Source organism: Xiphophorus hellerii, unplaced genomic scaffold (assembly GCF_003331165.1).
Source record: "Xiphophorus hellerii strain 12219 unplaced genomic scaffold, Xiphophorus_hellerii-4.1 PGA_scaffold_61__1_contigs__length_124999, whole genome shotgun sequence".
Taxonomy (NCBI): Eukaryota; Metazoa; Chordata; class Actinopteri; order Cyprinodontiformes; family Poeciliidae; genus Xiphophorus; species Xiphophorus hellerii.
Window position 1 is genome coordinate 57,859 of NW_022587636.1, and position 67,141 is coordinate 124,999.

A 67,141-nucleotide genomic window follows, 5' to 3' on the forward strand; every position below is an offset into this window, starting at 1 on the left:
TCAGTAAATAATCACATTAGCAGAGACAGGTATGTAGGTAGTTAAGGTAGGTAGGTAGATAACTAGGGTGGATAGGTAGGTATGAAGGTAGAAAGGTAGTTAGTTAGCAAGGTAGGTAAGTAAGAAAGTAGGAAGGTAGATAGGTAAATAAGTAAATAGGTAGGCAGGTAAGTAGATATACAGTACAGACCAAAAGTTTGGACACACAGTTGTGTCCAAACTTTTGGTCTGTACTGTATATTGTTTTAATATGTTATTTAGGCTATTAAAACATCAGATATGGTATTTTATGGTCCTGTAATCTGCAACTAACTTCCAGAAAACAGCACAACCTCCGAAACACTGAGTTCCTTTAAGTCAATGATAAAACTCATTGATTAAAAACAACTTAAACATTGATTAATATATTTTTGATAATGTATATTCTTGATGATGTCATGTTTGTTGCTTGTTTCATAATTAGCTCTTATGTTACATTTTTACCAAGAACTCCCTTGTTGCTTGAATGTGCTAAGCAAATAAACTTGACTTGACTTGACTTGCAACGACCGCATAGCAAGTCATTGCAAGTCAAGTTAAGTAATGTAAATAAAAAAAAAAACAATTCCTGGGACTTTGCAGACAACACTGTGGCAGTGGAGAATCTTCGAATCCATTCCATGAAAATCAAAAATTTTAAAAAATCATGGTCATACTTCCTTTTTTTTTTACAATTATTTTTGCTTGGAGACCCTGACTCTTTCTTCTTATACTTACCACAGCTTTAGGTACTAAAAATTGATCCATATGGTCTTTGGCGCAGGCCTGGTGAAGCCGGCTAAATGTCCACAGTTACTTTTTCTCGTTTATGTTTGTGTCCTCATGTCACAGCTTCTTCAAGATTTCTGGCATGCATATCATTGCAAATGAGAGATCCTGGCAAGACATGGAGCTATTTAGCAAATCCGAAAGGTCAAAAGCACCGTTATCTAGTATTAAAAAAGAGGATCATTTAATGCTAGCTTTGGACAAAACCTTTGGGTCCTTCCTCCTCTTTTAATTTAGCCCGGGATCGAGCGGCGTTCTCCATGAGCGACCCGCAACCGCGTGCTGCTAAAACGAAACAACAACAAAACGTGTTGACGTCACAGATCACGAAGTTTAATCTCATACAAAAACAATCGACAACAAAGCTGCAGAGATACAGAGATATACATTTTATACAGACAAGGGGAAAACAGACACACACAAAACACAAAGACAGACAAACAAAGGCGCCCACGTGGAGAGAGAAAAAAGATGGAAAAAACTCTCTCTTGTTTTTTCTTAACACGGAATCTTAAAGTAAAAAGGTGTTTCCCTATTTAATATATGCAGCCAAGGCGTTCCGTTCTTTGACCAATCAGAAACTCCCCTCATCACAGCCCCGATGTCTGGTTTTTGTCTAAGTGAAAGGGCGGACGACTTCGTCTTGGGCCGCGCCAGGTACGAGGGAGAGGCGCCAAGAAGTCTCTTCTGCTCTCTCGGAATTGTAAATTTTATTGCTGTGTCTGTCAAAAGGGGGAGGAAAAAAGGCCCTGCTTTGTCTGCTGAATTCCCAACTGCTCAACAGAAACTATTCCAAATTAAAGTGTTGGCTATAACTGTTACACATGTCGTAGATTAACTGTATCAAGCATTAAAAATAATAATTTTTCTTTAACACTAGTTGGGTGAAACTGGTAGAGATAAGCACCAACATATCAGTCTCGGAAAACCAAAATATCTAATGGCAAAAGTTTCTGCTTTATTATTCATTCTCCAAGTCTTCCGAATACTCAGAACAAATTGCATTGACAACTTGCAGGATTACATAAAGTCACAAGGGACTAATATGGACTGCAATATTCACAGCAGGAAATGCTAATGCTCCGACGTTTCATCCCGCACTGAAGAGGACAAGAAGGTCACGTCTTCGATCGCTATGCATGTCAATACTCATCACCGCGAGTCTGTCTGGATGATAGTCACTTACTACAATACAGTGCTGTGTATTCATTTCAAGGGAGGGAAAATCATTGCCTAGAATTCTCCATTCAGCACGACTGACGTAGGGAGCATTAATCTGTTTGAGTTTCTCAATTTACAGTGTGAAAATAAAAATAGAAATTGCTGCAAATGTTTCTGCTTTTCATCCTTGACACTTTTAAGAGTAGGGGAATCTGTCTGTGGGGGTGTGTATGCTGAATAGCACTGGCAAGCAGAACTGGATACAGCAGGGCTGCTTCACTGATTGAGCGAAAGGTATGAAAAAAAAAATTCAGTTTGGAGGTCGACACTCTAAATCATTGCTAACAAATCGATGGATGGATTTGCCATTACCTTATTCAGCTGAATAGAAACAAAACGTAAGTAATTATTTTTTGGACCTATAGAGGAATGATTAGGTATTACAGTTAGAAACTACTGATCAAGACAGAAATCTGGGTGAGGAGATGGACCTGAACTTTTGGAAACACATAAAGACAATTAACAAAATCAGTCTTCTATCAACTGAATAATATTTGTGGGATTGAAGAACTAATGTCCCAACAAGGTCTAGAGAAACTCATCTGTAGTTTTTTCTGTCTGTAGGGCACATCACCCCAGTTCTTTAGTCCTTAAACTCTAAAATAATTTTAATAGTTAATAAATCACTGAATTACTTAGCATCAATATACATAAGAACCTGTTGTTGTTGTATCAACCATCCAGATCAGTCGGGTGTTCTGGTTCTGGTCTGCTCTGCATCCCCAGAATCAAAACCATTCAGTTTTCATGCTCCACCAATCTGGAACGAACTTCCAGAAAGCTGAAAAACAGCTGAAGCACTGAGTTCACCAGTTTCAAACTATCTTGTAATAACAACTAGAATATCATAAGCTGTACCCCGTCTTTCGACTTATTGTTTGCCTTACTTTGCTACATTGTGATGGTTTTTTTTACTTGTTTTCCTTCTAACAATGTATCATCTCTACGGTGCATCTCACATTATCTGCATTATTCTCTGCAGATAATGTGTTGTCATGAGCTGTGAACTGAGATGAACCCCAAGGTAACTGTTCAACCCTGTGGAGGCGCTATGGAGGAAGATTAGAGCAAGTCTTTAAGGCACAACGCTGTAGGCAGAGTTCATATGTCTGCAATGTTGTGAGGGTTTTTTTCTCTCAATTGTAGCATAAAACAGGCCTTCGTTAAGCAGACTGCACTATCATATGCACTCAATCATTATTATGAATTATGAGTTGCACATATTCATACTTTTGTAAAGTTGAGGCCAACATGATCCAGTTGACTTTGATTAGTCGCTGAGACATCGTAGAATGAGAAAATGGTTCAGAAATGGGTTTGAAACCCGTTCCAGAGATGGCAATAGCTGCGTTTCCACTGAGCATTTCATTACACAAATAGGAATCATGAAAATTATGGAAACGCTGCAATTTAGGGGAACAAAAAAAAAGACGTTTTTCAATCAAAAACTTTTAAAAACTTAAACTTTTAAGTTTTTTTCAGTTATGTCGAAAGCAAGTGTATTTATCAAATAAACTGCAAAGGAAACACTTTTTTCACATCACGAGTCATGTGATCAACAACCGGATGTTACTACTGGCTGAAATGATGAAGGAGACAACAGGAAGTGGTAGGAGTATGGTGCATATGTTTTTTGTTTTTTTTTGGTAATTTAAATGATCAGAGGTTGCATTTGCAAAAGTTTATATAATTCTTCATTCCAGCTGTTTACTGTTCTGTCAGCCTCTAGTCGAGAGCTAAACTTCACTACCTCATTAAAAACACCACACCTGCTTCAAGTCCCTTCCTGTAAATGATCATGAAAACGGCTCTTCAAAAACAAAAAAAATCCTTATTGAGATATGCAGCTAGGCACAATCCGTACATTTTGGTTTCGTGTTTAAAGAACAATTATTAACTTTTTTTTTTTTTGGCCATGTCTGAACTGAATTGTGTTTGATGAATTAATCTGATTTCAACATTTCCCTGACACTTCCAGGAGAAGCTACACTTTTGTTTTCTTTTTCAGCCCACATGCTGTTGTTTTGTGCTCATCACATGGTGGAGCGTCTGTGGCATGGAGTAAATTAATCACTGCATTTTTTTCTAAATCATAAAACAGCTGCTTGCTTCGTGACAGCTTAGAGTGAGTGACACAGATATATGAGATTCGGTGTTTACATGAAAGTATTGAATGCGACACGTTCAACTCCTCTAGTTTCACTTATACCTCCAGCATGCCAGCTGTCTTCCATCCCTAAAATACATTTTCACTCTGACCTCTGAATTGTGTTAATTATTTCTGTTTTAACCAGTAATTCCCAGTATTTTTATATTTTCTTTAGTGCTATCTTATATATACTTTGGCCATCTTTGATAGGTGTAAAAAAATTCCATAAATAGATGATACTGTAACACATTTTTTGTTTATAAGATTGTTTTAATTACGGGTTAATTAAACTACAAATAAAAACCTCCATCAATTTATCCGTTCTTACGTTGTATTCATGTATTCAGGTGAGTGGCCTTCCTCCCAGTATGACCCAAGAACAATAGCTGTGTTTCCACTGATCATAAAATTGTGCAAATTAGAATTCTGAAAATAAATTTGCTTAATGGAAACATGGCAATTTCGGGGGAAAAAAAAAAAGTTTTTTGATAAAAAGTTGTTGCCCTAGGATAAGGTGGGTTTTTGGCAGCATCAAAATGTGTGTATTTCGAAAAGCTCCAATGCAAACACTTTTTTTTGCATCACACGAGTCACGTGATCCACAACCGGATGCTACTATTGGGAGAAAAGACGAAGAAAACGACAGGAATTGGTAGGCGGCATGTTTTTTAATACTTTTGTAGTGTGACCCAGTGCTCCATCATGGTGGAATATCCATAAATTATCACCAAATTGACCATGAATTGTTGGTTTAACTACCTTGCCAACCTTTGCCATTGACTTCTCTTCTCCTAAACCTATGCCTTTTCCAAGTAGGACATGCTAGCCAGATTGAGGAGACCAAATGGCTCCTTTTCGATTAGTTCACACAGCAAAATCTTTATGTCCAGATTTTTCCCTTCTGTCAATCTTAAGAGACATTCCTGCCGTGTCCGGTGTGTTAAAAGTCTGGCCTGCTCGAAAGAACATCGGGACTGCGCCAATCTAAAATTGGGACAATTCTACGTGTTGGGGTGTCTGGGTGTGTGGTGTTAAACATGGAGGGGGAATCCAAAATACACAGAAGACAGTCTGGTGGCAGTTGTAGATGTGTTGTTTTTATTCTCTGTTAAACAGTCCAAAATCTATCGCCATTGCACTACTCAGTCGGCCACGTTTGATCTCAAGAGGGTTTGCCAGCGTTTCTGTCCTACAGCTGAATGTGCTTAAGAGTGAAGTCAGTTTTGTACCATCAAACATGCTACACCTAAGTTTTTTAACACCACATGCATTAGGTGCCATAAAATATCCTAAATACTTGATATCCATGAAGAAACTATACTTTATATTATACTTTCAAAGTGACTCACTGATCACTACCTTGGTTTTGTTACATGGAGTAATTTTTGAAATGATTACAAAAATGCCTATTATGTATGAATCTAATGAACTATCTGACAAAAAAGTCTTAAACATTAAACATAGATTTTCCATCTTAAGGTGCTTCTAAGTGTATACTGACTTATAACCAGAGGGCCTAGTTTTGATCTAATTCAACTGTAGATAAATAGGGAGGTAGGAAGGCTGTTTCCTGCGGACCTAGGGGGCATTTTTGCAACCTGGACAAAGGTTTCTGTTGTCCCTGTCAAAGCAAACCTCCATTATCCTCCGTTAACCACAGAAGAAAAGCTGGAAGGTGCCAGAGGAAACGGGTATAATTGGCTCTCACTGTGTTCTGTTCCAGGCACAGAGCATCACATCGGTCTGCTGGAACTGGGAAACGTCTTCGTCAGCACAGGGTGGAGGGCAGCTTGTTATACAAGGAGCAGCAGTGAGTGACAGACACAAAGAAGCAAATTCAAACGACTGATGAGTATCTTTTAAAGTGGACATGTCTGACACTAGCACTGGGCCCCAGGGGTAATGACAGCTCGGAGCTTGAAAGTGTAGATGCAAGCAGCTCTACGTGTGAATGTGCACACTCAGAAATATCATAGCTCTTACATGTGTGAGGTGATCCCACTCTGAAAACGCCACAGAAAATAAGGTGGAAGACCACTGAAATGGGTAGTAATTTGAGAGAGGGGGTGGATTGTAGAGGAAGATATGTTACATCTGGTATACTTAATGTCTATTTGAAATCAAGTGGTAGAAGTTATTCTTTGTGAAAAGAAATAACATTAGATGACTTAAACTTAAAGAAAAAGAAAAAAACGATTTTGGGGGGGGGGGGGGGGTTGGTGTTTGAGCTACAATGGGCATTTTCAATGCCACAAAAAATTAAATTAAATTAAAAAAATAGAATCCTGACCATCATCCCACCTCATCCCAGAGCCGAGCCTTTCTGAGCTCCTCCAGCAGCTGTCAGGCCGGACGAGCGGTTTCTGCTCTCCATTAGAGCTGCCATCCTCACTGAACGACTCGCTTTAATCACCTCAAATATCATTTCACACGAGAAACTTCAATCCCCTCCAGAGCAGCGTCGGGAAGACAAAGGCACATCAAGAGAGCAGCTGGCAGCATCATGCGCTAGGACTTCTCAGAGTAGAGATGGCTGTTTCCGCGTGAACCGGCTAAATGAGGAAAGATGAAAAGAATCAGGATTTATTACCATTAAATCACGTCGAGTTTGTCCGCTTCCATCAAAGCAACGCCGCGCGTCCTGCCTTTGATTCGCCGGGCGCTCTTGCATGCAGAACGCTTCCTTTGAGCCGCGGTTTTGATATGACCAAGTGATCCCTCTTGATGGAACAGATCAAAGACTCAATTTTCTGCTTGTCTGATGTTTCTGTGTCAAAAAGTGTTTGCTGGGCAGCTCTGCTTCAGCATTCTTGGAGGATGACCACCCACTGGAATAACTATGTGTCCACATCCACACTTAACTGCAGAACACCCCAAAGTCTTCCTAATGAGGTGTGTTTTACTCCTTCGTAGGAACCACAGAAAATTTTAAGTAGTGTTTTTTTTTTTTTTCTGCTTGAGATTGGTCTGTTATTGAGTTTTACGCTCACAGGAGGTAAGATTTATAGGGAACTGGTGGAGGAAGTGACATTTCTAAAATGGCTCCTGTTTATCAAGAAAACTAGTTTTTATGGAGACTGGACAAGTTAGAAAAATTGGACAAAAAAACATGGTCAAAGATTCCTTGCTTTTTATTCTGTAACTCTGAAAAACCTCAATAGCAGATGAGAGTTTTGCAGAGTGTTAACAGACGAGTTGTAAAGTAAGGATTTCTCTGGGGTGAAAAGCAGTCTTTTATAAATGCACTAAAGTTAACTTTTTGATTTTTCTGTCTATTCAAACTGTGGCTTCATCAGAAGATGACTTTAGTGTCATGAGGTGTGTTTTTTCGTTCTCATTAGGTCTCGTTATGCTCACCACCTCGGCGTGATTATCTCAGCTGTTTTGTTTTCTTGATTGTTTGTTCCAGTGTATTTCATTTCTCTGGTTGTCCCCGGTGTTTGTGGGATCATTTGCGTTGCTCGCTGCTCTCTCAGTGAGGTTTAAGAACGTGTACATAGGAAAGCTACCAGTCTTGGGAAAATAAAAGTCATTTTACTTTTTGAACTAAGCTGCATCTGGATTCACCTTCTTCCACAAATCACCGTTCCTGACATTTAGCTTAAAAGGTAGCATGTCTATAGCCACCTTTAATGTGTTTTGAACAATGTTAAGGCAGCCCAAACTGATGTTGGGTTTCAGTAAGCTTCATATTAAATGGCCACACTAATCCAATGTGAAACAGTGCTTTGGATAAACCAGTCACATAAAGCCAAAAAGAGCAATTACATGATGTAAAAATTGTCAAGGTTTTTATTTTGAAATTTTCAGTAAGCTTCATTTCAAAGGGCCAAACTAATCCCATGTATAATAGTCATTGGATTAAATCAGTTCTTTTTTTTTTCCGAAGAGTTTTTGCGGTGCTAGTGGCTCGTATTTTTTGTACAGTAGGCAGACAGGAAGAAGGGTGAGGAGAGGGGGGAAGACATGCGGTAAAGGTCGTCGGGACCGGGAGTCGAACCCGCGATGTCCGCGTCGAGGACTAAGGCCTCCAAACGTGGGGCGTGCTAACCCCCTGCGCCACCACAGCACGCCCCTTAAATCAGTTCTATAATGCCCACTACACAAGTAGTTCTAAAGGCCAGCTCAGTTCTCCTCTGTAGTAACTGACAGTTCTGCCATGTTGTAGTTCTGACATTCAGTCATTGTAGTTCTAAAGAGCAGCTCAACTGTCATGTGAGTGAGACAGACAGGACAGAAATCTATCTGTTTGAAGCAGTTAGTTTTTCTGAACAAAGCAGGCTGAACAACTCCTTCCATAAATGCTGTCAGTAGCATGTGGGTTATCATTAGAATGTTGTGTGTAATTGACTTACTCCATTCAGTATATTAAACATGGCTAATAAGTAAGAAAAATAGCTAATAGCTTATTTAAGCTAAAATTCTAATGCTAATGGACTGCCTTGCACGGCAAGGCAGTTCCCTAACCTGAGAGAAAAAGATAATGCAGGCTAATCTGATTGCACCGCCTACAGCGGTGCACTAACCTGATAGGAATATTGAGGCTTTTATTTGGGAAAAAAACGTAAACTTCATATTAAATGGAATAAAACCAAAAAGAGCAATTACATGATGTAAAAATGATCAGTGTCTGTGTGGCAAAACTAATCCCAGCCACCACTTGTCCCCTTTGTTCCTCCCTTTGGAAGCGCTGCCAGACCTGTAGCAAACATCAACAGATCTCCCACAGATACAGTCGTCACTTTCCCTGTAAAAAAAAAAAAAAGGTAAGCATTGCAGTTGTTGCGCTCTGTTCTAAAGAAAATTCATCTCTTTAGTTCTGCTTTTCTTTGATTAAAAATAATTGTACAAAATACTTCAGTGCTTTTTTGAACAATAAAACAATCTGTCCATGCAAGCCCTCAGAGTCAAGGAGATAATCTGTCAGAAAGCCTCGTGTTCTGTTGTCAACAGTCTCTAGTGTAAAAAGCAAAGTTTTGATGGCTGCAACACACTCTCACAGAAAACTATTTCATTATCAACTCTTTTCGCTGCCAGCAGAAGCTAGAACCGCCTCGATTGGTGTGAAAATTAGACGGGACATGTCACCTTGTTCAAGCTCCGTTCATTGAGTTTGTCAGACAATATCAGTCCTACTTTGTTGGCTCTTGAATTCCACTAAAAGCCTGAAACAGCAAACCCTCCAAACTGCTGCTAAATGTGGAACAGCGGGATCCTTTTTGTAACGAGCCAAACGCGCCGCAACTGATGCGGGTTTAGACTTTGACGACGCTCTAGGCAATGCGCTGACAACTCTGGTTCATCAGTACAGCTGAGTTGATGTGTGGTTTTAGTGTCACGCAAATAAAAGAAAAAAACAAAAAACTTATTTCATAAATGTAAGCTGTTAGACCTTAAAAAAAAGAAAAGAAAAAGTCGTACACCAACTTTTCTGAGCTCCAAGATTGATCATGCTCGTTTAGATCTCTGTCTGAAAATGACTTCGGCACGACTTCTGTTGTTTTTCTGTTGTTTTGGGGTTTTTTTGCCAGTTAGTCGCTGTGATTCCTTCCACTCTGACAAAAAGCTTATGAAGTATGCTGATGGGCTTCTACACTTCAGCTTGATTTCCTCAGTTTGTGTTAACTCCCATTTCTTAATGCACATGGTGGAAATCCTGAAAGCCTGTTCCTGTTTGTTTTCCGCTCTAAATAACACATCGCAACGAGAAAAACAAAAACGCACCATTCTTGACAAGCCCTGCTCTGAGCTATTTGGGGACCGAGATGTGTGACCTTGAGTGTTTCTTCAAATTTGTGTTGTAAGGCTTTAGTGCTCTGGGTGGACATTTAACCACAATTGCCTAATGACTTTGATCAAAAGAAGGGAAAAGGCAATTTTGTTATTAAAGTATAAATGGCATTGTATGCGTGTGTGTGTGTTGCTGGTAGTCCAACCAAATGTATAACTTCAGACGTTAGGGTGATTTAAATATGTCTGCTGAGCCTGTCTGGGCTCCATAATAAAGAAGAAACTAAAAAAACAGAAAACTTGTGCAAGTTGTACCCATAACCTGTTTAATTCATTGCCACAGCTTAGTGGGAACGACTTGCTTAAATCGTGGGCACTGTCTTCCGTCTTCAGACCACGACTTTATAACTTGCTCAAACAACTTGTTTTATTTGTGGCCATGTCTTGTTATAATTAAGTTGTTCACACAAAATGAATAAATAAGTCATCAAGGTTACGAATTAAACACGTCGTTCCCATGAGTTATTAAGTCATGGGTACGACTTGATGACAGATCTCTTTTGTTTTTGTTTTTTGTGTGTATATATATATCAATGATTAGCTGAATGAATACAAAGACTAGGTTTCAGATTCGATACAGAGAACCCCTGCATATTTGTGGATTTTTTTTTTCAGAGAGCATATCTATAACATTCAAAAAGAAATGCAAAGGTGACTTGACCTGCTATTGACTGGCGTTTGCAACGCAGTCAATCCAGCAATAATAGTATTTTTCCTTGTTGCTGACTGGCTGCATCCCAAAGTTTGGAGATAAGGGAAACCATGGATGTTCATTTCTGCGGTATGGCTAAGACGGAATGCATATCAAGGTGTATTTGGTGTTTGAACTATTAAAATATGCAGTCATAAGCGTTTTCTGAAGGAGTAGTCGCAGATTTTAGCTATACATGGGCGATTGGGGTCGATAACCCCAGTGAATACCAGCTGGTCCACTATACTCTTTCTCATGTTTTTCATAATTTATGGACCTCTTGAGATTGTGTAAGAAGAACTCTGTTTTCCTTTCACATCAGCAGACTGCAGCAATAATCTAAACTCAATGTTTGGACTTTTTACTGTGTATCCATTCAGAAACTAAAAGCCCTCCTTTCCTCTTTTCAAACGACACCGACAAGAGTTGCCCGCATCTCTCCGAATATAAATACCCCCCACCCCCTTCTCCTTCCCGCCCCGGTCTCGGACGGACGATTAACTGTCAGTGGCGGCAGGTTTTTCCTGTCATGAACTGGAGCTCGAAATATCCATTACCTGTGTCCTCTTCAACCTTTGAGGGACAGAGGCCCATGTTGCTGTGTGAGAGGACATGGCTCCGGCACCAGGCGGCCCATCCTTCTTTGTCTCCGCGGGGCCTTCTGGGGCCTCTTAGGTGACAGCGTCACTCGAGCTGAGGTGGAGGGCTTCCTCCTGCTGGCTGCTTGGCCGCCTGCCCCCCTCCCATAAGACTTGTCCCCCACCTTGCGCTCAATGGGCATCGATCCCCCCCAGCAGCGACACCGTGTCCCAGAGAGGGGTAAGCAGATACACCTTGTTGCCTCCAACAATCATTCTGCCCCTGTAGGGACAGGTCGTAGTAAATTAATAGGGCGCTGGCAGCGACTAGATATTGGTAATGTATTTGCTATTGATGGAGTGAGATAACATGAGTAGCTTCAGCCTTACTTAACACAAAACATAAATCCTCCAAGGCCATTCAAGAGGAGCGAGTAAACCCAAGTAGAGCACAGACATATTAATTCATTGGACTTGTACCTCAAAAACAGACGGAAGGCATTTTACTTATTGATTTTCATATGATTCACACCCTGTCAACAATGTTTAGGAGGCTACTGGAAGTAGAAGCATCGCAGTCATTTCATTTCCTTCAGTCTTCAGACAAACTCAACTTGATTTATCGCCTATTAAAAGCTATAATAGTGTTTTATTCACCGGCTTAGCCAATGCACTTTTACAGAAAGGAGGGCGGGTACGTCCAGTACTCGGTAACATGCACTGCCAAAAGAAAATCATCACGTCTCTTAACAAAATAGCAGCACAGTAACAGATGGTGAAACTGGACAGTTCATTGATTTTATACTCCATAAAGTACAAATGTTCCTCTATTTGTATCCACTTGCATTCATAGCCACATCTCAGTTTGGAGTGTTTCAACCGCAACCCACTTTCGTAACTTACTTGAGCTAAAATTAAAGACGGATATATACAACTGAAATGTACGGAAGAAGATTAGGGCCAATGAGGGGGAAAAAATTGCCTTTTTTCTAAAAAAAAAAAAATAATAATAATTTTTAATCATTTTTATTTCTGACTTTAAAACCAGAATTCCGACTTTTCTCTTACAGCTCTGATTTTGTCAGAATTTTGCCTTTTTCCTCAGAATTCTGACTTTTTTTCTCATAATTCTGACTTTTCCTAAAATTTTGACTTTATACTCACATTTCTGAGTTTATAGTCATAATTATGAGGAAACAAAGTCAGATTTTTTGTTTTCCACTGGACCTAATCCTCTTCTCTAGTAATAAAATACGTGAAACAACAAAACCTCTCTTTGCTTCACCTAAGTCAAACTAAACCTTTCCTGTTTTAAGTCACAGAGATTTACCTAAATTAGTTTTAATTGCTAAATAAGAGATTTTCAGACACAGTTTATTCACTTTTTCTTAGGTAGAACTGTCTTTAAAACTGGTGAAACATTTTGAGGATCCTTTCTCAATCTTCTGACATTAGTTTGCTTAAATTTTTCCAACACCCTTAGCAGACCATAAAGCAATTGTACTAACTTTAAATTGATCATCAAAACAAAAAAGGGAGGTGAATATGATTTCATAGCTAAACTTCCTCTTCCTCCATTTTGCAGAGAGCTTCATCATGTTTTTCAGGAAACTCAACATGATTTTATGGTTGGAAGCCATATAATTGATAGTATAACACTTGTCTTACTACTCAGATTTAATATCAGAAAGTAGTTTTATTCTCTTTCTTGACTTCCATTACGTTTTTAATTCACTTGATCAGGAGTCTTCAACTCCAGGACACAGGACCTGATATCCTGCAACTCTTAGATATGTTTCTGCTTCAACTAATTTTTAGTATAATCTGAAAACATCAATATGATATAATTAAAGACTTCCTTATCTTTTCCGTATGAAAGTCAAGGGTTAAAAAAGATACAGCAGGAGTAAACATAGCGTTATCTATTTACATCTAATGATTTTTGTATGATTAAATGCACTTTGGGGGACTACACAGTGGAAAAGTGCAACCATTTTATGCAGAATGGTTTTTATTCCATGTAGCCATTCACTGTAGCCACAGGCCACCTGTAATATTTATATTTGTCTTCTACCCTCAATCATAGGGTAGAAGACAAGTATAAGATTTCACACAGAGGATTTTATTCAAAGAACTAACTTTGTCAGAGGTACAGCTGTAAGCTAAAATCTTTACAATATACTTTTATTTGTTTAGAAATGGTCTTAGTACCATAATACATTAAATATGTGTTATTGTATACACAATAAGAGTAATTTTCGAGATGACCAAACATTGTGGGACACAGTTAGAGTCTGGGATTCACTGTCTTTTGTTCCACTGAGGTTTTGTTATGGTACAAAGTTATTATTGTTTAATTTTCCTTTGGGATCAGTAAAGTATTTTTGAATTGAGTTGAAGAATGAATGCAATCAATTATAGGAAACTGATTAACAGAAAGTTAAGGAGTTTTTTTGCCTCTATCTACATGCTTTCCTATTGTGATGTTTTATTGTCGCGCTATAGCTACTTGAACCTGGGAATCTGGTTAAAGACAAGAGTTCCTGGTACCAGAACCATTCCCTGTGTTGTTAATGTTGAGGTTTCGGGAAACAGCTTATGATCATTTTAAGGGTTATTGTATTTCTACCACTAGTCTACTCTGATGTCCAGGTACCAGAGACAACCGGGCCTCCTTTCATCAGACTGTTTTGGCACCACGAGAAAGGCATCGATTTGACCTTGATCAGACTCCCAATGACAGATGGAAGTAAATACATCCCAACTACAGGAAGTAAATACACCCTAACCCACTCTGACAACCAGAGTCAGAGTGGACAACCTTTATTTTAGGATAAGCTGTGAAAGAGTATGGTGTAAGGAAAAGAGCCAAGAAGTCAAGAACTTTGACCAATTAGGGTCTTAATAAGTTAACATTTTTATGGAAAAAAGATTGTTGCAACGATTGAGTAGATTAACGAACGACAATGAAAGGTAAATGTTTTCCTGACAGCACACAGCAACAAAAGTTTTAAACTTTTCCAGCTTTCTTGTGTTGCATCACGACCCCACACGTGAACATCTACGTGTAAGAGCGAATGGTGCAGATCGCTCGGCTGGATGAGGACAAGTGCACAAATTCCATAGACAACGAATGGAGAGGGACGTTTATAAATGAACACTTAGAACAAAATGACTTCTTCTAAACTTTCCTGAATATAAAAACATTGGAAAACTGAGAATCTTCAGACATGTTTGGTTTGAGACAATAAAACTTTATCTTAAACAAAATGTGTACACAGAGGCGCTTTTTGATGTGTGATGGGTGACATGGACAGTTGCCCAGGGCGGGAAGAGGAGAGAGGAAGGGGTGGGGCGTTCTAGAACTAAAAAATAAAATATATATTATCTGTCAGTTGACCCCGAACTAGTTTGCTACTACTTATATGTATGTGTAGTGGGGGAAGTTTCCCTTAGTTGTTGAGTTCTGGTATCTTATGTTAAGGTTTGGTGCGAACCTTTACAAGGAGGTGAAAGAAAAAGCATTTAAAAAGTCAATTCCAGTTCAGAACAAGTTTGACGTTTCTGAAAAATAAAAAAAACTTCTTATTAATTTCTCAGTGTGCTGCAGCAGCTGTGCAGATGTTGTTGGCTGCAACATCTGCCCGCCTTTCCTAACGGTTTGGTGGATATCTGCCTGACTGCGCGGGATGACACGCCACTTTCGCGGCGTTGTTTCTTATGAATCTGTTCACACCTCACAGGAGGTTCTGGCGGGAGAAGTGGTTCCGCTCCACCGCGCAGAGAAAATCAGTCTCTCTCATAATAGCTCTGGGCAATTTCAGACCACACAAAATGACAAGGGAATCAATTTCCCTGGTTAGGTTATAGATGGCTTTCCTTTGCATGCTCCTTTTGTCAGGAATAACTCTTGATATATGTTATGCAAGTCATTAGGAAATGGCCTAAAGTGTGACAGACTGAACGCTGCATCCTCTTCTTCAGAAGCATAGCGATTACCTCTATTATCGTAGATTCAGAATTTTGAAATCTGCTGAGCTTACTGTACGGCTTTGACCAGATTAGGTCTGAGCCGTGGAGTAACTGGATAACACCCAAATCTGCTCGGAATATAAAGTAGTGAATATTTACAAGCTTCTGTAAGAGTGGACTAGTGAGCAGCTGAGCACATGGGTCTAGCCTGACCTCTAGTGGCAGACATTACACACAGCATGATCTTTTTTCTGATTAGGTTAGGTCAGGTTCCTCTTCCCCTTTCTCTGAGTGGGATCAAATGCAGCTAAAGCATCAGGATGCAGCTGATTTTTGCATGGTATGGCTGCATCCAAGACTTTAGAAACAGAATATATTGTAACCAGCTTGAACTGCTAGCACACTAACTCCATCCACACTTGTTATGAAGCGGTACAGCTAGATCCTGGACTTGACAGGCACACCACAGGTGGTACCGATCAAAGATGTCATCTCTTTTACTGCGGCAGTCCCCTGGGATCTGTGCGAACCCAACCCAACAGCCCCCACCCATCCCCACACCCTCCACCCCCGGAGGCCCCCCGATGTTCGCCGTGTTCACCCACGACTGAACAGTCAATCAAAAGCCATCGCTACATCAGCTGCAGAGAACAGATACTACACACCTCAATGTTACGACAGAGTGTAAGGGCCATGCCAAGAAAGAATAATAAAAAAAATAAATGAACATAATAAAGTTGAAACACTATGAGAATAAAGTCAGAATATGTGAGAATAAAATCATGATTTTACCAGAACAGAGTCGCACGAGAATAGAGTTGAAATAATACGAGAATAATGGTTGTAATATTTCAATAATAAAGTCACGATATTTAGAGCATAAAATCATCTCATCAACTCTGACCAGCCGTCCTGTCGGTGCTGAAGAACAGCGCCACCACAGCATGACACCACCATCGCCATGCTTGATCCCGGGCTTGGTTATTGTCACTTTTCTGATTTTGCACATGGGTTAAAATTATTTTTTATTTCAAGTCACAAATTAGTCATTTCTTCCTCATGCTTGCTGGTTCCACTACATCAGTGGTCCCCAACCTTTTTATCACCGCGGACCGGTCAAGTCGTGGCAATTTTACTGAGACCCGGGGGGACGGGTGGGGAGAAGGTCACATGACACAATTTTCAATTTTTTGCCCCGGTTTTCCCCTTATGACAATCTTAGAACGTTCCGAGTTCTAAGATTGTCGCTTGTGATAATCGTACGATCATCCTGTCTGTGTGGTGTCGGACCGCTCCCATCTAAAATCGGGCATATTCAACATGTTTGATTGTCTTGGCCCTTTTATCGCAGCGTGTGGGGTTTTCCCCGATTGGGAGCGAGAACGCAGCCTGTTGAGCGTGGCAGGTAGCCAATCAGAAAGTGTGGTGACGTTAGCACGGGGGAATCCCAAACAGCTCACGTGGCGCAACCGAGAGTCCGATTTAGTGCATAGTGCAGCAAATAGAGCGGCTGCTCCCGCAGTCTTTAATCCTACGTTTTTTTTCTTCTTTTTGTTACGTCTTTTATCGCTTACAATGAGCCCACAAACTATCACTACTGCTTCTACATCGTCGGACATATTTGTTACTCTAAATTTACGTTTGGTATGTTGGGGTTTTACGGGATTTTCTTCAGAAATCGGGATGTTCATGAGTGGAATCGGTTCGTGTTGTGGTGTGTTGCTCCTGCCATGTGGCTGGACACACGAACCGATCGAACCTGTTGGACTTTTATCGGCTCTGTGGTCATTATGGTAACGTTTACATATCCCTTCAAAATAAGATACAGATGCGCCACAAAAACGAACATTTTACTTTCATGAAAATTTTAACTCACGATAACGACTAATGGAGCCCTGAGCTTGTTTCTCTGCAACCAGACGGTCCATCTGGGAGTGAAGGGAAACAATAACTCCCGAAGTGATGCACAGGGTATGTTGGTCTCTATGTCACGAATCAGTTTGAAGCTTCATTCCTTCACTAACGAGCAGGTCGCCATATCATGCAGAGCTTGAAATGTGGGAATCACCTACCGGGATAAATCCATTCTCCTGTCTCTCCTCTGGGCCTTTTCCCTTCACAAAGAAACTTTCCAAAGACATTTGTTTACTCATTACTCATTTTTGCTGCTTGTGGCTCAATGTTGGCGCGCAAGACGTAACCGAGAGAATTCGTTAAAGGATTTTCAAAATAAAAGCTCCTCCAGATTCACATAATACATAAAACAGAAATATTTAATTATTTCTTGTGCGGCATTGGTCCACGGTTGGGGACCACTGCACTACATGACTTATGGCAAGCCTGAAATTGCAATTTGTATGGAATTTCCCTTTAGCAAAGGCTATCTTTATTGCGGTCTTCCATTTCAGCCAGATCGTCTGCAGATTCTCCCAACAGAGCTGTGGGTTTCTGCTGCGCAGGTCGGCCACATGAAATCTTAATAAAATGCATTCCGTATGTGTCTGTAATATGATAAAATGTCATAAAGTTCAAATGGTATCAACACTTTTGCGATGAACAGCAAAGTGTTAAATGTGTTCTTTTTATGTCAAATTATCTCATTTGACTCAAAATTACTAGCTTTTTTTTTAATACAATTTTAGTTTCTCTCTTAAGAGACTGAGTCTAAAATGTGTTTCAGCTTTTATGCTGGTTTGGTAATGATACATGATGCAACACTTGAACATATGTTAGATAAAGGTTGTTGCAAATGTTGTAAATGTTTACACTGCATTTACCAAATGTGATTTTTATTATTCATTATTTTATGTGTTTGGGTTTAAGTGTTTTTCAGTGTTTCCTCATATTTCTCTACTTCGCATTGATCAGTTTTGTCATTTCTCCTTAGATTTTACCTGACAGTAGAAACGTCTTTGTACCGTGAATTTACATTATAAACACTAAGTTCTTAAAAAGTAAGATCTTTTCTGGAAATCAAAATTTGATATGAAATGAAAAAGTAGCCTACATGTCTTAAAAAAACTCAAAACAAAGTTAGTGTATAATTTCAAAAGTTTTATATTTGTGTTTGGCATTACAGTGTTTGGTAGATTACCTTTTTGCATATTTCCACTTCTTTTTATCTTTGCTCCAAGTCTTTTAGGCTGGAAGGCCTCTTGTCATCACCCTAATCTTTAGCTCCCTCAACAGATTCTCTATTCAAGTTGGGACTCTTAACTATGACACTTCAAAAGGTTCACATTATTTCCATCAGAAGACAGAAGAAAAAAAGGTTTGTAAGATTAAATGTTATTTTCAGTAAGGGTTAATGTCTTCATAAGACAGGCATGCAGATTTGAATGTTTTCTAACATTCAAATAGAAAATGTACTGTGTAAATCCAGCGACAAAAACAAGAACTGCCTTTGAAAAACCTTCCTGTATTTAGCCTGTTGAAATAAATGGCTGTGTTCAAGTTTGTTTTTGAGTAAAAAGTTGCTTCATTCATGTTTGTGACCCAGTTGAAATGAAAGCAAAAAAAACAGCTGATAAAAGAAATTCACTTTGTGTTGCATGTAACATTCTTCTACATTTAAGACAGACAGACAGACAGGTAGGTCCACACTTGAGACCCCTGTCCTGAACATTTTACCACAATAACAAAGAAATCTGTCAGAGGGGATAAAGAAAGCAAATAAATCTAAAAGCTACTATGTCCAGGTTGCATTCATGTGGACTGTCAAGAGATCAACAAAATTCAAATGTATTGCATTGTAATGTACAATGTAATGACAAAAAAACTATTGAAAAAGTCATTATTTTATTATTATTGTTTAATTTCCCTTTGGGATCAATACAGTGTTTTTGAATTGAGTTGAATCAACATTTGATGAAAACACGGGAAAACTGTGACATAACAACAGGATGTTGTTGCTAAATTATTAAAGGGAGTTTCTATATTATTTTATTATTGTGGGCACTTGCACAAGTAGATCATTGCAATTTTTTTTAACTAATAACACTTCCAAAAATTACTTTAAAATTGTGTGGGGTAGGGGTTTAATTCCAACTATAACAACTATTAACGGTGATGCCTCTAAAATAGTTCAATATGTGCACTTTTGATTACATTATGTCATATTTATAAAATACTTGGAAATATTTCAAGAATTACTCACACTCCATATGACTGTTGCCATATTTACCTGTATGATGACTTTTAATTTTTATGTAAAATGCTCCCAATAACTTTGTTTCTGCCTGTTATCGTTGCCAGCTCGTTTTTTGGCATGTCTGCCCTTTCTCTTTCCATACATAAGACCTTGCTGATGCTGCTCGTGACCAGGTTAGCTATAGGCTACACGTCTCAAGCTAAATGGAAATGCAATTATTCTCTGTTGCGCCGGTGCTCGCTGTAGGCGGGGACTCTGTTGCCATGACGATGACGTCAATGTTGGTGTCGAGTAACCGAAAGGTCAAAATAAAGACAAGTGAATGAAAACGGAAGGAAACTTAGCAGCCTGCCCAGAAAAGCTCGAAACAAGAGCGGCTCGGCTCAGACCGCGAACTAATAATGGCGTTGGATGTAGACGCCGTGTTTTTGGTGGAGACAGTCGCTTTCTTTCCCGCCGCCGGTAAGAAAACGTCAGACAGCAGAAGGTTAGGGTCACACAGGAGCTAACAGCAGCTAGCTGTAGCCGAGGTCGTTGGCTAACACAGGAGCTTGTTCTGCTAACAGTTCCCATGGTTTTCTAGCTTGCTTTGGCAGGGTGTCCAACAACACAAAGTTGTTCTCACTGGCTCACTAGCAGTAGCATGCACCCTCCGGATGTTGACACTTGTTAGTAGAGGCTATCTCGCTGTTTAGGTTCGCTTTTTCCCCCACAGTCTTGCAGTGCTTCAGGGTAGCTGGCCTGCTTTGAGTGTTTGTTTCCCAGCTGTAAGTTGACTCCTGTGGTGTTACAGTACTCTGTTCCTGCACTGTACTGCCAGATAACTGCGCTCCTAACTGCAGTGTCGCAGCTAACCTTAGCAGCTGCTGTTACAACTTAGGACACTGAGCTAGCTGGGGGAGGCTTTTCAAAGCAGCGCTGTGTGTCCTCAAAAGTTTTGCTTATAGATGACTTAACACTTTAATATTCATAAAGCCAGCACTTCCCAGTCTAGCGTTTTTTGGGTTTTTTTTTTACTTTTAGTTTATGCTCACTGTGATGCATGTGGCATGTTTGACGTATACAAAAGCTTGTTTTATAATAATAATACATCATAACGTTGCTTTATGTATGAGGGTTTGACTAAATGAAATAATTCACTTTACACTTAATGTAAATGTAGAGGCAGTCATTTACCCTACATGAACTGCCTTTACGTTATGCCTTAACCTTTCTGCAGTGTTCTCTTTTTTTTCTTCTTAAGGCAACAATGTATCATCAAAATGTCAAATCACTAGTGTCATTTTTTGAACAAGAGTGGGGGATTTAAAGTTCACTTTATTTCTGACATGATCTTAAGTGGTCTGTGGCGATCTTGGACAGCTTTGTTAATTAGTTTGTCAGGTGATCTTTAAGGAAAGCTACTTAAAGAGATTGCCCCACATTGTTGAACAAGTCACGGTTCTCATGCACCACAGAGAGGAGGTGGAGGAACAAGAGGAGAAGGTGGGGGAATGTGTGTCCTGAAGGTGAAAGATGTGAACTAGTCCACGGTGAGTGCTGCTACTTCGGGAAGCAGCATGAGGATTAGACCACTTTCAACAGAAAGTGAAAATCCTTCATAGCGGTCGATGGCACAGACGAATGAAAAGTTAACTTTTTCGAAGTGTCTCGCGTTATATTGTCGATGGTATTATGAACTGGAACACCGTTAACAACATCATGATGTGGTATGCAACAATATTAAGAGAGAAGATCGGTCTGTCTTCTCTTAAAAAAAAAAAAGAAAACGTTGAAGTGAAGGAAGATTATTTCCCTCTGCATTCCATTCTGCAATTTAAACACCTCTGACTGCATAGTTGCTATGAGGGCACACAGAGATTAAGTCTCCTGAGCCGTACCCCACTGAGGACCAGGAGAGCAGCCGTACATGGAAGACGTTGACGGTGGGTAACGCCGCGGGACGCCCAAAAACAATCAGCTCTGCTCACTATTAAACGTCTATTTATAGGCTTTGAGTTTTAATTTGTGAGCTGCTTGTTATTGTAAGATTGGGTCATGATTTGGATTTCCTGTTTTCTTTTTGCAGCACGTGTGTCGTAGTTTCTGGAGGTCACAAATCGGTAGTTTGAGGCTGTAAACATCCCCGACTGGAAGCTGTCGATACGCAGAGCTTTCAGTCCGATGTTTGCGGCCGCCAGCTGCCACGGACGAAGCCCAACCAATTGAAAATTCAGCATTTTTCCAATGTCGCTCCGTAACCCACGACTGGGCGGTTTTGGAGGTCCAGATTCAACCCAAACTCAGTTCATGTAAACATCCTACACTCAGCTGGAATCAGATGCAAGCGGAGGCTGAGAGAAGGTTGTTTACTTGCACTGGCTGGGAGGGACGCTTGGACACGAGGACGAGCGAGTGCCGTCATGGCATTTTCGTCAAGGGCAAACGGGACGGTAGCGTGCTGCGACTGAGCAAAACTGAAACTCAGCCGTCGTGTGGTTGACAGTTTATATTTGGACAAATGCTGTTCCTCAAGTACATAAAATTTTGGTCTCTAATCTTTTTGTTTTACTTTAAGGAGTATTATGAAATGTGAAGTAGTCTTTGAAACGTACAAGGTGAACCCGCAGTGCTACAGCAGCTGCCGATAAACACAGATGCACCTTGTTTCCTTTGTGCTTTTGTTGTGTTTGCGCTGCCCTGATTTTACTCCTTAGGCTAAACAGAGGGAACAGTACACAGTGAGGCATGCCTAGTCGGCGGTGTCTGTGTTTATGCTGGCATATAAAACCATCCAGCCTGCAGGCCTTGCACACAGAACTCTAGAACACTACTTTTCTTTTAGCTTTGGACTTTTTTTTTGCTCAGAAATGAAATGTCTTTTGAGAAAACATGTGATGTGTGCATGTTTATTACCTTCAAGGCAGAACAAGTTTCAGCTCATATTGTCAGATATTTATGAAGATTCACTGTTTCATAATTTTCAGTGCTTACAAAAATGGATGTCCAAGTTATCAAAATGTACCTTCAAGTGTCTGAGCTGCTTGTGGATTAAGTTTGTTTATATGTAGATCTTTGTGAAGATCATTTCTGTTAACATGAATGTAAAGTGTCCAAAGTTAAAGGAAACAACGAGGTGCATTTGTGCTCCATCAGATCTTCTGTTGCAGCTTTCATGTCGGCCTCTTAAATGACGTCTATAAATAGAGGCCCTGGTGTGGGTTCAGACTGAGCAGCCTCATTTCAGCTTTCATGTTTGAATTAGCTAGATTAGGCCGGGTCAGAAAACGTCCAACTTGTGTCATTTCAGTGCATTTCTTTGTACTCTAACAGTACTGACTGCAGCTCTAGTCACTGTTGTGGCATCATGTCACAGTGGCAAATCAACTGTTCTGGTGTTTTATGTAAGCATGTCAATGAACTGATGATGTTTCATTGATCTTTCAACTGAGTTTTGTAACTAGTGTGTGCTAACATTAGCTGCGTAAATGACAGAAGAACCTGCTTAAATATTAAAATGGATCATAAAAAAGAAGTGAGTGTTATTTGAAAAAACTGATGAGAAATTCTTGAAGTCATATGTTCATATTTAGGTATAATTTCTACTGAAACGAGGCTTGTTAGAAGACATTTAGTCAGTACCGTCTGCCTGCCACCAGATGTCAGTGTTTTACTTCTCACGACATCCAAAGTAGCACAACTCGATGATACTGGCGAGCTGACCTGTTTGACTATAAAGATATTTTGTAATTAAATACAGTTATATTGTGTGATGTCGAATGTGATGAATAAATACAGTATGATGAAAAATATATATATACTGTTTGGCTCACTTCAATTTTCAATTAAAAAGGTTTTTTTTCTACTTTTTGATATTGTAACCTAAATGTATTTTTGTATGTGGCTGTTGGTTAAAACTTTATAATTTATTGAATTAAAATATTGAAAAAATATCAGGTGGGTATACTACAGAGCAGCAATGACACACTACATTTTTTTCCCCCAGTCTATAAGGGTAATTTTAGTTCTAATAACACCAGGTCTGGTGAAAGAAACACTTTCATTCGTATGTCTAATTTTTATAAAATGTCGAACTAAAGCAAAGAACCATTTAAATATTTGTATTGTAATCATTCATTCTACATGTGGGTTACGGCACATATCTCATTGCTTTAAAGCCTTTCCCCTGTGGCGATAAACATAATGCTTAAAATCTGGTTCCTTAAAATAATTCCACTTCACCTTTTCTAGAACTTCCACAACTTTAACCTATGTTTTACAAAAACAAAACATTTTTTTATAATGTATTACTATACCATGTTCCATCAGTTTATGGCTCAGACCCTTTCAAGTTATAATATAGCATGTAATTTGTTTGGTTGCATTTTTATGGATGCAGTTGAACTAGATGTTTAGACACACCAAACAAAACTCACTCTCTCTCTCTCAATGCAGTTAAATTTTCAAATCACAGGTAGATACTTAATATGACAAACCTCCATTCATTGGGGCTACGTTATACTGGTGACAAAACAGCATGTAGATCAGGGGTCTCAAACTCCAGTCCTCGAGGGCCGCAGACCTACAGTTTTTAGATGTGCCACAGGTACAAAACACTGGAATGAAATGGCTTAATGACCTCCTCCTTGTGTAGATCAGTTCTCCAGAGTCTTGCTAATGACCTAATTATTCTATTCAGGTGGTGCAGCAGAGGCACATCTAAAAGTTGCAGGACTGCAGCCCTCGAGGACTGGAGTTTGAGACCCCTGATGTAGAGTGTAGCCTTTCAAATTTTACTCTAACAAGAAATAAAAACCTAAGGCAAACGAAAAAACTCCAAAGTTAACTTACATCAGTTTTCTTTCCTCCTCTTCACAAATTGCATGACGTTAAGTAGAGAGTTATCCTTTGGTTACTGGAAATTCACCAAAAAAAAGCAAAATGTTATCTTGACAAAACATGTTCCAACTTAATTCAAACCATGAAAGTATAATCAAATGATCTGTAACGATGCAGAACATAAACGATCCCAGGACACAAAATGTTTGCAGATAGAACAAAGATGAGGTGTAGGTCAATTAAAAACAAGCTAGAACATTAACTGAAATACTGGGACTACACTTTTGGCAAACAATGTTCTCACTCACTTTGTCACAACTTCTCAGAAAATTCCTCCTCCCTAGAGCAAAAAATCAGGTTGAAACATTCTGCTCCTCTACCTTCCTCCTAATCTGAGTATCCTGTTAGAGCGAATGGATACAGTTGGATAAAACCCTACAAACATTAAATATGAACCACCAGAAGGCACTGTTACCATTTATACAAAAATTTTTTCCCCATGTTTCTGTCCTGTAGTTATGACATTAATGGCACGTATCCACTTAAAACATTGTTTGGGTTCATTCTTGGACCAACGTCCAGAATTGAGTTGCAATGGTCTACTTATCGTAAGGTTTATTTGCATAGACATTTGAATAAAGTTATTGGTTAAGTTGCTCTCCCTGCATACAAGATAACAAATTTCCTCATGCAACTGTCAATGAAATCCAATTTTGACGCTTCGGGTGAAGTATGGAGAGCCTTTCGCTCTGTGAAATGTAAGCTAGCGCAGACAAATAGTTGTGAATGTTTTTGAGGGATGTCATGTGGACCAGCTCTGAGTTCAATATGTGTCTCTAACCTTTAATGGGTGATTAAATATAGTTTATCTTATTTTTAAAAACAATTTTATTGTTTATTTGCCAGTAATATTTAATATGTGGAAATAGAAGAATACAAGACTTTTTATTTTCTTAAATGCAATATCAAGGTATGTAATGTTTTTTTAAGGTTTGGTTGGCTCTAGTTGCCTTTATTAGAAAGTAGTTTGACAGGAAGGGTAATGAGAGAGGGGGAAGACATGCGGCAAATGTCGCCAGGCCCGGAATCAAACCTGCGACCACTGCCACGACCAAGGCCTCCATATGTGGGCTGTGCTTTGCCCCTGTGCAACCACAGCACCCAAGGTATTTAATTTAGGAAGATTATTTTATTTTTGAAATTAAAAGTAGTTAACAGGTTGTGCAGGTTGTTTTTTTACGTTGTTATTGACAAACGTCAAAACTGTTTCACTACAGAAGCAAAGAGTGGACATTTTCTGTAACAGTTTGTGGACAATTAAAGGAATCATTTCAAACCACCGAAGCTTAAACTAGTACTGTGTATGGTCCTGCTAACACTGAAAAACTAGATTAATTGATGATGTAGATGAGGACTTCACCCAATCTGCTGTCAAGTCTGTTTAAAGTGGTTCCAGGTGTTTAATTGGGACCTATCTGTTAGGGTGCCTCCACTTTGGAAAGTTTAACCCAAATGTGTTTTTTCCTGTCGTTGTTTTTGTAACAGCCAGTTCTGCAACAACAACAAAAATGATGTCAGGTCATGCATATTGTAATTTAAAGAGTAATGGGGAATTTATTAGAAGCCAGATTGTGTTTATTTTTATTACCTGCACAGTTGTCCCTTGACAAGAGAATGAGTAGGACTTGGGGGGGCAAAGTGATTCAGCAAACTGAAAGGCTCCCAGTGAATGTGTGTTCTCCCGAAAAAACACATTTTCTTTCACGAGGCTTAAATGTATCAACACAAAAATAATGTTAATGCAATAATTAGTTCTTACGTTAAATAGTTCATGTTTTTCCTTTAAGTTAAAAAAAAGATTAAATAATCCAGTCCCAGTTTTATCACTCGCCAGTTCAATCCAGTAATTTGCCACAAACAACAACAAAAAAAGGAGAAAGCGAATCAAAGATTATTGAATATGGAAATAGGTTTTAATAGGGAATTGAAATTTGAGATTGTAGTTGCTCAGTTAAATAATAATGAAGGAAAATGGAAGGCATTTCGGGGTTTTTTAAATACCGGACTCATTGGGAGAATTTGAGGAATAAGTATTAGGATCCAAGAGATGGCAGTAGTGCAACAATAATGAATGCAAGCTCCCGTTAAAATCGAAAGACGAGGAAGAAAAACTCCATTCCGGGTTTTTCAACCAATCCACAAAGAGAAGCCCAAACAACCAAGTACACCTCGGATCGTAAACTTCAACTCCAACCTGCGGCAGAAAACGCTTAGAGAAAAATCATGTGATTGGACTCACGCAACAGGTGCTGGCGGTAAGGCACTGCACTGCTGTCCACCTCGATTTACAGACAAGCCTCTCTAGTAGAGAGACTACTTCCTGCGGTGCCTTTTTCACCAGTGCCTTGAGTTTCCAGCCGAAGTTGTCTGTAGGATCTCCACTGCTCTGTCGTTAATGAGGAGAGGTGCGTGGTTCTGTCGAGACCTTCTGAAGTCGACAATGATCTCTTTTGCCTTGTCGTTGATCAGGAGCAGGTTGTTTATTCTGCACCAGTCCACAAGATGTTGTTCACTTCATTGTTGTCCTGAATCAGTCCCACAATTGTTGTGTCGTCTGCATATTTCATGATGTGGCTGGTGTTGCACCTGGGACCACAATCGTGGGTCATCAGGGTAAACAGCAGGTGGCTCAGGACACAGCCCTGTGGGGAAACCAGTGTTCAAAGAAATGACATTGGAGGTTTTATTACCCACACAGACAGACTGAGTTCTGTCAGTGAGGAGGTCCAGCAGCCAGTTACACAGTGGAGTGTTGAAGACCAGTTTGCATACCAGATCCTGGGGGATGATCGTATTAAATGCTGAGCTGAAGTCCAAAAACATCATCTGTACATGGGTGTTTATTTCCTCCAGATGTACCAGGCTCAGATGAAGAGCAGTGGAGATGACATCTTCAGTCGAGTGGTTAGGTTTGTATGCAATCTGGAATGGGTCAAATGATGGAGGCGGTATAGAGTTTATGTCCATATCCTTATTTATCCTTAACCACATTCTCAATGCACTTCATGATGATAGATGTTAATGCAACTGGTCACAAGTCATTCAGACACGTGATGGTTGGTTTCTTGTGGAATAATAGCTGACTTAAAACATGAGGGGACAATGGTCTGGTACAGTGACGTATTGACGTGAACACATGGGCATGCTGGTCTGCACGTTCTTTGATCAGCCTTGCTGGAATGTTGTCAGGACCTGCAGCTTTTCGTATATTGACCTTCCCCAGGGCTTTTCGCACAGCAGATGTTTCGAGCCTGAGGGCCTGTTCATCAGGGAGAGGGGTAGCTTTCCTTGCAGGGGTTTTATTTAGGGCTTCAAATCTTCCAAAGAAGCTGTTGAGCTCATTAAGGAAGCTAATGTCATCTTGGCAGGATGAAGATGTGGTTTTATAATCAGTCACAGACTGGATGCCCTGCCACAGTTGTCTGGTGTTTCTGGCATCATGAAAGAATCATGGATCTTTTGAGTGTAGGCATGTTTTGCTGCCTTGATGGTACGTTTTAGATTGGACCTTGCTGAGGTAAGTCCGGCCATGTCACCAGATTTGAAAGCAGCATTACACTTCCTCAGTCTAGAATACACCTCCTTAATCATTCAAGGTTTCTGGTTGGCCTGTGTGACTATTGACTTTGTTGCTGTAACCTTCTCCGTACACCACTGGATGTAGTTTGACACAGATGCTCCATACTCCTCCACATCCGTGTGTTGCTTGTGCGTAGCGGCCTCTCTGAACATGCCCCAGTCTGTGCACCCAAAACAGTCCTGCAGTGCAGACATGGCTCCCTCAGACCACACTCTCACCTTGTGGTTTGAGAGTGACCACAAGGTGACTCTGAGAGAAGCCTCTCTAGTAGAGAGAGGCTCTATCAGACCACACTCTCACCTTCTTCACCACAGACTTTTGTCTGGTGAGCAGAGGTTGGTATGCTCGGATGAACATAACCGAAAGATGATCTGAAGAGCCGAGATGGGGCTGGGGGGATTGCTCTGAAGGCCTTCTTGATATTGGTGTAGACCAAATCCAGTGTGTTTTCTCCTCTGGTCGGAAAATCCACATGTTGATTGAAATTAGGAATAAAAGTCTTGATGTTAGCCTGGTTAAAGTCTGCAGCAACAATAAAAACCACCCTCCGGGTTTATGGATTGTCTGTCACTGAAGGCCTGGTGAAGAGTACTCAGTGCTTGCTTGGTGTTGGCACTGGGCAGGATGTAGATAGCATAAATGATAATGGTGGTGAATTCCCAGGGTAGGTAGAAAGGTCTGCATCTCACAATCATGAACTCCATGTCCACATAGCAATGACTGTAGACTGGTGGTGTATGCTACAACAGCGTACACCAGTGCTGTTGTTAACGCCACTAACAACAGCATTGGTGTTGTTATACCAGCTGTTAATACAAACACCACCTCCTCTGGAGGAGCATGGCTCCTGTCGGCTCTAAAAGTTGCTAGCCCCTCCAGGCTGATGGCATTATGAGGGACAGATGAGTTTAGCCATGTCTCGCTGAAAATGAGAAAGCAGCAGGTTCTGGTTTCCTTTTAGCTGGTTAGATCCAGCTTCAGGTAGCTTCAGGTAGTCCAATTTGCTTTGAAGGGATTGTACATTAGCAAGCAAGATGGAGGGAAGCGGCAAACGGAAAGGGCTTGCTTTTAGCTTAGCTGTAAGTCCACCGCGACACCCTGGCTTTTGTTTTCTGTCACGTCTTCTCTGGTGTCTCCCTGGGCCTTGGAAGATTCCTCTGCTGTGAAGTTAGCTTGATTCAACTGACCTAACTCACATAGCAGTCCAAGGCCTTGTAACCTCTTCACCTTTGATATTTTGACGTTTTTTATGTCATGAACTCTTTTTAATGAAAGTTGTGTTTTTGTTTTTTTCACCCTCTTACACTTTTAAGGTATATTTGTAGGTGTATGGAATGTGTTTGGCGCCAAGAAGAATGTATTCTTATACCAGGTAAGACATAAAATCATAAACTGGACTGAGAAGAGTATTATATTTTTAGCTTCATTTATTTTATAAATGTACAATAATGCAAGTAAATTTGTAGCATTTTTTCCTCATTATATGCTAATGTATGTTCCATCATACGCTCTCCACAGACTGAAACTCTTTCCCATTGACAAGAATCCCACTGCCAGATGGAGTTTTCATTTAAAGCTGTTGACGTTCCTGCTCTTTGTGACTGTCATCGGGGTGTTTTTAAAGTCTGGTAACATCGAATGGCTCTGGTTTCAAGATCAAAGTCAGCCTGATGGTCAACATGATGGCCAGCATTATTTCCAGCATGATGGTCAGGATGATCATGCTGATAAAAGTCAGCGAGATCTGGATTATTCTGAGGATACTGCGTGGTGTCGTCATCCTCAGAAAGGTTCTGTCGCGCCATTTTTGTCTGCCAAGACCAAACTCTCAGAGGACGCTTTCAAATGGTGGAAGGCAAGTCTTTACATGAAAGGGGGCTTCATGTGTTTGCCATGGATTTAAATAATCAAGAGATACGTTTTCACTTTGCGTTTCTACGTTACAGCATGTACAGAAGGAACAAGGCAACCTCAGTTATTTTGAAGAAACGGTGAATAAGCTTTTTGAAATATTCCCACCCATTCCCGATCTTGGAAAGCCGAAGTTTAACTTGTGCTCGACTTGTGCAGTGGTGGGGAATTCTCTTAATCTGAAAGGTTCAAATTACGGACCTCTTATAGATTCCAAAGACATAATTATGAGGTAAACGTACAGTACATTAGGTCATTTTTAATTTACAACTTGATAAAAATCTGTAATTATCTTTAATGAATACACCCCTCTTTTCTAATCAGAATGAACTTTGCCCCAACCAAAGGCTATGAAGAAGATGTGGGCACCAAGACAACGCATCATGTCATGTATCCGGAGAGTGCAGTTGACTTGGACAACAGTACTCATCTTGTACTGCTTCCATTTAAGATACTGGATCTAGAGTGGCTCATCAGGGCCTTTACAACAGGATTTCATGGACGGTAAGTCGTATGTTTCTATTTTGCTCAAACACTTTTGGACAGGAAGTTGACCAATATTATCATCCTGCCAATAAGTTAGACAAATATGTACCTATTTTTGTTTGTTCTACAACTTTTGTTTCTTTTTTTTAAGCAGTTAAGTCCTGACAGCACATACTTTGGCAAATTTTAAACGACAAATCTTTTGGGGACTACAGATAAATCTGGATTGTGACGATCCAGTTTGGTCTTAAATTTCTCATCAGTATATTAGCTGATTAGTAATAAATTTACCAAATACTGTAGCCCATCTCAGCTTAATAATGGAATACATTTTATGCTGCCTGTTACAGATCCTATGCACCAATAAAATCCAGAATTCAGGCCAACAAAGATTTGGTAGGTATTTTAGCAAATCAATTCAACTCCTATTTGCATGCAATGTCATTAGTTCCATTAATTCAAAACCTTCTTCTTTGTACCAGGTGATTGTGATCAGTCCAGCTTTTATGAAGGACGTCCATCAAATTTTGCTAAAAGAGAAGGGAAGTTATCCTTCCACTGGTTTTCTGACTGTGGTTCTTGCACTTCACATTTGTGATGAGGTAAAGATTTCTTCTTTTTACACTTTGTGTAATAATCTGTTATTTTGAATAGCATGATACTATGCGATGGGCTTCCAGAGAAGTACCGCAAATTGAAAGTGGCTGTGTTATGTTTATAAAGTCCATGTCTTTGCTTAAGATGAGGCAGAGTAGAGCATAGAGAATAACTTGCACTCTAAGCAAAGATAAAAAATAAAAAAAACACATTGAAAAGTTATTGTTTCTAAAATATTTACTGAGGGTTTTTTTTTGTTTGTTTGTTTTTATTCAGATTAGTGTTTTTGGATATGGGGCAGACCGCAACGGACAATGGAGCCATTACTTTGAAACACTGAAAGACAAAAGCTTCAAAACAGGAAAACATCCTGGACAACAGGAGTATAAAATACTACAAAAGCTGAATTTTGAAAAACTGGTGAAACTTTACCCTGGGGCGTGAATTCTTCTCCTGAAACAGACCTGATGTAAGGGAGTTGTAGAAAGAAAGGCTGAGTGAATCAGTGTTACTGTGTCCATTAAACCTCAAATGTAAGTTAAGAAATGTGACGGCTTAGAAGAAAGAGTCACAAAATGATCACCAGATACCAGTGTTTAAAAAAAAGAAGCCTTTAGCCTGTCACTCCGTTATCCATGTCCAGATATGTTTCTTTAAATTTCTGATGACATTAGTGCCACCTGCAGGCTTTGGTTAGTTAGTCCCAGAGACGGTGTAAAAGCAGATCTTTCAAAACAGAAGAAAAAAGGGGGGCAGGGGGTGAAAATATCGAGTGGTGGAGCTCGTGTTTGAAACTAAAGGTGCTCCTACATTGTTTCTTATATTCACACTTATGTTGATGTACATACGTACATCCCTCCTACTTCCGGCTCAGTATTCTCACATTTATCTATTTGCAAATTTGTCTGTGGAATGTGACTGCACTATTCACTTAGCACAGGTGCACCTCTGGGCCGTGTGCTTAGCCCCCTCTTCTACTTACGCTACACCTACTATTTAGTCCATCAAACTGTGATCAAGTTCACAGATGACACCACTGTGATCAGAGTCAACTCAGGAGACATTGAGTCTGCATATCAGCAGGATGTTTATATAATAATGCCTGGTTCATTTTGGCTGCATATTCCCACAGTAAATCTATTTATTTGGATGGCTTGTATTTTTTCGTTTGAAAATGCATCTGCACACAGTAGTGGCTTCAGAAAATTCAAAATCTCAGATTATCAGATGCATGTGACTAATGCCAGTCTGGGCAGGAGGTGGCAGTAGCAATCTGCAGTAGAGCTGTATTATAAAGCATAAAGTCAGCGTCGGTGTCAGGCATTGATACATTTTTCAGTTTCTGCAGATAATTTTAAATATTCAACCATATACCCAGAGCCATCTCTAGCCATTTTGGTGTGCAGGGACAGACTTATTACTAGGTAAAGCAACAAAATAATAAACAAAGCACACACACATAAGTTCAGAGGAATTAAAATAATATAGTTTTTCGAGTTTGTGGCAACATCCACCCATCTAGAAACTCCTTGTCAAAGCCTATTTTCATGTCTACCAGCAGGCATTGTGTTGCTTTCTGTGCTGCCCCTGTAGTTGTCCAAATTAATAGTGCTCTTATTCTGTTGGGGGTTTAAAAATACCATTACATTTTGAAACTCAACCAGGATAGAGCAGTCATTGTCATCTTTCCCAAGCTCTACAGACAAAAGTAGAAAATGCAAAAGATTTCCCCATCGTACATCCAACTCAGAATTTTATCCTCAGACAATTAAAATACATCTGCACATCTGCATTATCTTTGTTTCTACATTCACATCAAGAAAATCTTAAGCCAGCATACAGGGGACGGTAAATGACAAAACAATATTCATCTTCCACCGCATTGCTACTTTTGTCAGTATTTTTGCCTTTACTGTGGATCCCTCATTGGGAAACGCATAAACCAGTTTATTGTGGCTCCGAAACGTTTGCTGGGTTTTACTTCATGGTAATGTTGGGAACTCTTTGTTTGCTTATTCCATTTAAAAGTCCCAATTTTTGAAAAACATGATCTCATTCAGCAGATCTGTGACTAATATTTTCCTCCAATACAAAGACGTATTCACTGTTTCAACTCTGACAGTAATGCTATGAGAATTCAAGGTCGATACACATTCCTTGTGCATCGACCTTGTAGAACAGGAGTTCAGAGGAATCAACGGTTAAAATAATATAACCGTTAATTCCTCACTATCAACTCTGATAGTAAAGCTATCAGAGTTGAAACATTTGCTTGTGTAAGTGTGGGATGTTGTGTTGATTTGGTCAACAAGTCGGCAGGACTGAGCAACATCCTTGTTTGCTTTTTCTGTAGACGCCGATCCTCTGACTCCTCACTGTCACCTTGTGAACTGTGACTTGTTACATTTTGTTACATCGGCAGAACTTTAGATCATGCATCATGACGGCCACCTAACTGTTACACACACTTGAGTTACACACACATTTCTACATTTGATCTCAGAACTATGCAGAATTATTATTATTTTTTTCGTTCTGCTTTTGTGACTGTACCAAAGAATAATCATGGAAAGATCAGAATGGAAATGGCAAATCACAAGGTGATCAGTGTAAAGCCGAAATGTTGAAGAGCAAAGTTAAATAAAAATAATGTTTAAGAATAATGACTGGGTTCATTATTGGTTTTCATCCATATATTTAAGTGTCGTGAGCCGTGATGCAAAACATCATTTCCATCCCTTTGGCATGATCCAAGATACTGGCGTATATTGGAGGAAAAACCTTAAGCAGATTGTGGCAGATTTGTTCCCTCTTTCAATCGTAACAGAAATATGTGTGTTATCCAAGTGATCATAACACTTTGTCATAAGAGGCAACACTGAAAAACAATAATACGTTTACACAAAGTGACACTATGTTCTCCAAAAGATTTTCTCATGATGAGCAGACAGTTGATCTTGTTTTGTCTGAAAAAGCTTTAATAGTTAAGTCGGTTTAATGAGACGACATTGGTTCACAACTGGTTGTTTGTCTTTATTAGTCCTGTTTTAATTTGTTGTGTTTAAATAATCCACTGCTTACATTTAACCTTAGCTAAATTATTATTATTAATATTTAGTTTGGAACTATGACAGTTATCAATGTACTAATAACATTCTTGCTGGGTTATTGATTTACTTTTATGTGCCGACCATCTTAACTTGGGTTCATGCGTCATACGAAAGCTTCCACGAAGATCAACTTCATCGTAAAGGGGCACATCTCTGACTGCTCTCTCAAACATTCTCAGCAGTCTTAAAGATGTTTTTTAAAAAGCACTGAAAATGCATTCATGATTTTCCTCAGGAGTTTAATCTGACATTGGCAGCCTGGCAAAGGGAAAAAAAAACAAAAACCCAAAAACCTTCAGTTGGGCAAAAATTATTTTTGAATTGAAAAATTACACACTCTTAAAGCCAATCTAGTACAGATTGTATACTTTACAAGCAGCAAGCTTCTGTGTCTACTTCCTGTTTTATTCCATAGACGTTATGGATGTTTATCTGCGTTTCTCTCCTCGTTAATGCTTTCAACACAACCATTGCTGCCATTAACTCTATGTATTCAGTTCTCCTGGCCCAGTGCTTCTGTTGTAAAACAACAGGAGAAACACAACAGGAGAGTTTTACATGCACCTTCCCAGCATGCCGCATTCTACAATTTTTATGGTGGATTAATCAAAAATAGGATCAGTTGAATACAGCTATGGTCTACGGGCGAGAGGTGGGGTACATCCTGGACAGGTCACCAGCCCATCGCAGATATTATTGTAATTTTGCTACAATCCTCTACAGCATGAGCACTTACACACATTAATATTTGTATTGGATGCAAATGAGGGACTTGTAAAGTTTACAAAACAGTTCCTCAGCAATTATTTTTCTTTATTAGCTAAGCGGCTAATCCAGGATGTGACATCATCATGACTGCACATTATGTGCGCTTTTCCTTTGAAAGCACCACTCCTTCATCTGTACTGTAAATGCCACACCTCACCAGGTGATTCATATTTTTACATTATTTCTGGGCTTCGGTGTCTTAAACAAATCTTGAATTTACTCTTACACAATAAGCATGCCACTTTAAAATATTCAGTCAGCGCTGCTGACCGATTACTGTCGGTAGTACTGTGTTTGTGTTGCATAAGAACACAAATAGTTTTTATGCACAGGTGATGACATTTTCTGTTTGGTTAGTGTAAATGGACACATCCACACCCTTCACACCATTTCAGGGAATTCCTTTATTTCATTTGTTCCCTCTGGCACTAGTGCGGTGTATTGCTCCTTTGTAAAATGTAATTTGTCATTTAATGTAGTTTTACTGGAACTAGGAAAGTAATAGTAAAACATCTAATAGGTGTTATTTAAAAAAATGTTGCTTGGACATTGTCAACATGATTGGCTCTTACTGGAAACGGAGATTTAGGGTCCCACGGGTTGCAGTCTGCAACAAATTATGTCATTACTTCCACGTACCTAATTTGATGTGATTCCCAGTCGACATAGTCTTGTGTTTTAATAACTTTATGTCCTAATATGCTATTCAAAAATAGTTCATCCTGCAAATTAACCTGTTCATATCATATTTAATTCTTAAGTCGTAATTGTTTTGAAGCAATCTAATTGGTGGGCGTAGGGCTTGGCTTTGTGCTGCACTGCCCCCTATGGGTTTGGAATGTTTAAAGCAACACTAAGGGGCAGATTTGCACAGGTTTTGTAGATGAAACCTTTTCTGAAAATGGTTCCATGTGTACGATATATTTAAACGATATGTGTGGCTACGTGTGTACATTGTTTGATTCCAACAAACTTAGTGTTTATATTTTTTTGTTTGAGTCCTCGTTAATCACATTTTGTCATCGTAAGCCTTAATTTTCCACAACCAAATAACAAGAAACGCTCTTATTTGGGACAGGGGGCACCACAAATGGCTAGCGATGGCCCTGCATATAGCCAATAGAATTTGTCTGCAGGGCAATATATTAATATGCAACATTTCCCCCTCTAATTGAGTGCTATATACATAATTGACCTTTGTAGAGCAGCTTTGACCAGGGAATTCAGATGAGAAAGCAAACAGTCCCATTCAGTATGCCATAATTAATTAATTTTATAGCATTTAATAATGTTCCGTTTTATCTTTTAAAGACTAATATACTGTATTTTTACATAAAATATAAGTTCAAAGAAAGAAGCCTTTGCTAAGACAGTGTTCACCTTCCCTTCTGTTCTCTCTCTCTCTTTTTTTTCCTCTTGGGTATCTACATGAGCAAACCACACCTCTTTCTCTCTCTCTCTGTCTCTCACCACTTCGGGGATTAGACAGACTCCCTTCGCTGAAATAATAGAACAGCCTAAACAAAGTCTTCGCATGAAGCCTGTTTTGTGGAAGTCAAATTCCCGCCAACCAATGGAAACATTTTGAAGATTCATAGAAAATTCTGACAGCTATGACAAATGTACGCACTCGGGTAAGACATGGACAAAAATTACACAAAATACCTGCATTTACATATAAAAAAAAATATATGATTAGTAACTCTGCTGCTCCTAATAATTACTGTCTTCTATCCTGCTGCTAGAAGGCGTTAAAGTGTTGAGATCAAATTTAAAACAATGACGTTAAACACCAACTGGAGGCTTTTTATTTTACGTGGACTTACTTCCTGTTTTATGATGCTCTTCCCATACTGGAATTACTTCCCATCACAACAATCACCAGTCCAGGACATTTAAAGTGAAGCTGCTGGTTTTGCTGCTGGCTCTAACCGCCGCCGCCGCCGTGTTTCTAAAGTCTGACCTCACCGACTGGCTCTGGCTGCAGGATCAAAACTCGTGTGCTTGCGGGAAGCGTTTGTCTAAAGACAACCTGCGGGCTCTTCATCGCCTGACCCATTCCGTGGAACCGTTCCTGACCGTAAACACCAACCTCTCTGAGGAGGCTTTCAGATGGTGGAAGGTTAGGGAAAATAATGCAAGCCTCTTTTCCTCTCATGTCATTTGAAAACCAGCCTAATAGCATGCTGTTTGTTCTGTTCGACAGCACATACAGCACGAACAAAGGGACTTCAGTTATTATAAATCAACAGTGCACAAGCTGTTTGAGCTTTTGCCACCCGTTGCCGATCATGGAGAGCCCAGTTCTGACAGCTGCAGGACTTGTGCTGTTGTGGGAAATTCGGCCAATTTGAAAGGATCACGTTACGGGTCGCTGATAGACTACCAAGATGTTGTTATGAGGTAAGATCTTCAGTAAAAGGAATGATCCTGCATTTAGTCTCTCACGCGAGTGAAGTATTTATAAAAATACTTCAAATACTCCATCCCATTTAGAATGAACGCGGCTCCCACCAAAAACTACGAGAGCAACGTGGGGACCAAAACGACTCATCGCGTCATGTATCCGGAGAGAGCCGTGGATTTGGATAACTCCACTCATCTTGTGCTGTTTCCCTTCAAGATAAACGACCTCCAGTGGGTCATCAAGGCCATTACAACAGGATTTTATGGAAGGTGAGTTATATACATTTGTGGAAATCTTATGCTGCACTACAAAGAGTTGCTCATTGTAACGTAATCAAAACACACCTTATACTTGTTTCGTTTCTATTATCTCCAACAAAGACTGTAAAACAAAAATAATAATTACATTTACAACATATGGCTTCACAGGAAGTTTTCAGAGGTATTATACAAAAAAATAAAATTAGTGACTAAGATTTTTATTTGATTAAATATGAATGTAAATAATTCTTAAATTTTAGTCCCTCCCCTCTCGCATCTGAATTGGTTCAGTCTTTTTATGCACAACCTGTGATAGACGGTCAATCTGACCAGGGTGGACCCTTCCTCTCACCCAATGTGGTGTAGATGGTCACCAGCTCCTGTGGTTCTGCATACATAAGAGGGTCTAGACAATGAAAAGATGGATAATTTTTTGTTATGTTTCCAGTCTATGTTGACCTTCATCTCCAGAAGCCCTGAACAGACCTACCCAGGGAGGCTTCAGAATTTGATCCCCCTGTAGTTGGAACATACTCTGCGTTCCCTCTTTTTGAATAGTGGGCCTACTGGTATGCAAATTCGGGGGAACTACCCCCGATGTTCACTCAATATTGGAGTCGTGAAAGCCAGAAAACCCCCCACAACATCCAGAACCTTCAGGAACTTTGGGCAAATCTCATCCACCCTCAGCGGACCTTACCACCAAGGAGTTTTTTAACCACCATGGTAACCTCAGAACCAGAGATCGGACAGTGCGACCCGCAGTCCCCAGTCTCTACTTCCTCAGTGGGAAACATGCTGGAGGCAGATGTACTATGTTCAGTTTTTAATATGATGTTCTGCTATAAAGACCTGCTGTGCAATCAACAGAGGGAATGATATTTGTACTACATAGGTAGTGTTCCACACTATAGTGTACATGTCACTACATGAGATGTCCCCCTGTGAATCTGCATGGTGACTGCACAATAGGTTGTATGGCAACCAAAAATCAGAACACACACTTTCTTTCCAATCTGTCACAACTTTATTTTCCCCCTTTCCATAGCTGAAATAATCAAATCGACTCTCTAATTGGAGTAGGCTATTACATATTTTCCTTGACTAACATATAGTGAACATGCAACTTTTACTAAACTCTCCTTTTGATAATGAATACACAGGGGAGGAGGGAGCCAGGCAAGCCAATGCCACAGTATATTTTCATTAGTTATTTGCCTTGTACTATACACCTGCAGGCCCTGATTTTGAAAAATGTGTAGTATAATACAAATATGTCTGACTCTCTACTCCTACTTGATCATTATCAATATCACAGTTTTGTTAAAATGCTTTGAAATTCTACAAAAAGTATTGCTCCAAGCTGAAGTTATGACAGCCTTGTTTTTTATTGGTCAATCCATCTATCATTTATAGCCTCTGAGTGTAAATCATTTCCATGTTACTTGACTGAATCAATTTATGCTAATTTAAGTACCTATAATCTGATGTGACAAGCATAATGTTGCTGTATTTAGCAGACCTGTCTAAACATTAACTATAGATGAAACAATAAAAATTTTCTTGATTTTTCATGCACACCTGAGGGCAATTCAGAGAAAGTGGTTAACAGTGATGTTTTTTGGACGGTGGGTGGAAGCCGGACAGGACCCCACATGGACAGGAAGAGCTTAAAAACTCCATGCAGAAAGATCTTTGGCTGTGCAGCTCTTATGAGTAGTCCCTTGGATATTATTTGAAGTTTAAATCAATCAATCAATCAATCAAATTTTAGTTGTATAGCGCATTTCAAAGTGCTTTACATCATTACAAACACAGAAACACAATGCAACATAGAATCAACAATCAAAACACGACATTAAGTCAAGTTCCATCAATAAATTTGTAATTAATTACGTTTCAAATACAATCCTAAACAGGTGGGTTTTTAGTCGCGTTTGCATCCATAAAGGTTTACCTGTTACACTCCTACTGTGTTATATGGAACAAAATACCTGTTGCTATTTTTATTCCCACTCACGCTCACAATCACACAGTTTAAAAACGATGTAGACAACATTTTAATGGGCTTCTGGCACCAGGCTCCGTTCACCTCTTTCACGGAATTTCGCTCTGGGACTCGGCCGTCCCTCACGGATTTTTGTGCAGTTTCAACATGGAATCAACAATCAAACCATGACATTAAGTCAAGTTCCATCATTAAATGTGCAATTGATTACATTTCAAATACAATCCTAAACAGGTGGGTTTTTAGTCTAGATTTAAAGGAAGTCAAAGGATATATGTGTGTATATGTGTTTAAGACTCTTATTGTGAAGGTTTGAAGTTTGCTGTGTTTTAAGTTCTTCTGTTGTGTGTTGACACTGCAGAGAGACAGAAGCTTCTCATCCATCTGCTTTAGGTACAAAGACTCGTTGTTCTACAGAACTGGTAACCAAGAGAACATGACAGGCTTTTTTGTTAACAAGACAAATGGGCATTGTGAAGACTTGAAATATCAATCCAGCCTTAGGTTAACTTATTTAACGTTAGCCACATAGCCACTTAAGAGGGAAGTGGAGGCAGAGACAAACGTATGTTTTCTACTACTTCTAGCGAGGATCAAAATACCTGTTTTGTCAGTTTTATGTTGTAAACAGGAAAGTTTACGACTCTATGCTGTTGGTTTTTTAGATATTCTCAATATGCTTTCACATAATTGTATGGAAAACTGTTTTAATGATAATTTTATTGCAAATTAAATCAAGTTAAATCTGTCAATTAACCATGAAATAGTTAGTTTGGTTAAAGTAGCGCTATTGACACTATGACTTGTTGCATATTTTACCTCGTCAATGGTTTTTCTATTTCAATGTTTTCATTAGGTGAGCAATGCTTGTTTTGAATTTGTTTGAGTTGGAAATGTTGGAGATGTGGTTGATAAACCCTTTACGGAGCCGTACCCTTCTTTGGACTCAGGTTTTAATTCAAAGTAATAATCCCTCCAGTGAGTCCTGCAATACTATTTTTTGTTGGTCATCATTTTTTGCTTTACTAACTTCACCATTCAGTCTGCTGAACACATACAGCTGAAACATTAATATGTTCTCACTTTGCCCAGTACCGACTCTAAATCAATAAGTTCCACTTCTCGTTTGCATCTTTTATGTTTTATTTAATGTTTACTAGTCTTTTTACCACTTTAAAGAGATAAATCAGTTGTAAATTCTTGTCATTTGATTTAACAGATCATATGTACCAATAAAATTCAAAATAAAAGCCAACAAAGACTTGGTGAGTGGTGTCTAACGCAATACACTATTCTTTTTATTTTATTGTGATCATAATTAATTTTGAATCCTACGAACTCGTTAAAGGTGATGGTGGTCAATCCAGGCTATATGAGGTACGTTCATGAAATTTGGCTGAAAAAAAAGGGAGATTATCCATCCACCGACTTTATGGCTTTGATCCTTGCACTTCAAATTTGTGATGAGGTGAGTACACTCGGCTCATTACCTTAACAATGATTAGGAAGTTCCTTCTGTTATCTACTGTGGACTATCATTGGCAAGAAATGTGGCATCAATCACAGTAGGAGAATATTCATTAGATTTGCATTCGTTTATACAAAGTCTACCGTCTACAGAATTTATTTGTTCCATTCCGAATTCTTCGCCATCTTGGGGAAGATCAGAGAGCTGCTAAACGCAACTGACAAACTGAGTAAAACTGCAGGATGCTGGCAGAAAGAAAACAATCAGTAAATGAGTTCTTGTCCCAGACAGCTAAAGATCTATGAAACACCATTGCACTTAGCCATCGCTATTAAGGTACCAAGTTCAAGAACGTTCTCGTAGCTTCAAATTGGTCGCTGTATGGACTTACGTTATCACAGTCTTTCTGTCTTTCATGGTAAATATCTGTCACATTGCCCACTATACTTGGGCTCTACAACTGGTACACATTGTACAGGGCCATTCCAACATTGCCTGTTAACATGTGAATAGCTTGGAAAATATGTGTGTGATCCAGTGAAACAAAAGTTAAGCTCTTTGGCAACAACTTGACCTATCATGCACAATGATTAGGGCCCGTTTTCCCACTAAACATACTGGACAACTTCAATGGAGTGAGGAGTAAAGTGCAAGGTAGAATACTGTGAAATTGTGGTTATCACTTTTCCTTCGCCAGAACACAACATATGGGTCATGTGACCAAAACATGCTCCCAAATAAGCAAATTAAAAGCTAAAAGAAGAACTGCAATAAAATTATGGCGAGACTTAACCAATTTTTAGACCTTAACTTGTTGCAGAGCCAATGTCCTACAGGACTCTCAGAGGTGGAAAAAAAATGTTTGTTTGTTGTGAAACAAAAGGGACAGAGGTTTTATAATGCTATTGTAGATGCATATTTTCTTGGCATGTGGGTTAAAGTGGAGATGAGAAGTAGAGTTGTTGCAGGCAGCTTCTTTGTTGAACTAACAAGCTTTCTTAATGTGTCCCTAGGTCAGCGTGTTTGGTTATGGAGCAGATGACGACGGAAACTGGAGCCATTACTTTGAAACAGTAAAAAGCAAAAACTTTAAAACTGGACCACACCCTGGAAAACACGAGTATGCAATCATAGATGAGTTGGCTCAAAACAAAACAATCAGGCTTTACAACAAGCGGTGATATCGTGATTGAAACAAGTCACTCTTAAAAAAATTAGATCACATATCTCAATGAGAACTACCTGTATAGATAGTTGCAATAGAAAAAAATCTAAAAACTTCTTCCAGAATCGAAACTCCTCAGATGGTAAATGGCCTGTACTTTTAAAGCACTTCACACTACATTCAGTCACTCGCGCACTGATGGTGGTAAGCTATTATATTGTAGCCATAGCTGCGATGGGGCAGTCTGACAGGAGTGAGGCTGCCATGCACTGGGCGGATCTGACCACCACCAGCAGGTAAAGCGGGTGAAGTTTATTCCCTAAGGACACAATGACCGTGAAAGACAGAGTGGGGTTCAAACCAGCAACCCACCATTTACAGAATAAACTCCTATCTTGTCCGGCAAGGAAAATGAAAAGTACATTTTGGCATTGTGTTTCCTACTGGTTGGAGGCCCTCATCCCTCTTTTGCACATCCCACAAAGATGTCATTGTTACCATGGTTTTCCATGCAAATTGAAATGCAAATCTGTTTTCCAAACTGTCATACAGACAAGACCCGATTTCTTAGGAATAGTGACAGGGACATTGCTTTCAGGAGCTAATTTGGCAAACAAATCTTGTTGATGCTCAAACTGAATGCAGCTTGCTAGTCAACAGCTGTTTAAAACGTTTAGCAAGGTGCAATTTTGCAACTGAGAAGTGAGTTTCAGGCACATTCTGTGTTGTCTACATTTGATGTCCTTCGGATGTGATGCACCTCAATCATCTTTGTTTCAGCAAAGATGCATCTTGCCAGTGCTGGTTGTTGATATTTTTGTTGAATTAATGTTCAGAGGAGTAATTATTAGGGATGCACCGATATGAAAATTTGGGCCGATATCGATATCCGATATATTTAACAGTATTTACTGATACTATATAAATATTTACACTTTTGACTGTGTAAATATTTACTTATTGGACTGATACTGATATAATTATAATGTTGATACCTATATATTACACATCCCTAGTAATTATTGCTATCAGTATTTATTTCCAGAGATTTTAAATACATTTCTCTATTAACTGTTTACTTGTGAAAGTCTATCTGAAGTTTAACTGTTCTTTCTGAAAACATAGAAAAGGCAAACTATAAATAGGTTAAGATCAAAGTAAGCTACGCTACACATAGTCCCGTAGCCATAACAACTGACTGACAACAACTCCACTAGCGGACCAGAATTGAACTCCAAAAATCGTGCAAACATTTCCTACACAAAGAAAAGAACATCCAGTCCATTACAGAATCATGTTTCAGGCTTGATGTTTACTTTTGCAATTCTTATTGTTATTCATCTGAACACATTAAAGGTTGGTGAGCTAATTTAAACACTTGCTCTCCTGATGACCAGTCAGAGTTGGTGTTTATGTCGCCTTACTTACTTCTTATTAACTCACCCGAAACGCACCAAATTCTGCAGCACATCTACATGTTAAGGATGTCAAAGTCAAGTTAGCTAACTGATCTAGCTCCCTCACTATCATTTTATTTAATCAAAACTTCTCACCGAGTTGTGAAATATGTTGCCCTCAGACCTTATCCCTTTATCTGATCATTAATTCCAGAATAAACTAACAATGAATGCAGTGATGCAGAGACATCACTTTCCATTTCATCATGCTCCATGAAAAACAAAGTTTGTAGTTGCTATAAAATTTGCATTTTCTTTTTTTCTTGCTGGTTGTTCCTAAATCACTAAATAGCATATGCGTTTGTAAAGGCTCAAAGGAATGTTTTTTGCATGCTTGGCGCACCCAAAGTGTGTATGTGACCTCTGTTAAAACACAAAGCCACTGATCCTTCTTCATGTTGCATGCATTCCGTAAATGCATGTGGGGGTTGATTACAGCTGAAGAGCCGGAGCGACAAGATGGGATTTATTTTAACCGGGTGGGGAGGCAGCATAGCACAACGTTCAAGCTTTATCATGTTAGCAGGAGTAAAGATATTCCTATTACCAGCCACTCTGGTTTTTTTTCTTTATTTAGCCTGTGGTTTATTGTTCTTCTTTTGTTAAATTATCAAAAATTACAAAAAAATAATTTTTCCAAGGAAAAAACTAAAATCTCACTCAATCAACAATCCTTAAAGCAGGCAAGATTTAATTTTTTTTCCCTAAATTTTGTTCCATTTTTGAGTAGCAGTCACAGGTTATGCAAAGTTATTCTCAATTTGGTGACCCCTTCCTGGCCACCTCTATCTAAAAAAAAAAACATCACAAGGAGTGCTAAAGGTAGATTAATGTGTCTTGTCTCGCTTTTATGACTAGTGCACCACAACCATTTTTTTCTTATCATTGCCACAGTACAAAAGTTCATAACCAAATTCATTCAATTTAATTCTACAACTTTGTCAACTTCATTAAGTAAAAGTTTGTTTTTTATCTGTAAAAGAAATACAAGTATTCTGAGCAAGTAACTGTTATTTTGACATCTAGTCAATCAGAAAGTGACAAGTCATGAAGACATTATGTAGGAGTCATTGATTCCTCAGGTGAGTTAATAATAAGTCAGTTAAATATTAGTACAAAAGGCTACCACACATCTTTTATTCAGTGACGGCCACTAGATAGCAGCCTTTCTTGTGTCAATAAAAATCCCAGCCTCAAGTTAATGAATGTCTATTTAGAAGAACTAAACTTGGACTTTTTCCACTGAGAAATCGTTACTATAAGGATGTCGCTTTAGAAGTTGGCCGCACTTGTTTGTTTCAATATTCTTAAGCTGACCTGATTCTTTCACAGAACAGCTAGATTTATACTGAGAAGAAACTACACAGAGACAACTGTGTATATATACTAATAAAATCTGAAGGCAATCGGTGCAATAAATTTTGCTCAGGATTCTAAAAGTAAAAGCGGGGCTGAATTCACACCACAGCTTTCTGATCCCAATAAAATAGAATAAATTGTAAGCTATTGTTAATACAGTGATCCATGTGAGCACAACAATGTATGTTTTCCTGGTGTTTGCTGAATATTTTTTATTTTAAACTTTGTAGTAGGTGGATGGTGTCTGTAAAATCCCCTGTCCTGGAGCAGAACTCAATACATTATAATAGTTTCAAACAATTAAAGGAATGCTAAGATAATATATTATTACAATTAAGTATAAGTATTCAAATAAATAATTATAAAAGTATCAATAAATTGCATTAAAAATAATTTTTATATATTTTCCAATTCAATTTAAATTTGTCCCAAGTTTTTGTCAACACCGTCAGACATAAAAAGAATGTAAAAAAAAAAAAAATCAGGCATTATTGGGGGGCATCAGAACTTCTGAGGACCCCATGACCTCTTCCTTTCTCTTCCTTTGCTAAGAGGGTTAAGCAGCTCTGGTTAGCTTATGTTATTCTTTAGTTTTTTCTTCTGTTTTATTCCTAGGTTGTTCATCACAACCATGATGTGTCAACACCATAACTGACAATTTACAAAATTTTGATGAGATGTTGTGAAATAAATACTTAATTTTAGTAAACTGTAAAGATTTCATGGACCTGATTAGCTACAATATGGCCTCCTTCAGAATAACATCATGTAAATTGAGGTAGTTTGGCATTTTGTCAACTCCGTCAGAGTTTTTAACTGACGGTCTGACTCTTTCAGTGATCGTGTTGACAAATCAGCTACCCTAACCTTTGAGATGGTAGGTGAAAGGTTAGGGGAAAGAGGAGGATCTAACAGGAGAGCAGAGATGACCAATGCCTTATTTGGAAACAGATTGTTGAACAACTTAAACTTTTCAAAGAAAAGGTTGTGCAGGACACCAATGTAGGAGGATCATTGCGCAACCCTGAGACATTCACAGACATCAGGACGTAATGTCTCTAAGACAAAGATGGATATGAGATCATCTATCCAAGCAGACAGCCAATGAAACAAGCACAGCATCAGTGCTAGGCAATGCTAACGCACCAAAAGGGTGGATAAACCCTATAAAAGGTGGGTGCAAAAGAGGAACCTTTGGTTGGATCCTCCGGGCAGCTTCGAGCCAAGATCGAGATGGACAAAGAACTCTGCAGCTGAAGAAGAGCCGGGGCCACAGAGCCGAAGACTGTCCGACTCATGGGGACCAACCCGTCAGGCCCACAACGTGTGGCTTCACATCGCACTTCTCTCATCAGATGGGTTCAGACCCCATCTGGTGTTGGTCTTTGACAAAGACCAAGACCATAATCACCTTTCTGATTTAATTCTTCAAACATAACTTCTCTTAATAATCATCTGAGTTTACACCATTTATTCATCATCATATTCATTTCTTGATCTGCTTTTCATTACATCAACTCTTTGTATAATAATCAGTAAATCAAAATACAAGAATCCTTATTTTATAAACATTAATAAATCAAAATACAAGAATACATATTTTATAATCAATCAGTAAATCAAAATGCAAGATTACATATGTCTCCCAGGCTTTTATGATCTGTTTTCTGCATTTACCTGGAAAGATCTCACCACTCTATACTAGTTTTCACTACAAGAGAGGAGGAAAGGGGGGGTGTAGAGCAACAACTCAAAGATACGGCTCCAACCACTCTGAACAGCAATGGAAAAACAAGAGACAGGAATTGTGAAACAAGTGTAACAGAAAAAAAAGAAACAAAGCGCCACAAGAAAAGTCAATCTACCATTCAAATCAACGTTGGAACAAAGGACAATGATGCACACAGAATCCTATTGGTTTGTTTCACAAGCTAACTAGTTGTTCATAAAAGAAAGTCTCTCAGGTGTTTCCCCTTATTATATCTATCTGCATATATCTATCTGATTATTAGACTTCTGCAGCATTTGGTGCCATGCACAGCAGGTCATTCAGTCATTTGAGTCAAGTGTTCTGGAACAGAAACACAGTGGTATTCTTTTTTGTGAACTGCAAATAGAAAATATGTTTTTTACCTTTTTCAAATGTATCCATTTTAAAATGTATAGTTTTTTTCTTTTTTTTATATTAGGAGGAAAGAAGACATTACAAGAGAAATTTTAACTACCAGTAATACAGTATGCCACATAATACACAGCTTCTCCATAACATTGCCAGAAAAGAGGAAGCAAAGGCACAAAATATGTACCGAATGTGAAGATGGAAAAAGACCTACAATTAACCTCCTTAAAAACATATTTTTGTTAGCTTTTTGGAATACATATCATACTTGCTGTCAGAAACGAACCGTTTTTTGTCGGCTTTTTGTAAAAAAAACAACTTTTTTTACTTTTGTAAAAACAAAAGTATTTTGTTTTTTATTGAAATTCTACCAAAGATGACTGTAATTCTTTCAACATATTTTTTAGGAATCCGAATGTGTTTATAAAACGCTAACAAAAGGCGCACCGAGTTATTTAGTGCAAAGTCTATCTCCTCAAGCCGTAGCCCTCCCCTTTGAGATGATACTAAGCCGGAATAGTTGACGGAACAGGTTTAGGCCACACTAAATGATCTTAACCTGTTCCAAAGTCCAACAGTTTGTCAGATAGCCTGTCACTATTTTAAAGCTTTGAACCTGAAAGGATTTCCCTTCACATCAGGTAAGTTACATGAAATTTATAGACATCTTTCAAGTAAAATGAGATGTATTACTTCGTTAAATGTGTTGGGGAAAAAAGACTTATTTTTAAGTTTGTACTCCTTTGTCCTCTCTCAAACTATCTTTAAAAATTCACTTGTTTTTCACCTCATTCTGATGTGTTTTGTTTTTTTTGTTATTTTTTCAGTACTCAGGATGTGGTTTCAGTTTAAAATGTTGATTGCCCTGCTGGCTGTCACAACAATTGGGGTGTTTTTGATGGCAAGTTATACAGGCTGGCCTGAGCTTAAAATGCCAAACTCGTGTCGGTGTGAGAAATGTTTTTCAAAAGAAAACGTGTTCCTTAATCAACACCTGAACCGCTCCATTGAACCGTTTCTGTCGGCAACGACCATCCTCTCTGGAGACGAATACGACTGGTGGCGGGTATGCCTTGGATCCCTATGGAAATTTTTTTTTTTACATTCCTCTATTTTGTCTTTAGTCGTGGGCAAACAGAAACTGGTCTAACAACCGACTGTGTTTGTTCAATCTGACAGCACTTACAAAGCAACAGACAGAACTTCAGCTACTTTAAAGCAACACTTGACAAACTGTTCAAGATAATCTCGCCCAGTCCTGTTCTTGAAAAACCCAAAACTGAGGGATGCAGGACTTGTGCAGTTGTTGGAAATTCTGTGAACTTGAAAGGGTCGCGTTACGGACCCTTGATAGATTTCCAAGATATTGTTATAAGGTAAATACTCATTTTAAAAAAAGTCTTTTTTTTTTAATTTTAAAAATGTACAAAAACAAACCAACCAAAATTCAACTACCCAAAATTTGTCCTTCTGTTTTAGAATCAACCGCGCTCCAACCAAAGGCTTTGAGGAAGACGTGGGGGCGAGAACAACTCATCGTGTCATGTATCCAGAGAGTGGCTCGACTTTAGATAACTCTACTCATCTCATAATGTTTCTTTTCAAGATAAGAGACCTGGAGTGGCTCCTCAGGTCCTTCCCAACAGGAACTTCTGGAAAGTGAGTGATATTTTCGTTAGTCCTTATATGTTTCAGTGCTCCATGTATTTACATACAGTCCCAATAGAAGGCTGTCTGTAAACACAGCCTAATAAATATGAGGCAGTGCCATTTAAATTTTTCTGGAAAAATAAAATATGCATATTTATTTGTCTTCTCTTCATTAGGGAAACAGAAAGCAGCATACCTTTTATTTTCTTTATTTTTCCAACCATTAGAATAATTCTTCAATTTTATAGAAAACGATTGGTCGTGACTTTACCTGATAATCCAACACTACTCCACTACACACCCTTAAAGGCAGTGGCAAACTCACATTAGATATATTTTATTTTCTAGTTCTCGGGAGCCCAAACCCGTACTGATGCCGCCCTGGGCAAGTGCCCATGAAGTCCATATCAAAAACTGCCACTGTATGTACATTTTCAAAAAAATGTTTAAGAAAACGTTTTATTGTCTCAAACCAAACATGTTAGAAGGTGCTCAGTTTTCCAGATCTCTATATTCAGGAAGGTTTAAAAGAAGTAGTTTTAAGCATTCATTTAGAAATGTCCCTCTGCATTCAATTCCTACGGAAGTTGTGCGATGAAGCTGCTTGTCCTCATCCAGTCGAGCGACCGGCGCAATTCTTGCATTTGAAACGTCAAGTTCGTACACGTAAACGTGCACAGACGGGTCAGTGACGCGACGTGAGAAAGTTAAAAAAGGTTCAACTTTTGTTGTCGTCTGCTGTCACGGAAACCTTTCACCCTTTGCTGTCGTTCGTTGCTCCCCCTTTTTTCAAGCCCACAATGTGCTGCTGTTACCGAGGTAACCCTTTGCAGGAGAGAGGCTTTTAGCTCAATATAGGTCGTTCGATTAATCTGGATTATGAAGCTTGGGCTGCTGATGAACTTTCTATCACGTATCAGAGACCATGTCTGGGAAAGCAGTCTGGTGCTGCGTTCACGGACTTCCGTTCAACACGCACACACTGTTCTTGGTAAACATAACCCCCCTCAACTCACCACCTTCACTGGCCCCATTCTTTTGTCTATATGTTGCTTTTCTTGTTAAGAGGACAGAGTGGGTTTTTTTTGCCACTCTGTCCTTTACACTGTTGGGACAAAGTGTGATAAATAAAAAAAAAAAAAAACTTTTAGCAAAAACAAGGAAATTTCTGATTTTGAAACATTGAAAACTTGATACTACAATTTCTTTTTCACCTCCTCCAATCTCTTGTTCTTTCATTTCTGATCTAATGAATGGGTGGCACCTCCCATGATGGCTGCAGCCTGAGGCACCTGTCTTTCCATGTCTTATGCTGTTTGTTGGTCTTTCATTGGAAGGGCTGTAATTATATGGTGTTTCTCTATAATGACAACAAAGGCATTCTGATTCCAATATCAACATGTTAAAATGATCAGATTAATCCCTTTCATTGACGCGTTAACATCAACAGCTTTTCTTGTTTTGTAATTATGCTATTTGTGTTTTTCATATTTTGGTTTTTACAATACCAGAGCTTGCACGTAACTTTCTACTTTTTTCAGTCCGATGATTCCTTTCATCAAGTGTTGTGATGAAACAGTTACTCATTAGTTGCGCAGTCTTTTTCTAACATTTACTTTTCTACTCTTGAGTGATTTTTGAAATGGCTACTTTTTAATTTTACTTCAGTAAAAATATGTTGACACATTGCTGCTTTTACTCGAGTCCAATCATTTGACTCTGTCCGTCTTACTTGTCAAGTTCATTGAACTCGTTATCTTAGGACCTGGCCTTCTTTAAACAGCTATCTCCACTTTACGATGTGAACACACTCCTCTTGATAACGCAAAACATCTGCAATATGCTGCATTTAGAGATAGCATAATTAAGACATCGTACCAGAAAGTGAGAAAGTTTTTTTTGTTTTTTTTTCTCGCTCTGTTAAAGTGTTTTGGGGAAAGTTTTTTATTAGTTGAACTGGATTGCTGGATTATCTTTGCATCTTAAAATACCTACAAACACACTGAGACATTTCAAATGATATTATACAGTTTGACTGCATTTCTGTAAATATCTTAATTTGCTTCACATTTGCCTTAATATAATTGCAGACATGAATTGATGAAATTTCTAAAACCTTTCTTAACAGTACACCTGTAAACTTTTATTTCATATGAAAATATGTTATTTCATTTATCTGCAGATGAAATATGGCAGAGAATAAACATTAGCTGGTAAAACTGCCTTCCTCTGCATGTCTTTTTCCTCTCTCTGACTCTGAAGCCTTATCATCTTTACTTAATACACTTAAACAGTTTTCCTGCTGGTTCCTCATAAAATCCTTTCTTCTTCAGTTCTCTTTGATATCTCAAATTGTTGTCAACAATGTTTTTGTCTCTCTATTTTTTAAATCCCTTTAAGTGTTGTGTGCAATTTGCAAGCGTCAAGAATGTATTAAAAAAGTAGCCTATAACGAAATAAAGTAAGCACTTTATCCGCTATGTAACTGTTAAATATAGCAAGCAGTGTTATGTAGATGTTTTATTATCATTCCAGCTTTTTTATATTCCCAGTCTGACAATAATAAATGATTAACGTGGTTTAACTGCGTTGCTGTGACTTTAACCCTGACACAGCTCTAACCTTTTTTTATATGTGAACTATTCTGTTCTTGTTTATTGTCAGCACAGCCAACTAGGAAAATGAGCTAATGTTATTCTTAAAAATCGCACGAGAGTCCTTGAAGGCTAGCGAATAACAGACGCATTAAACCGGGACGTCGTCCGTCGCCTTCAGCACACGTTTAATTCACTGGAAACTTATCAGGTCTGTGGCTGTGTGCGTTTAAACATCACCTGGAGAACGTTGAGTGGCTCGCTGGCTCCATTCTGCTGGGCTGCAGGAAGTTGGCGTCGTCAATTACACTACTTCAGAGACTAAAAGGTGATATTACTGTGAACTGTGCTTTTTGTGAAACTGATAGGAAAACTCTAGTTCATCTGAAAATGTTCATTCATAAAACATCTCTTGTTGTTTTCGGATTTTGCTTACCCTAACTTTTCTTGTTGGATGAATGTTTTGTTTGGCAAGGCAGATACTAGCAGTAAACCAAAGTCTCACTTTTACGGTATCATCCTGCTATTTATGCAATCTAAATTCAATATTCATTCTCGGAACGTGAGAAAAGAAAATCTTTTATTGAATTGTGTACGTGGCAATGTGACACCATTTTGTGGTTGAGATTGCAGAGACGGAGTTGGAATGTTTCTAAATGAAAGTGAATACATATTGTATTTGTCGACTTACAAAAACAAGACTGAAGATAACAAAAGAACAAGATACAAGAGTTATGTGCAGAAGGAGAGGCAAACTGGCTTGGCTACTAAGAATGCACAACACAAAATACCACCACCTACCAATAAAGAAATAATCTCTATTTACGTAAAGAGCAGAACAAAAGAAAGAACTGAGAAGTCCAACATAAAGGAGTGAATCCAGTATGGAACACCCGGAGTGACAAAAACCAGAAATAACCCAAAATGATCCAAATGCGAAGATATATTGAGAAACAAAGCAGAAAGATCCCAAACTGACATAACAAGTGAGGGAACCATTGCTCATAGAACCTGATCTAGAAGTTCAAACTAACCTCCCTGTTATGGAGGGTGACGAGTGACAACATCAAATAAATAAATATGCCATGAAGTATGCCTGTACATCTTCCATTAATGAATTTATTTAAATAGATTACAGTTGAAAATAAATAACTTTGTGTTATTTTTTAAATATATTTGGATCTACAGTATGTAAGAAGCTTGTTTAGACATTAACTAAAGGTTTCCAATGCCATATAAAATTATTTTTTTTAGAAAGAAAGAGACAGAAGGACATTTTGTTGATATTCTCTGTATTGTTAAAACATATATTTTGTGATGTAAAATTTGAATTCTACTTTAGAATTTAAGATTGTTTCTATTTTAGGACTGGAATGCTAAAGTGTCCTTCTGTTTTGAAATGAGTTAATTGAAGTACTTAAACTAAACGATGCTGTTTTTCCCACATCATACAGGCGAGTAAAATCCAGAGCTAACAAAAATTTGGTGAGTATGTTTTTTTTATTTGCTGTTGTTTCATGAATCTTTTCTCATTAATTGTCACATTTGTGTAAGTTGAATAACTTCTACCTCAGGTGATGGTGCTGAATCCAGCTTTTATGAAGTATGTTCATCAGACGTGGCTGGGGAAGAAAGGAAGATACCCGTCCACCGGCTTTATGACCTTGATTTCCGCACTTCACATTTGTGATGAGGTATGTTTTTCGTTTGTTTAACTTGGCAGAATTGTAAATTTGATTGTTTTTTAAGTATTTTCTTCCAAACTTTTCAAATTAGAAAATTCCGATTACGGTAAAAAATAAATAAATAACTTTTTAAAAATTGCTCTTGTACATGTTTTCAATTTTTTTACCCAGTAGACAGTGCTTTTTATATTAGAATCATTTTTGGGGAGGGATTTGTCACTTTACACACGTAGAGAGAGATTTCTTTCCCCCCTATTTGTCTTTGCAAGTTATCTACATTTTCAAGTCTTACTTGGGTTTGGCTTTGGCTAGCACTTACCCATTAGGTCATTCTACCACATATGTATAAAATATTCTTTGTTTCTTTTTTTTCCCAGGTTCATGTGTTTGGTTTTGGAGCTGACAGCAACGGAAGCTGGAGCCATTACTGGCAATCAGCGAAAAGCAAAAAGTTTAAAACTGGACCTCATCCCGGAAAACAGGAGTATGCAGCGATAAACAAGTTGGCAGATGAAAACACAATCTACTTTTATATAGGAAATTGATTTATTTCCAGAAATGTGAAGCTTAGTTTTTAATTTTATTTTAGTCATCTCCCAAAAAGTTAGAAAAAAATAGAAGCAGTGAATAAACTAGATCTTAAACCTCACACTTTAAGGTCTAAGTTTCAGTTTTAAAGAAAAATAGAATACAAACATGTTACAACTGCTGTGAAAGTGGCAATGATCGAAACACACAACTTTATCGGCATAATATTGCATGCCAGGTATGTGCTACCCTTCAACGGTAGCTTTTTTATTCTTATTATTTTTCACATCAGCTAGCCTGTGGCTACAGATGCTTGTTCTGAAATAACTATTGTACTACTGGATTTATCCTTATTTTTGACTGGAGTGGATATGTCTTCTCTCTCTCTCTCGACATTTTTATTTATTATTTATGGAATGTATACTATTTAACCTGAGTGGGATATTTATACATTTTTTTATTTTCAGGGATTTTTTATGTTAAGCTGGAAGTGGACATATCATCCTTTTAAATCCCTCCTTTTCACACGTAAACCATTCACTTATGGTCTGTATGAAGCAGAACTGCAATGCTTTGGTCTGAATTCCTGGTTGTCTTATTTCCACAGACCTCTCGTTTACCTCTGAGGCACGTTTTAGAGCGACTCGTTTTAGAGCGACTCGTTTTAGAGCGACTGGTTTTAGAGCGACTGGTTTTAGAGCGACTCGTTTTGGAGCGACTCGTTTCGGAGCGACTCGTTTCGGAGCGACTCGTTTCGGAGCGACTCGTTTCGGAGCGACTCGTTTTGGAGCGACTCCAGGTCACAAAGAATTCCACTTGTTCCTGTTCGGCCATTTTTGTAGTTTGATAGCAGCGATGCCAGTTATCTACTGGCAGAGAAACTTTTCATTCCCAAGTTTATTAAAGATGTCAACAACAGAAGACTTGTCCATCCAGCCTTACATGTTGGAGCCAGAGTCAGACCCAGAGCAGGAGATTGAAGACGCACAACCTGCAGATCCACGTATTCAAAGGAATTCATCGCAATGGTGTTTTTACTGTCTTTACAGTAAAAACACCATCCATTCTCCATCCATACCAACCACCTACAAAAGGGAGTGTAATTTAACTACAGTGTCCATGCATGTCAGATTACCTATCAAAATATTAATAGCACCACAATATGATGCAAGGGGATGATGTAAGGAATCGTGTTAGTTAACACATGCTAGACCTGAACATTTTGACTTGTTTACTTGCAACTTCAGCATAACTGAGCTTGGACTACAAAATCGCTGAGAGGGAAAAAATGACGGATAAGCCAGAAGTCGTGACCTTGTTTTGCAGTTCCACAGCAAATGCAGTGACAACACGAACAAGAAACCATAATGACAAATAGAGAAAAATGAACAGCCTGAAAAATATAACCCAAAAAGAATTTAAAGATATCCACGCAGCACCGGGAGGGAATGAATTAAAATTTTTTGCACTCCTAAACAGAGTACACAATAAAACATATTTAAAGGCTAAAAAAGTGGGTTTTGCATGATATGTCCACTTTAAGACTAAATGGTGACGCTGCTTAGTGGTTTACAGCTGATAATAAACTGGTACAACACTGGTGTGCTTTAGAGTATTATCCAGCTGCATGATCCAAGAGTTGTTGGTCTTAAAGCTGCAGTATGTAGCTTTCACAAACATGTTCTTTTTCATATTTGTTAAAACATTCGTGACTGAATGGCATGAGACAGATCGTCTGTGGGGGGGAAAAACATTGAGCTCCTCCAGCACCTCCTAATTCGACTTCTGCCGTCTGAAGAAATGCATTGCTCCCGGTCAAAAACAACCAATCAGAGCCAGGAGGCGGGTCTTAGCGTTGTCAGTCATCCTCCTGTGTGCTGCTCAATGTGTTAAAAATTTCTTACAGTTGAAGGAAAACCGTAACTAGCCTTGGTGTTTGTGGCAAGCTATGTAGTGGTGAGCCAACCGTAGCTTAGCAAAGAGGGAGAGGGGTGGCATGGGCACGAGGGTGATTGACGGTGCTAAAACCCTCCTCCTGCCTCTGATTGGTTGTTTCTGACTGAGTGGTACATTTAGTGCCAGGAGCACTGGGAGAAGGCGAAGGAGCTCAATTTTTTCACAGATTATCTGTATTATACTGTCTTTTTCTGAATCATGAATGCTGATCTTAACTAATTTCAAAGGTCCTTGGTTCTTCTGTTACCTCCTGAATGATTTGTTAACGTTCGCATGGATTACTTTTGGCAGGCTGACCTCTCCTGAGAAGTGGTCAGCCTTCACTATTCCATGTTTTCTTCATTTGTGGATAGTGGAATCTCTGGGGCAGCATGTTGTCTTCTTCTAGTGTGATGTCTTACACTTTGAGAAGCTCTAGCATGTTTCATTCCAAAGATACCAAGCCTGGCTGTCGCTAGCAAAACCAAACTCAGCATTCAGAGAAACGATGCAGTTAATCACAGGTCATTCATCGTTTCACAAGTGTGAAATTATTTCTTCACATATCGGGTTAGGAAAAACATTGCCCTTTTTTACATTATGTGTGGACCCTTTCAACAAATTAGAATATTATTGAAAAGTCAGTTTAATTCAGGAACTTTCACCAAGAAATTACACACAGAGGGATGTTTGCAAGCCTTTATTTTTGTTAATTATGATTTTTTTCTTCTTACACTTAATGAAAACATGACTATTACATCAGACCAACAAAAAAATTCTAAAAAAAAAAGTTATGTTTAATACCTGCTTAAAGGTTATTTTCAAAAGTTACTGTTAATCTGACAATCTGTCTTTTTTATGTATAGATGGGATAAAATTTGGCAAGCTGTTACAAAACTCTTTAGATTGCAACAAACTATCTCCATGTCTTTTCAGAACCTGCACCAACTAACAGGTGCAATGCATAAAGAGCTTTGACTCCATTAAGATCAGAAAAAGTTTGAGGTGAAAATTTGGCTCATATTTACCCTTTTGTAAACCTGCTGACCCGCCTCGTCAGTTTATTTTGTAAACTTGCTGACCCGCCTCGTCAGTTTATTTTGTAAACTTGCTGACCCGCCTCGTCAGTTTATTTTTGTAAACCTGCTGACCCGCCTCGTCAGTTTATTTTGTAAACTTGCTGACCCGCCTCGTCAGTTTATTTTGTAAACCTGCTGACCCGCCTCGTCAGTTTATTTTGTAAACTTGCTGACCCGCCTCGTCAGTTTATTTTGTAAACCTGCTGACCCGCCTCGTCAGTTTATTTTTGTAAACTTGCCCCTCCCTGTTGGAAAAGCTGCCTGTCCTGGAATTGGACGTCAGCAGGGCTGTACAGAGACCTTTGGAGGAGCTGGGGCTCAAAGTTGAAAAAGGGCACATTGAACAAAATCTTAAAACACCGTACAACAACATAGCAACAACTCATATTAATCAAGAATCTAATTGGATCCTACTATTTCATTGGCATCATGCGGGGAAATGCAAAGCAAATCTAGTCTCTATTTTCCCCAACATGTATAAAGTTGCTGTTTCTGCTGCTGACAGTCCTGGAGGGCTGAGCTGATCTGAGACTGTAGATCTAAACCTGTAGCATCATTTCTAGACAATGACAATGTTGTTAAATTTTATTTAATGCATTCAGCCGAGAATTTATTTTTTTTTGTACATTTAGGATTTAATTAGGAAGTTTACTTTTTAAAAGTTTAAAGAATCATCTTGATAGTTTGATTGTTGTGTTACCATGGCTACAATATGGTGTAATCTTTGTGTTTGAGTTACATTTGTTCACAAATACATCACAGCAAACAACCAATAATCAGTGATTGATTTTAAACTCTGCCAATAAACCTGGTCTCCCTCTCACAGATTCACCTGATCGATATTTAAACATGTTAGTGATGCTGAGGGGGGAGGGGAGTCTGTCTAAGGCCCCATATTTCCTTGGGCCGGCCTTGCATGAAGAGCTGCTGTGATGCGCATCTCTGGAATCTACCTGGAATCTACCTGGAATCCCCCGGTGGCCCCTATGTCAGTCCCCCGATGCTTTGAAGACATTTTGATTCATTTCATTGTGGCATGTTTGGCTTTTTGATGCGGTTCTAATTATTGCTACAATATTTTCTCTGATGTTTATTTTGTGAACTCTAAATGTTCTGGGCCGAATCTTCCTTTAACACTTGAGGTTCTGCAATAACTTCTATGTACAGCCCAGAACGTCCAGCCCAGATCCCATCAGCAGCGGCTTTAGCCCGCCTGGTAGAAACGTTAAGGAGAAGCAGAGCGAACAGAGAGCAGGTGCTACCAGGTGGTACCAGGTGGTACTGGGGCTTTGAGCTGCGTTGCGACTCGCGGTGACAGCCGGTACTGTGTTTTATATCAGGATGTCTGATATAAAGACAGATATTCTTTGTATCTGTCGGTGGACCGACTCAAGCTGCCTGCAGCGAACCGAACCGGGCTTTTAGCAGAATGATGAAGTTAAAGTCAGAAGTTTCTCTGCAGCTGAAACATTTCTGTGTTTAGGGGTGAGGCGGGTTTTGTCCCGCTATTGCGAGAACAATTACGAAAATATAAATAGAAGCAGTTTTTCTAACGTCAACATCAGACCTATGCTTTTATTCACAAACCAGTGTATAAAAAATATTCTTGCCCATAATTTGATAGAGGACACACATCTCTATCTGAACAACAGAACAACATGGAGGCAGAGAAACTTATTAGACTGAGGGCAGCCAGACTAGTTTATTTTGCTAAATTATTATATTCAGCTAAATATTATTGACATACAGATAAAAAATAAAAATTAAAAAAACATTTTTTTTTGAAAAAAAAACAACCCCTCAAAAAGGGCCCTAAGGGCATCAAGGATAAAAGGGGCAGGGGTATGATTTCTACACTGAAAAAATAGGATAAATTTAGAAGATAACTGTAGAGAAAAGTTGTTCTTGTGGACTGAAGGATGTTGTATTTTCAGATTTAGCTGCTTTCCCGTCTTCATACCAGCTCTTTGAAAGTTGTGACTCATAATTAGACGTTCGGACGGATTAATGCAGCAAACACGACATTTTTGTGGCAATAAGGAAGTTGTTCAGCAGAAATAAATCGCAAACAAACTCAACAAGAGCCTTTTGTAAAGTGCAGCCAATAAATGTAGTTCCATAAGATAACATTTGCTAAAATATTTAACGACGTGACTTTGTTTCCTCCTTCGCTCATACATAAAACTATAAATATTAAAGCTTTAAAAATGTTATATCTACAAAGCCTTCTTAGTGATCCGACAATATCTTTCTTCAAAGTGACGTGTCATACAAAGTTCTGTCCAGTTGCTCTCGGCATGTGATTTTATCTTTCTATGAACATTTTTTAAGAGCCTTCAGTGTTGCTCTTTATTTTAGACTCTTATTTTGACAGAAGAAAGAAAGCAGTTAATTTATAACTTGAGATGACCAACAACATGCGGTGACAAAGACACTGTAAAATCACTGTTGCTGATCGATTTTTGGGTCTGATTTAGATATTCGTATTAAGCAGACAGTATTACCAAATAAAATGATGCAAATTACAAAGAAACCAATGTTGTTGTTTTATGACAGAAACATTTACCGCTGTTGTTTTACAGTAATTGTTAGATAAATAACTACTGTTGTTAAATATCATTTAACTAACAACAGCTTCATTCTAGATTAGCAAGTCATAGCATTTCTGGCTAGCTGCCAGCCACGGCTGTTTGAATTGACTTTTTGTGAAGTTACGCTGGTTGACCAGTAGATGGCGTGACATACTAGAATCTTATGTCCTCGTGACACCGTTGGCTGTTCAGACCCATCCATTACATGTGAATATTAACAAAAGTCCATTTATTTCAGTAGTTTTATCAAGTGACATACTAATATTGATTAATTACATACAGATGGATGTTTGAAAGCCTTTATTTCTGTTGGTTATGATGATTTCATGCCTGAAGTTAATGAAAAAATGACTTTGAAAATCAAAACAATAATAATAATAAAAAAAAATTATACAGGAATGTATTTAAAATGTAGCGTATGTTTAATACCTCATGGTATTAAACCAAGACGGTCAATTTTTTAAAGATATTTTTAATCTGAGAATGAGTCTCATCAGAACATATTCCAATTTATTGAATAGGACTATCTTGACTGCAGTCACCCAGTGATATTTCTAAGAATATAACAATGTAGCATAAATGATCTGATCACCAGCTGAAGCAGACTCTCACTGATTTTCTGATATGACTAAAAATCCTGCAGTTTTCACTTTTTGTGTACTGACTTTTGAGATAGTACTGTGCCAATGATCACAACTGATTACAGTAACGACCCACTCATTTATTTAGTTAATTTATTTATGTCTATAGAGAAACGATACAACTAAACATTGTCACACATACACAACTGAAGCGGCGTACGGCTGGCTTCGAGCCAAAGAGGAATTTACATCCCCCGTCTCTGGTTGATCCAAGAAAACTAATTTATAACACAGGTAGGATATACTAGAAAATGTACATGTTTACATTGCCCAAGTGAAATACATTTAGACTTAGACTTATTTTACTGTCGTTGCTCAAAGACACAACAGTGAGATTGGCAACAAAATAACACTTGGCCACCATAGTACACAGAAAAACCCCCAGAAAAATCTCAAGTGTGCCTATAAATTCATAAATATACAAATAATAATGTATTTCTAAATATATATAACTTAGCATTTTCAGACAGTCTTAGTGGAGGGGATTACCTTGTGAGGTGAGAACAGAAATACAGAATCAAAGGAGTCTGTCAAGTTTGCTCTGACCAACAGTGGATCTGGCTTCCTTTTCTAGGTTCTGGTCAGAGAAGAGAGACTTGATTGGACCAGAGGTGTGAATCCCTGATTGTGATGTACCAGGGATTCTGTGGAGCCCAACACAGATGGTATTGCCATTTGTCTATTGTTAAGGATAAGAGGTTGTTCTTTCATGCTAAAGAGGGCAGATAAGTTGGGGAAGTAACACCTAGATAGTATCCAGGATCAAGGAGTTCTCCCCTGCTGTTATATGACGCTGCATAAGTCTTGAGAGCAGCTTGACCAATGTCATGATAAGACTATACCTAAAAAATAATACCTAACGCAGAAGAGGGGTGAGGAGCACATTATAAAATTTCCCATTATATTTGTAGCTATCCGTGTGTTAGCTTTTCTCAGGGATTGTTGCACAGAGGATGTTCAGCGGAGCGATCGGTTTTATTTAGGGCTTCGAACCTTCCAAAGAAGTTGTTGAGTACATTAAGAAAGCTAGTGTCATCTTGGTACAGTGAAGATCAGATCAAATCACAAATCCAGATCAAAATGTCACTGTTCATAACATTGTTTTTTTCTTTTTTTAAAACCAGTTCTTCGATTGTATGGAGAAAAGACACATATTTTTTTAGGTTGGACCATCTGTTCTCTTCTTTCGGTGTGATTGTCCCAAAGTTGTCCTGAACCTTTTGGCTCTACAGTCCCCAGTTCCTCTTCTCACACCTTCATTATTATATTTTTGTATTACCTAAAAAAATCACCTACAGGGGCAAGACCAGTTATGCACTTAAATATTGTTTTAGCAAAAGAAAAATTGAGGAAATAATTCAAACTCAACAAGTGATATTTTTTGAAGAATATGGGAGAGATGCCTCTTCACTTGTTTCTGATCAAATACTTTTAAGGTTTTCTTGTATAATAGCATTAATGGATTTTATGACAAATTTTGAAGTACGGCCCCAAATGATAGAATAATGCTACGTATAATAATGTTTGCATATACATTTTAGCAGCTTTGAGATATGCACAGCATCCTATCAAGACTATTTCTTGATAGTCAGATCTTGTCCTGTCTAGACTACGTCTTGATAGTCGTAGACATTTTCCCAACCTGAGCCCCAAACGTAAGTTTTGAATCCAAGATAAGCCACGTGTATTTGAACTGTATTATTTCCTTGATTTCCTTTTGATTTATTATCATATTTTAAACTCTTTTTTTCCCAAAGAAAAACAGTGACACAGTTTTTCTATAGTTTGCAGCCAATGAGATATTGCAACCAACTGCTAGACAAATGTAAAGACAAACTGCTGCAACCACAGGAAACAGACGAACAAGAGAAAATGCTGCAAATAACAAAAGCAACTGCAAACACAAATACCTGCAAACTTCCTCCACAAAGTGGAACATCTCTCAATGGTGGAGCAGGTGCACTGTGCATAGACAATACCTACTTCACCGTAGTTATTCCAGGTTTGATTCAGATCATCTACTGCATGTCTTCCCCTTCTCTCTCTGCACTACTTCCTGTCTAGCCGCTGCTGAATAACAGCCAGTAGTGCCACAAAAAACCTTTAATGAATGTCCGACAGCCCTCTGAAGCAGTAAGACGACATATTACAGCTTTTGTAGTAGTTGTAAAAAATCTGAAATTTTGAGATTAATCTCAGAAATTTTGGAGTTTTTTCAAGCAAAATTTAAACTTTTGGAGCAGAGAAATTTCTTTGATTTTCCTGGAAAATGTTGATACTTTTTAAAAAATGTATTCCATTTTTTTTTCTATCTACAATGGCCACCCAACGCCAATACTCTGTAGTACAGTAGTCTCCAGACCTGAACCAAACAGGAAACCCGTGAAAGGAGCTGAGATCCCATGATGCCCAGCGGCAGCTCCAAAACCACAAAGATCTGGAGAAAACCTGGTTATAAACTACAGGAAAAGTCCAATCTCTGTATCTGTACACAAAAGTTTCTGTAGCAAATTTTAAGTTCTGGTCTTTTATTGTAGCAAAAACTTATGTTTCCCACTGTCAGTACATTATTTAACAGTTAACCTCGGCATGTCTTTTCTTGTATACCACTCTGTTTGAGAATCACCAAACTGTCTCGAAGCAAACCTTTCAGCTCCGCTGTTGGTCTTCCTTTAGTTATTATCTCCTGCTTCAATTGAAAATCCACTTTAGAAAACTGTATAAGTGTAGAAATGTAGTCTTCCATGTTGACGTCAGAAGAGAGGAGAAAACAAATATATCGCTGTACTTTACTTATTTACTGTATTTCTAGCTTGCTGTCACTCTGCAGTTACGGAGTCACAAAACCGATGTCTGGGATCATGAGCGCCCCCTGCCATGAGACAGGAGAACTGCCTGACTCACCTTGAATTTGTTCTCTGCCGCTTACGATCGCTCCTCAGCACACCAAACACGTTACACACACAGTTGGTGACATGTAACACAGTACTTTATATATATAAAAGCTAAATTATGGAAAATTTGTTCATATGTTAAATGTTTTTAACCATTTTATTGGCGACGTTCAGACAGGAGGAACATGCTCTCATAGAATGGCATGTGCAGTTAGAGAGAGGTTGATCAATCCCAGGTGAGGCTCAGCTCACTGCTGCCTCACCTGCTGCTCTTCCGAGCATTTGAATGGGAAAATGCAAAAATTCAACCAATTTGAGGAAAAAATAAGCAAAATTGGTTAAGCTAAATTAAAAATAAATTAATTTATAGTACAAACCACAGGGTGAAAATAGCAATATAAATTATTTTATCATTACATACAATTTTTCCATGGTGACAGGACGTCACTGCTTTAGATATTATTGGAACATATTTTATTCAGCGATCATGATATCAAGAAGTAGAAAGGTGTGGCTTATCATACAATCCTGTGGTTTGGCTCTGTCTGTCTGTTTGTTCTGGTCTGCTTAGCATGTCTGAACCTGGTGTTGACGTCTGCAGGTTGTCTTCATAGTTATGTTTGTCAGCATGAACTGCTTTGGCTCTGTTTTACCCCAGGTGGTGCTAATTTCGGCCTAAATGACTAACGTTGCTAATAATTTGACATGTGAAGGCAAACAAATCTGGTCTAATTTCTCCTGACCGGCATTCATTCTCCCACAGAGCAGAACCCATTTCTAAAGATAACCACTAATTTGGAATATTGCAATTTTCATGTCTGCTAAAGTTTAAGAAGGCAGTGCTATTCACTTCATTTGTCACTAAACATTTCAGTGATACAGAACTTGGACTCATGCTGTAAACTGCTGTTAGCACAAAAACCAAAATACTCTTTCTATTGTATTTTTGTGCTGTTTGTATGTTTGGTGCAAACCCCTAAAAACGACAAAAAGTCTGACTTTACAGAGGAAAGGGACCCATATGACCACGACTAGTGCATCTAAAATGATGATTTGATGCATTCTTTTGTCTACAACAGTAAAATAATTGTGTTGAGTAGGAGAAGCGGACAGCGGGAGCAGAGACAGAGAGAAAGAGTTGTTATCAGAGGCAACTTTATTAAGAAATCTGGCCGATGACGTTGCAAAGAAGGATTCTTCATTAAACTAAGAAAAATATGGAAAGAAAAAAATCCCCATCTGCAGCAACTCTTTGAAGATTGTTGAATTAATTTGAGTTGCAACAAGATTTAATTTCCCTTTAGGATCAATAAAATATTTTGGGACTGAATCAAATTGAATTGAACTGGAATGAATCGAATCTCTGAGCAGCTTTCTGAATCTGGGCCAGGAAGACAAACACCACAGCTACTTTTTTCCTTTTTTTCATACACCAGATTTGAAACTAAGGCGCGGCTAGTGAATTAGACAGCTTTCCAAAAAAAAAAAAAAAAAGTGAATTTGATCCAAGGTACTCTGTGCTTTAGCAAGAGGATTAGTTTTTCAGAGGCTAGTTGGGAAACTCTGGGAAAGTCATCAATTTAAAACTCCTGGAATTCTTCGGCTTATCTTTATCTGACATTAAAATTAGCTTGATAATTTGAAACAACAGATTGTCAAGATAATAATCTTGATCATAAGGGGGCAAATACTTTTTTCCCCCACCAGTGTAAAGTCTCACGTTAACGCCGCAATTCTGTCTTTTAAAAACATAGGGGGAAGAAATGGATTTTTATCGTTTTTGTACAACTGTAAAACAAGCTTTTTTTTCTGTAAAAGTTTCACTTCTGTTCTCTGTTTGAAGCTGCGGTGCGTACTGTGGCTTTAAGGACAGGTACCACCTAACCACTTCCCTCTACAGACCACGAGTCTGAAACAAAATCCTGCTCATTCTGCATGCAGTCAGCTGTGTAGGTGTCAGCCCAGGACATGTGCAATATCTGAACACACCTGAGAAGAATGCTCGTCAGGTAAGCTTTCAAACGAAAAGAACACAAACTTTTTTAAGACTGGAAATGTTGGTTGAATGTGCCAGTTCTTGTAACGGGAATTATTATTATTATTATTATTATTATTCTGTTCATATTGTATTATATTTTCTTGACTTAATCACAAGGCATCTCTGGTTATTTGCTTGAACAGATTTTTCATTCAACAAGCTGGCTGACTTTTCTGTTTTAAGCTTTAGCTATAGCTAAGTAATGTCAACCGACTTGTGTGTTTCACCTTTTCCAGATGGAAAAGCTTCAGCAGCAACAAGGCCAACTCTTCCAAGATGAACGAATGGAAGACGACGGTTTTCCTGCTGTGTGCGGCTGCCGTTGGGCTTCTGCTAAAGGCGCATTTCAATAACTGGCCCAGCTTAAAAGACAGAAACCTGTCCTGGCGTGAGCTGGAGACTGAGCTTTCTGATGTTAATGCACTGCTTGGTCATCACCTGAGGCGTTCTGTCGAACCGTTTCTGTCTGCAAACATCAGTCTGTCAGAGGAAACATTTAACTGGTGGAAGGTAAGTTGTCATACCTTCACTAGAGTAGTACCTTGTAAAAACCTTTCTGTCTATTTTATTTATTTTCTTTTTTTTGCTGGGTTGGTCTAACAGCAAACTCTATGTGACATATATGTCAGCAACTACAGCGTGAGAAGCATGACCTCAACTGCTATAAATCAACAGTGCAGAAGCTGTTTGAGATATTCCCACCCACTTCCAAAGCTGATCCCGTAAGATACAGGACTTGTGCAGTCGTGGGAAACTCCGTCAACCTGAGAGGAGCAGCTTATGGACAGCTTATAGATTTCCACGAGGTCATTATAAGGTAAATGCTTCTGTTTCAGAAAATCATTACAAGAAGAAAAGAAAAAAACTTAGTCAGATTTCCCCTCTGTCCTGTTCAGAATGAATGGGGCACCAATACAAGGCCACGAAGAAGACGTCGGCGTCAAAACAACTCATCACGTCATGTACCCGGAGAGCGCCGTGGATTTAAATAACTCTACTCACCTCGTGCTGTTTCCATTCAAGATACAAGACCTTCAGTGGCTCATTAAGGCCTTTACGACGGGGTTTAACGGAAAGTGAGTTCCACGTTTTCTCCGTCGGTTTAGGATTTTAAGCATCTTGCACGTCAACTTTTATTGAGAAAACATATTTGCTTACAAACACAAAGAGAAACTCAGGAACAGAATAATAAACATGAGGTAGTAAGCCAGGGGTGTTTGAGCTTCTACAGTGAATGCGTTGATACAAACAAAAAACCAGCAAGCAGATATTACAGATATGAAAAATATTCAATAACTGCAACATGTGTTTACAGCATTTTTGTTTTTACTCTTGGAAATAATGGATAAATATAGATTTAAAAAGGATCAAGATGACAAAAATTAGCATTTGTGAATATAAAATTTGACAAATTAAAGTGAAACCTCAATAATACCAACAAGCAACTCGTTTGTAGAATAAAAATTGAATTCTAGTTCAAATTAAATATGATTACGATATTTTACACTTTTTCTTTTCAATTTTCTAGGGCTAGCAGAGAAAGCCCTGCTACGTATGTCAGACTATCATCCATCCCTTCACTTGTTTACCAGTTGGTGGCGGTAATGTTTCCTTTAGTCGTTTGCTCACCGCCATTACAAAACAGAAAACGACGGGACCTTTTTTTCCATAGGCATGAATACGTAGACACCTCATTGAGCGCTGAGTCCTACGTTACGTCGCCGCCATCTTGTATGTGGCAGTAGAGTGATCGGAGCTCCCTAAGTCAGGTCCTTCTCCCCACTTCAGTCATCGCGCATGCGCAAAAAACGGCAAGCATTGTAAAACTGGCAAGATATCGAGTTACCTCCAAGTTTTAACCCTCGTTTTTTCTCTTAAGTTTAAGAAAGGCTATAGAAATGAGTGGGGAAGCTGAACCAAGTAAGAAGACAAAAACGTGTCACCTTCATACATAATGGACCTTACCAAGCTCCGCCCACAACCGACCCACTTGACCGCAAGTCTCACAAACAAAGCCTTGTTGCGCGTTGTTTCTATGTAAACATGACTCGATTAGTGCATCATTTCTACTGAATTTTTACAATATATCAGCTTCTACAATGGACAGAGGAACTAACAAGTTCATGTCATCATCTGGGAGGAGGTTACTGGTTTCTCAGTCACAAGCTGGTTGCAAACCTGAGGCCAGCAGGTGTCAGTCAGTTATGGTAGATCTGAACTTTGACCTCAATATGAGAAGCTACAGACTGATAGGAGGAACCAAAGAGCTCTGTAAAGGTAAAGGCAAATCTTCTGAAGTTGGGATATAATTAATTTAATTCCACATAATTATCGCGGTAGAAGCCATTTGTTTGTTAAAATTTTATGAAATATATTTGTTCTATTTGATGTTTGTTGTGAATGACATAAACTCACAAACGAACGAGGTAATTAGTCCAACGTTTAGAAACTACAGCGGCTGTAATGAGCCACAGCAAAGGGAAACAAAGGAAAAATAACCTGAACAGGTGATCAACTCAAAACCACTCCTACCTTTTTACTCTCTCTCTTGTAGTAAAAAGTAGTTTAAGCACAC

At 38.7% G+C, this 67,141-nt stretch overlaps 4 protein-coding genes across 5 annotated transcripts; all 4 read left to right on the plus strand.

Moving 5' to 3' along the window:
• The first annotated feature begins 25,129 nt into the window (after positions 1 to 25,129).
• On the plus strand, positions 25,130 to 33,473 carry LOC116716511 (CMP-N-acetylneuraminate-beta-galactosamide-alpha-2,3-sialyltransferase 1-like). 2 transcript variants are annotated; one of them, XM_032557332.1, is made up of 8 exons: positions 25,130 to 26,641; positions 29,130 to 29,188; positions 29,335 to 29,671; positions 29,763 to 29,959; positions 30,052 to 30,231; positions 30,564 to 30,609; positions 30,696 to 30,815; positions 31,087 to 33,473. In XM_032557332.1, exons 2-8 carry the CDS (start codon positions 29,151 to 29,153, stop codon positions 31,252 to 31,254), a joined length of 1,086 nt encoding a protein of 361 aa, XP_032413223.1. In that variant the 5' UTR covers positions 25,130 to 26,641; positions 29,130 to 29,150; the 3' UTR covers positions 31,255 to 33,473. The 2 variants fall into 2 exon arrangements, with proteins under 2 accessions (XP_032413223.1, XP_032413222.1); XM_032557331.1 differs by having other exon boundaries at positions 25,131 to 26,491.
• Positions 33,474 to 34,604: 1,131 nt separating this feature from the next.
• Positions 34,605 to 43,396, plus strand: LOC116716512 (CMP-N-acetylneuraminate-beta-galactosamide-alpha-2,3-sialyltransferase 1-like). The gene is made up of 7 exons (XM_032557333.1): positions 34,605 to 36,322; positions 36,574 to 36,810; positions 36,895 to 37,091; positions 37,185 to 37,364; positions 40,583 to 40,628; positions 40,712 to 40,831; positions 41,845 to 43,396. Exons 1-7 carry the CDS (start codon positions 36,302 to 36,304, stop codon positions 42,010 to 42,012), a joined length of 969 nt encoding a protein of 322 aa, XP_032413224.1. The 5' UTR covers positions 34,605 to 36,301; the 3' UTR covers positions 42,013 to 43,396.
• A 3,856-nt stretch (positions 43,397 to 47,252) lies between these two features.
• On the plus strand, positions 47,253 to 54,183 carry LOC116716513 (CMP-N-acetylneuraminate-beta-galactosamide-alpha-2,3-sialyltransferase 1-like). The gene is made up of 7 exons (XM_032557334.1): positions 47,253 to 47,572; positions 47,766 to 47,997; positions 48,111 to 48,307; positions 48,411 to 48,590; positions 52,630 to 52,660; positions 52,750 to 52,869; positions 53,238 to 54,183. The coding sequence occupies exons 2-7, from the start codon at positions 47,767 to 47,769 to the stop codon at positions 53,403 to 53,405; spliced, it is 927 nt and encodes a 308-aa protein (XP_032413225.1). The 5' UTR covers positions 47,253 to 47,572; position 47,766; the 3' UTR covers positions 53,406 to 54,183.
• Positions 54,184 to 64,098: 9,915 nt separating this feature from the next.
• Positions 64,099 to 66,448, plus strand: LOC116716508 (CMP-N-acetylneuraminate-beta-galactosamide-alpha-2,3-sialyltransferase 1-like). The gene is made up of 4 exons (XM_032557328.1): positions 64,099 to 64,537; positions 64,803 to 65,076; positions 65,196 to 65,383; positions 65,463 to 66,448. The coding sequence occupies exons 1-4, from the start codon at positions 64,527 to 64,529 to the stop codon at positions 65,644 to 65,646; spliced, it is 657 nt and encodes a 218-aa protein (XP_032413219.1). The 5' UTR covers positions 64,099 to 64,526; the 3' UTR covers positions 65,647 to 66,448.
• The last annotated feature ends 693 nt before the right edge of the window (positions 66,449 to 67,141 follow it).

Excerpts from the sequence above, each read along its gene's own strand:
- LOC116716511 (XM_032557332.1), top strand. The coding sequence starts at position 29,151 with ATGTGTTTGGCGCCAAGAAGAATGTATTCTTATACCAG. Across the intron at positions 29,189-29,334 it reads AGAATGTATTCTTATACCAG|ACTGAAACTCTTTCCCATTG; the intron begins GTAAGACATAAA and ends CGCTCTCCACAG. Across the intron at positions 29,672-29,762 it reads ACGCTTTCAAATGGTGGAAG|CATGTACAGAAGGAACAAGG; the intron begins GCAAGTCTTTAC and ends TCTACGTTACAG.
- LOC116716512 (XM_032557333.1), top strand. The coding sequence starts at position 36,302 with ATGACAAATGTACGCACTCGG. Across the intron at positions 37,092-37,184 it reads TACCAAGATGTTGTTATGAG|AATGAACGCGGCTCCCACCA; the intron begins GTAAGATCTTCA and ends CATCCCATTTAG. Across the intron at positions 40,629-40,711 it reads TAAAAGCCAACAAAGACTTG|GTGATGGTGGTCAATCCAGG; the intron begins GTGAGTGGTGTC and ends AACTCGTTAAAG.
- LOC116716513 (XM_032557334.1), top strand. The coding sequence starts at position 47,767 with ATGTGGTTTCAGTTTAAAATGTTGATTGCCCTGCTGGCTGTCACAACA. Across the intron at positions 48,591-52,629 it reads CCAACAGGAACTTCTGGAAA|GCGAGTAAAATCCAGAGCTA; the intron begins GTGAGTGATATT and ends CACATCATACAG. Across the intron at positions 52,661-52,749 it reads CCAGAGCTAACAAAAATTTG|GTGATGGTGCTGAATCCAGC; the intron begins GTGAGTATGTTT and ends CTTCTACCTCAG.
- LOC116716508 (XM_032557328.1), top strand. Across the intron at positions 65,077-65,195 it reads AAACATTTAACTGGTGGAAG|CAACTACAGCGTGAGAAGCA; the intron begins GTAAGTTGTCAT and ends CATATATGTCAG. Across the intron at positions 65,384-65,462 it reads TTCCACGAGGTCATTATAAG|AATGAATGGGGCACCAATAC; the intron begins GTAAATGCTTCT and ends TGTCCTGTTCAG.